The sequence below is a fragment of the Haliotis cracherodii genome, unplaced genomic scaffold (assembly GCF_022045235.1).
Source record: "Haliotis cracherodii isolate W230 unplaced genomic scaffold, xgHalCrac1.p SCAF_8, whole genome shotgun sequence".
NCBI lineage: Eukaryota > Metazoa > Mollusca > Gastropoda > Lepetellida > Haliotidae > Haliotis > Haliotis cracherodii.
Genome location: NW_027266341.1, coordinates 38,081,733 through 38,142,680, shown reverse-complemented (window position 1 = coordinate 38,142,680; position 60,948 = coordinate 38,081,733). Strand labels below are relative to the sequence as shown.

General features: G+C 39.0%; 2 protein-coding genes across 2 annotated transcripts; one reads left to right on the top strand and one right to left on the bottom strand.

The window, feature by feature from the left end:
* Nucleotides 1–14,037: 14,037 nt before the first annotated feature.
* On the top strand, nucleotides 14,038–19,700 carry LOC139450977 (protocadherin beta-15-like). Its single transcript, XM_071232800.1, has 4 exons — nucleotides 14,038–16,755; nucleotides 17,450–17,590; nucleotides 18,506–18,603; nucleotides 19,547–19,700. Exons 1-4 carry the CDS (start codon nucleotides 14,038–14,040, stop codon nucleotides 19,698–19,700), a joined length of 3,111 nt encoding a protein of 1,036 aa, XP_071088901.1.
* Nucleotides 19,701–45,323: 25,623 nt separating this feature from the next.
* Nucleotides 45,324–49,761, bottom strand: LOC139450976 (protocadherin-9-like). The gene is made up of 4 exons (XM_071232799.1): nucleotides 47,035–49,761; nucleotides 46,720–46,833; nucleotides 46,120–46,230; nucleotides 45,324–45,857 (listed from the first exon to the last, which is right to left on the bottom strand). Exons 1-4 carry the CDS (start codon nucleotides 49,759–49,761, stop codon nucleotides 45,846–45,848), a joined length of 2,964 nt encoding a protein of 987 aa, XP_071088900.1. The 3' UTR covers nucleotides 45,324–45,845.
* Nucleotides 49,762–60,948: the final 11,187 nt, after the last annotated feature.

Here is a 60,948-nt window from a genome sequence, read left to right as displayed (position 1 = left end):
ATTTTAGTAAATTATCGTTTTATTTGAATAACTGTCTTCTGTTACGGAAATATATCTAAATTGTAATATATGATGCATAATTGTGTAAACAATGTTTATAGGTTATTCAACGAGTGTAATTGTTGAAATGACCAACTAACCATTTCAACCGATGCGTGTGGTCTGACCTAGTTCAACCATGGCTAATTCAGAACCTAAAATGATTAACAGGATTGTTTGGATGACAGTTTTTAAAAAACTGTTCAAAGCGCTACATTCAGATGTCACTCTGGAATTTTTTTGAACAAATGTGTCGAAAGCTGCCAAAAAACATGCTAATTACATCATGTTATTTGATAGAAAATAATTGCCAACCGGTCACCAAATAACAAGTGAAACTTGTCTATACGGACAAATGAGACATGGTTGAAAGATTGTTATTACCATGGTGTTAGAAATAATCAAACTTAGAAATCGAATGTTCACTTGTGCAAATAACACTTCAGGCGCACCAGTGCATTGATGACGTCATCCACACGGCATTGTTGACGTCATTCAAATCATTCTATTCCGTAAGGTCGGAATGACGTCTCACTAGCAACGACGTCACAGCTGAAGATAGCTGACGTCTTTCGATAATTGAGGTTTCGAAGACAGCGGTCGTGAACAGTGTATTTTATAAAGGGGAGCTCAAAACAGTTAAGAAATAATGAGTAATAAAGAAATCGTTTCACTCGCATATGTATCATACTGATTTTACGAAAGTCGTGTAAGAATTCGTTTTTATTCTTGCTCTCTTTCTGTAAACTCGGTATCACACACATGCTAGTGTAATAATCTATATTTATTACATCTGCGACTGGCAGAAAAACATCCTGATTATTATTTTTTTATCTTATCCAATGATAGTATTTAGTATTTAGTATTTTTATGTTAAATAATGTCTACATAATTATAGTTATGCAAAACGAATTTTACAAACGCAAAGCAAACAGAAATGTAACGGCTATGTCACGTTCGTTTTTGTAAAATTCATAAACCTGGACTTTTTGTAATTGTAATCCAGACGGATTCAATGTATAACGTATCGCTCTTGTTCATCCGGTTTCTCTGTACATTGTCATGTAGGAACGTGTATATGCAGTTGATAAATATCAGTAGCATTAGGAGGCCATGAAAGCTTCAGTCTTCTGAGGCGATTCAATTCGCTGTGCTGAGTTGCATCCCTTGGGCACGGCATAAACATATGAACGTACGTTCGAATTCCAGTTCGCTCAGATCAAATTTCTAGGTTTGTCAGCACCATACCCCGTGGGTTTCACCAAAGAGGTAAACGTCTTAGACTTTCACAACTTCGGGCTTTCTTCCCACATTAGCCTGACACGCCGTGATATAACTAGCATACTGTTCAAACGGCGGCATTGATACTTTTGCCACGTACTTATACAAATACATATGCCTATGACCACGACCCATGCGTGTGTGAAACGAAATATTACCTACATTTCATCCCAGTTCAAAGTATTAGCCCTTTCCTACTGGAATGGCGATTTGATCTCTAACCTTGCCAATGATGTCACGTCCAAGTGTCGTCAGCTCTGTGTGTATTGTGAACGTGCCGCTACTGGACGCCGACGTATGTACGCCTGCCCTATCATGGTCTTTCAAACCAGAAAACGTGACAAGATCTTGAAACAGCGAGCACTGAAACTGAAAAAAATGTCACCCATTTCCCTTTGCGCTTCGTTCTAACTGGTACTTTCCGACTTCAATTTTGTAGAAAATGGTCGCCGTGTTTAGACCTTCTTGTTGAGGCGGAGACACAGAGTAAGTTTAATATGTTATATCTATAGTGATAAGATGGGTAATTGATGAAAATGTTTCACAAAGTCAAGGGACTTCATGAATATACTTGAGGTAAGGCCCAAACATCCAATGTGCATTGAACTTATTTCTACTGTTGCACATGCACATTCCCGCACGTTTATCAATATTGCTTGCTACACATGTAAGTGTTATATACTACTCAAAAGAAGTTAAGGGACAACCCATTCTTCTTGTTTTTGTTTAACCTGTCATGACATTGCAAATTAAGAATCAAGTGATCCTTAACTATTTTGAGTAGTATATATTACCAGATTTCAAATGGTATATATGCATGTATTATATATGGTTCTAAACGTAACGATTTCATAAAATGTAAATGTTACATATTCACAGTTACAACATCAGCACGATGCTACTTTAAGTTATAATCAGGAGGCTGTGAATGGTATTAAACAGACTTTATAATTCTATAATTCAGTATAAAATGGACAGTTAATGAGAAAATGTATCTAATCTTCTACAACTTATTATTAGATACTTTACAAATTCTATCCTGTAAAGGTGTGATAGGTTTAGCAAATCTACCAATTTCAACTTGTAAGGGTAATGTGCCACAGCGTAACTTGCTTAGGATACTACGATGAGACCTGTTCATAATACATGTAACATAGGGTTCAGCAGACAGCGAGTGTTTGAACAATCGATAAGTACGAAGCTTATTTCCATTTTGTAAACCTCTATCATTCCACAATTCTGAATACCAATTATGCTCGTCTAACGCTAATAACTTATATTTTAGACGGGTAAAATCGAATTTGGTTAAATGCAGACCGTCAGAGACAGTTAGATCTAAACTATTAAGCAAATACAAAATTTACCCAGGATTTACGGAATTTTGTGGACAATTTACCAATCCAACAAAGACGTCTATTGGGATCGACAGCTTAAATTCGCCGCCAAACACAAAATATTTCAATATGCTGTTTTGTAAGTGGGCTTGTCCATACAACACATACCAGTTTACACAAAAGTCTTTTTATCTTTTACTCCAAAACATAATGCGGAACACTTCATAAGAAAGCTCGTTCTTCAAAACTGATCAAAGATACCTTATTTGTGAAATATATTGTAGAACAAATATATTCATAAGGAAGGTAAAAAATACTTATTTAGAAAATGCTATATCAATGCTATTAATTTGAATTATCAACGTAATAAATTAGATTACAGGACAGAGTATGCAGTATTTTTCAATGTTGTTGTTCTCCGTTGCAAGATCTCTTGGGAAGAGGTCAGATAGTCATTATATTAGTATTACGTTTACGAAAATGTTTTAACGATCCCTCATCAAATTTACAATGTTTAACCTTCTGTATCCGTACGAAACGTCGGTTTCTATCTTATATATAAATGGGATATATATGTTTCGTTTCTTAAGATTAAAGTAAGAGGCAATACAATCAATAGGCATTGGTTAAATAGTGTCGCTTGTATAAATAATAATCAAATTAAAACATCCTTTAAAGCTAAATATAAAAATACAAAACAAATTTACAATGACGTTTCGCTTACTTTTGGAGACAATTTGTATCTAAATATAACTTGACCTTTGCTGAACCAAACTAAATTATGTTTTGAACCTGGGATATATTGCTACATCACTTAAGAATGCAACATTGACACTGCTGAGTATAATGGTACGTGTGACTTGCAATTACTCTACCAATCTGCCATCGTTGTCGACTTGATAGAATCTGGGACATGGGCATATTGAATTTACAGACACACAGAAACACTTCGGTCTTTTTCGAAAGCAACACTTTTGACAATTAATTATATATAAGCTAATTATTTAAAAACTAATAATTTACATCATGGTAATTAATTATCAGGCATATAATCATTTCATTTTTTACACGTATCGAAGGTGCGCTATTTTGTTACTAAATCATTTTTAAGTAAAAGATTCAATGGTGGAATTTCAAAAGATTATGATTTGTGCATCTGATATATTACAGCACTTATGAGTTGGACTTTAGACAGATTCTATAAGTTTTCGGCATCATGTCATTCACTTTTTCTGCAACATTTTTAAAACCGTTGTGAAATGCAACAAATAAAAATATTGGAAAAAAAGAAATCCAAACACTTAGAAATATTCAAAACAGTTAAGCATATCAGTATATACTATACACGTCAACCTTCGTGTAGATATATGTGTGTTTTTCAGGGGAAACATAAATATTCTTAAACGTTTTAACATATTGTCATTTTTCCATAGAAGCGTATTAGTGCCAACTCGTGTACACACAGTACTACAAGTACATCAGTTTTCTGCATGCTTCTCTGGACTACAAGTAAACATCGGTAAGGGCAGGAAAATTATCAAGAATAAAGCCATGTCCAGAGTGGAAACAAAACTGGACCCAAGGTCCCCTTCACTTCCTTGGAATAGCCCATTGTCTTGAATTAGAAGAAATGATTGATATCAATTATTATTAAGCGTTTTAGAAATCTTCTATCCTGTGCATCTTTTGTGACGAACTTTAATTTACAAATAAATGTCTTGACATACATGGGCATCATAAACTCCATAAAAACATCCTGCAGAAAAGAGGAATCAACTGGACGAATATGAGACCCGTCTTTAACCCCATTAGATCCTTTAATATGCAACACCTACAGACATTATGAAAAACTCACTCAATATTTTTACAAATGTTTCGTAAGGAAACATTATGAAAAAAAAGATCAACATTCCGCAAAATGGAGAAATATGTTACAAGAAGTAACAGACTGGACATGCTACAATAGCGTCCCCTTTTGGTACACTTTGGATACTAAGCTCCAATGATTTCGACACAAAATTCTACATCACTTTCTGCCTACTAACAGGAAATAATTCAAAATCGGATATATAGACAAGTAATATGGACATCAGTGGAACTCTGGCTCTCAAGGAAAGGTCAACATGACCATACGATATGTTTTGCTTGGCTAACAATTCAGGAGCAATGACCCATCAAATCTTACAATTATTCTTTGCAAAAAAGTTATTTTCTAAGTAAAGATACAAAACATATTCCATCCTACCAGATCCAGTATTATTTCGTTCGAAATGTACAGCTCATGAGTTCAGACAGATTCTATAAATGTTGGTCGTCAAGTCATTCACCTTTTCTTTAACATGGAAGTCATTGTTTTCTTTTTGTAAAAATGCAACAAATATAAAATTGTCATACCTTCAAGACATCACCATCGAATAATGACCCATTGCCTGTTAGCAACCATAAACATGAGTGTATACTTTCCTTTGCCCAGCAGTGTAGTTTCTAGAAGGATATTTCACTTCAAGATCATCTTCAGGTTTATTTGCACATCGTGATTAGAAAGACATGTCTGCGATAGCACCTGTTAGCTTCTGCGTTCACTTAAATCTATTCTCAACAGCCGAGACATTGCTGGTTTCATTTCTGATATGTGACACACATTATAATACAGCAGGAGACTGGGAGAGTGTTTTTTTTATTACCGGCACATACCTGTTTAACAGGGAAAACGTCCCCGTCTCTATCTCATGATCCGCGGTTTAAGTTTTAAGTCTTTGTAGTCAAATTTCAATTTTCTGGCTAAAAGTTTCTAACATCAACGCTAATAACCACAAATTGAAACCTTATTAACTGTTTCCATCTGATAAAATATCATATGTTCCTGCAGGCTATAGTGTTATCAACCGGCCAATCAGGCCCTTTCAAACTTCTTAAGCCTCGGGTGGATTTCAATTTTTAATTTATCCAATTAAATTCAAGTACAATGTACAAACTGTCAAAAGTGGTCTTTTATACCCGATTAATCAAAGCTCCTTCCACTACCGTAGCGATGCTATTGACAAGAAATCGACAACCCTCGACAATCAATTTGAAGGAGACAGCATACTGTGACGAACACACATGTCTCGGGTCTACACTGAAATTCGTACCTCCTCTTCTGAAATTGACAATACCCACCAATCAGCTTGCGAGAAATAGACAATGAAATGTACACACGCTATTTTATTACTTTTTCGATATTTACAATAACAAGTGGTTGTGATTTTCAGCTAACGAGATGAAATAGATTGGTGGGGGTCATTACAGTGTTTGGAGATTGTCCGATGATGGTCAAGGCATTGTGTCCGAACAGGAGTGACCAGCAATCCATTAGTCGGCTTTTAGTGGACAGTGGTCACGCTGAGAGATCCCTCAGGGCACACCAGACGCAGGTGATGACCATTGGTCAATATTTGGTGGTGGTCAGAGACAGCATCTTGCCAGCTTCTGTCACAGACAACAGTATTTAGCACTGACCTGCCAAAACAAATAGACAGCTTCCCGCTGTTTGCAAAAGATGACTCCGATTTAACGGTTTATCTCATTATGCAAAAGGTGAATCGACAGTTCAAATAGTTATATAATAAGTAAACCGTGTCGAATAGAGATTAGGCGTATTATGTAAGGAGGGGAAAGGCAATTGCGTAATTGAAAAGACCAATCTTACAATTTTAATTGATTTCCGTACGCCCCTTGAATGTTAAACTGAAATTTGAAAGATCACTAAGGAACGAAAACCATGTCAGGCCTATTTATATATACAATTGTTTCTTAGTTTAATGAAATGTCTTAAAACGTCGCAAGTTACAGCTCCGCCGAAGGAGTTTATCATGGTGATACGTAGGCTCAACTGATATCATTATTAACATGTTTGTAGTATATATAAATATATTGACCGACATGAATCACATTGCCATATGAAATTGATAATATTCCTTATGTTTTAGATGCACAATGTCATAAATGACGGTGCCGTGAATCAATAGCGGAACTTATACGCGCATATATTTAGCTGTGTCAAATGTAATCAATAAATACACATGAACTTTAGATCTTTATTGTGCTCATATCAATATCCTTGTTTAAAACGAAATCAACCCTTTGATGTGTACGTGTATTGGTAGTAGCCCGAACAAAATAACAAATCATAAGTAATGTCATGTAATAATGAACACCACCACCCCTGATGTGCGCATCGGAATTTGAATGATCACTATGACAGATGGGTCAAGCGTGTCTGACCAGTGGGCGAGAGAAGTCAAACTGATCGCCTTGACCACTTGACCATTCTGGTAGCGCCTCCGGGACTGAGATGCAGAGATAGGGGTTTCAGGAAGAGACAACACCTGTGAGTGACCCCTGTCCGGCGGGATGACCCTCTGAATAAAGCAACGAGTGGGATACGGCAGGGAGATCCTTTTGTAGCCTCTGATTTAATACAAATTTCGTATAGTAAGACCGTCGGTTATTTCATCAGGAGGAATGAGTCTTTGGTAGTTTACAAATAAAACCCGGCATATTGATTAGGTCGTTAAGCAGATACGTACCGTGTGTTGCGTGCATTGCGACTATTGTAGGCGTGCTTGAAAGATATCTATTAATTAATAATTTGATTTTGACCTTGGTACGTTTCACTGAACACTATTGTGTCAGCTGCATGTAACTAGACAATCAAATGTATCCACTCCCAGTATATATCATTCTTCGTTAAGCAACCGATATTCATTCCCTCGAATTCATTACCCAATAAAGAAGATTCCAGATCATGAAGAAAATTTGAAAAGAAATGGGGTGAAACAATATTTCCTTGTCATACACATGATTTACTTGTAAAATACTCAGATAATGAGTAATTTGATATTACTAATTATTGTATATTCTTTTGCCATATTCTTAACCAGATTAAAGAATCGCCTTTTATGCCTCTTTTTAACATTTGTGTCCAGAGACCAGTGTTTATTTGTGTTGACGAGTCTGTAATATTGTATCCCGCAATCATGTTTCACAGATTTGCCGGGCGTAAATCGTGGCTATAAACAATAGGGATACATTCGAAAAAATACTGGTTTGTTTAAGCCTTGAAACGAATTAAAAACCACAAAAAAACGTGAATAATTTCAGGTAAAGTTTTCTAGATTGTTCCATAATTCTCTTCAAACATACTTATTCGGTAAATATCATTTTATACTCGGACAAGCTCAATGATACATATTTCAAGATTTAAGATTTATTTAAAAAAATAACATACCCTTCAAACAATTTATAGTCATACACCGAAATCTAATCTACAACTCCGCGAAAGATCGACACTATCAACTGCTCAAAGCATGGACAATATGACACAAACACACATATATCCAGTTTGTATAACTCCTACAAGCCTGCTATTGTTATAAAACACAAACGCTACCTCCAAGCCCCATCTCGCACATACACCATGTAGTTTGCTCTGACCATGTTAGCCAATTACATTTATCACTGAAGCGTCTCATAATATTTCTGTGATTAATCTCATAAACGCGCTGAGATTGGGCATGGGGTAGGCTAGATCGGAAAAGGTAATTTTTCACAGACTGTTTTGCCCTGAAGGAGTTTGATAAAATCTTTAACTTTAGTCTTTCTACGTTCTCTGTGAATCGGAACTTTCAGTTGAACGAAGATTTCAGTTGAAAGGGTGCTTTGTGTAGGTAGAAAGCCTCTTTGTCATGAGAACGGAAATAGTTTTGATGTTGTCCATGAGTGATTTGAATTATTTTACATATCCGGATGCATTCCACGTCCTGATGCTTATGTAAACTATTAATGTTGTAGAGTTTAAGTATATGTATATTATGTTATATCTCGCAATTTAATCATATACATTATACTCACGTTAGACTGGACACGTTAGGCTGAAATTCTGACACCTGATTAGAAGCATCTCAACATAACCATAGCTCACCTTGATAACCGTACTTCAGTATGCTGACTTGTTGATGAAGACAGCCTATTTAATACACATAACCTTTATACCAATCCAAATGACAACATTATGAAAAAAACGCTTTCATGACACTTGTTTGTAATAAAATCCACATTTTCACCTAATGAGAAGTAAATATAGGCTTATTCGCCAAATTAACGTTTCATGTCTTTCAACATTCACGGATTACGACCCTGGGGCATTTCTACAAAGGACGAATGTCTCGTCTATATAGGTTTGAAGTATGTCAACGCCTCCATCGAGATCAACTCAACCAAACATGACAATTCTGTATATTGATAAATATGAATAGGATATTCATATGGACAAAGCCTGAATGTTTCCCAGAAACAGGCAAAGATATGTTCCATTCACCATCTGTATATTTTCGTAGTACGTGATTGAATAGAAAACCACGAATGGTTCTTGTTTTCTGTGAAAACTACATGTCAACGGATGCTTAACTATTTGTAAACAGGCTCTCGGCTATTTATACGCCCTTGGAAGTGTTTTGCGTGTGTGCTGTACAAACATGGTGTAAATACAGATGCAGAGGCCTGCTGGCCTGGCCAGAGGGATGAGGGGCTTCGTAGTTTGAATATTGAAAAAAAATGTGCCCCCCCCCCCCCCCCTACATTAGCATAGCCATCTTTATGTCCGATTGATGACGGAAATAGAAGAGGAATAATCATCGTTTGATGAGTAGCAATCATGGAGATTTGATTCAGATGAGGTCGAGAAAGGTGGACCAGTTTACAACGAAATTGTACCTTATCTTGGATAACAGATGAATTTGTTTCATAATTGGCGGAAGAAGGGCAAGAAATTTACTTCATATTCATAGTTTTTTTTATTTTTCATATCAAAGTGAAATGCGTTTGCATTTGTTGTTTGGGTTTTTTCGTTTTACACAAAACATATTATTTTGTTATAACATACTCACATATATATTTTGAAGTTTTGGTGGAACACCATGTTTTTTATATATACAATCAAAAGCAAAAGTACGTGTGATCATGTTGTTATTCAGATTTTGTATGTGTTAAGTACTTCATCTTCCTTTCCTTAAAGATAAAAGTTCATATCCTTTTTTTCAAATTCAAAGAGTAATTCTGACAAGTAAATACCCTGTTTTTATTTTCATTCCCCACAAATGATTTACATTTGAAAGGGAGAGAAAAATTCATCGTGTGGCTGATTTTGACATCAAAACCATCGGAATCTGCATGGCGGTATGCTAGTATGCACTGACAATAGTGTTACTGTGAGGATGGGTGTGTAAAGCTATATGGACGGTGGGGTAGCAGAGCTGGTAACGTGTATGGCCCGAGGTCGATTCCCACATAAGGGAACAGTGTGTGAAGTCCATTTCTGGACCCACTTGCACAAAGCAACCTTAACACTAAGATGTTTTTGATTTCGTCGAATGTGAAGTGAATAGATAGATACACAGACAGACAGACATTCACACAAAGTACTTAGAAAATAAATAGATTGTGAATAGAACTCATCCTTGACCAGTTTCTGGGAGACATGCAAGCATTATCCTGTTTGTATTTATCAATACACAGATTTAATTGAGTTGATCTCGATGAAGGCGTGTCATACGTCAAACCTATATTTTAAGAGACGTTCGTCCTTTGTAGAAATGCCAAAGTCTTATGATCTGTGTATGCTGAAATATATGACAGGTTAGTTCGACGTGTAAACATATATTTGCTTATCCATGGGTAAAAATGTGGGTTTATTATAAATAAGTGACATGAAATACGATATTTTAAAATAGATCGTCGTTTGTGGGAGTAAAACATGTATATTTGATATGTTGTCTTCCTCTACAAATCAGCATACTTAAGTGAGTGTGTGTGTGTGTGTGTGTGTGTGTGTGTGTGTGTGTGTGTGTGTGTGCTCTTTAGTGTTTCTATAAACTTCTTCCCTGACTCTCCTTAAACTGTTAAACTGTCATATACAAACAATTTCGCGACCGACTGGGGCAACACGCCGTCGATGCAGTCTATTTGTTGTGGCCAAACCTTAACTCAAGCCATGATGTATGATCTAGCAACTCAGTACCTGTCATGATGTAAACACGTGTCTGATCCCTCTTTCCTGAACATATCCCTGTACTTTGGGAAGCACTTTGGTCACAAATGAAAACAAGAAGCCTTCAAATTGGTTTACTGAAACATATCCATGCTGGCCTGATCAACAAAGCGGTTATATCACAGTGTGTCCTGAGGCAGAGCCCGTCAAGATGAAACAACGTGTCACAGACAGGACAACTCATTACCAAGCCTTACCGAACACTGTCTTCGAGATCCAGCAGTTTACGCGGACTGACACCAAGGTACTAATCTACCTTAATTTGGTAACAAATGAAACCCTTCTAGATAAATACCACCCCTGTTATCCAGTAAGAAGTCGTGAGATGTTGTCAATGAGTTCTAAAGCTCCATTTTGGGATGGATACCCGTGTAATCAACGAATTACGTGGTTAAATGAACTTCTAGGGTTACCGGCTTCGTCGGGTAGACGAGTGTTAGTCAAAGATATGTAACACGGTATTAAATAAGAAGTTCACATGAGATACCGATCGGACTAAGTCAGTATTAGATTGCATTGACATGCTTCAACGATACAGTCCATCTCACCGATTTTGGTGTGACGATCGTTCTAAATGATGCTCGGAGTTCGTTTCATTCTGAGGTAACAGTTGTGTTCTACGTGGTATTACATATATGCGTATGTTCAGAATTAAACAATTTTGAAAGTGGAAATATGAATAATGAAGATATAAGGCATAAACTAACCTTTTACCGATCGATCAATTGATATATCGAATAATGCTGACCCCATCTATTGTTTATCGATAGCGGTTATCCACCATCTTAATTTGATATTGTTTTATTCTTCAAGTTTGTTTGTTGTTTAACTCCGCACTGAGCAATATTCCAGCTATATGACAGCGGTCAGTAAATAATCGACTCTGGACCAGAAAATCCAGGGACTGATATCATGAGCATCGATTTACGCAAATGGGATACGATGACATGCATCAACCAAGTCAGCCTGACCACCCGATCCCGTAAGTCGAGACAATCAGAGTCGCATTGCTTGATATCCATTGTACTTACCTGATGTACATAAAGAGTGGGGGTGGTATAAAGGCGACCCCGTTAATCCGGAAAGTGAAATTGTTCACTTAATCCTAATTCCGGATCAAAGAGTCGTTGTTATGTCAATCATACATTTCCGGGCAAAAGAAAGTATGCACTAAGTTTTAAAAACTGAATATGAACCAAAACGTAAAACTTTATTAAAACGTTACAAGGTTGATATCAGTCGCCGAAACTCTGCAAAAGTTATGTCCAAACACAACCATGAGACCTATATAAAATACATCACCATAGAAAAAACATTTCTTGTTTGTTTGATTTTAGCCATCATTATACGTGGATGTATACATTCGGTTGCCCTGCAGTTTATGTAAGGTTCACAAGATCGTCCGTCAGGAGGGGTGTGCGGTATAACGAGGTTTCGATGTATAGACATGACAGGCTCATTACCCAGGAGCATCACGCTATCAGTATTTACTGTGATGTCTCTACACTGATTGACATTTGAGATACATTGCTAGAAGACACATTGAGGTCTGTTAACGGTAATTACTCATCGCACCGAGAGTGTTATAATGATAATGATAAAGTGTTTGAGCACAATTGAAGCACAATTGAACTTTAAGTCGGTACTTGGGAATGAAATACGGGGCTAATACCGTTACTTTGATGAACTGAAATGTGAAAATATACAACCAACGCATTTTCAACTGTAAGGAGCGGAGGCGTTTTGCGATTATCCAGATCTTTGAAGAAAACACCCGTTCTCAGGATTCATTGCCGTCGCAAACATCCAATTTAATTCTTTTTTAATCCTTTCCCACTTTTTAAACAGCTAGACAGTGGGGCCGTTTTGAAACAGAAATAAAACGACGATAACTTTCGTATAAAATGTTCTACTGAAATGAACATCAGCTGTTTGTTATTGGCCCCAAAGCCCGGGATTAAGGGCCGAGATATGATGAAAGATACCGACTCTTTTATAACAGCCTTGCGATTGTCCGACGAAACATGACCGCCTCAAAACGGCCAGCTCATTTGTGTTGATAAGCTGGATGTATAGATACTCACTGCAGCTTCAAATGCGTTTCTGGGAAAGAATCCGTGCGTGCAATCTAAAATATGCGACATATGGTAGCATTTTATCTTTTAATTTGGTCGTTTTGTATTCCAAGCTTACAGTCAAATGGTGTTGCTTACCACATGAATATTCGTCTTATCTCATTCGCATGTCGTTTACCTCTTTGGGTACAAAAGGCACGCGGAATTGATCAAAATGACAATAATAGACTGTATGGTAAATGTTTGTCTGCAGACAAACTGTTTAACATTTTACCATACCATTTTGATGGTATATTTTGATTCTGACAACGTTAACGCAACGAAGTCACGTTCGCCATGTAAAAATGGGTTTGCGTTAACTCATGTTATTATGTTAAATATGAAGCTGTTTTGACATGCATTATGTTCTAATAATTTCAACCAATTTTCTTCTTTGGTTCTGTGAATTTAATTCATTGAATGTTTTTGCTGCAGTCAGCAGTATTACGTAAGTGATTGATAGCATGAACACCTTCACCAAGGGCAACAAGATGGAATGACACACAATGATCCCAGCCATACTTTGAAAAAAAACGATTCAAAATTAGGGTGGTCATGAAAGCTAAACTGCATGTCAAAAGAAAGGATACGCTTAAAGATTGGATTGGACCCAATACTTACAAACCTTATTAAAACGTCACTTTGTTGAAAAAATCCCAGAAACATTGCAAACTTAAGATCCGAAACACAACCATGGTACCCGTATCAAATATATCACGATCGAGTAACCATTTCGTGTTTGTTTCTTTTTTTATCCCGCAATCAAACATAGGTGTGTACTTTTCTCTTGCCGGGAATTTTAGTGTAGGATTCATTAATCCATTTCTTCCATGAACACACAAGGGAATTAATTAGAAAATGAACTAGTTGTTCTATCACGGCAAACATTCACGGCGGACACTTCATGATCTGTTTACAGATCGTGTTTGGGTTAGCATTAGAGCGGTTAAACAGCATTACTTCATGTAGCTATATATAAATAATCGCCAATTTGGCTTAATTACCAATAAACAAAAGTCAGTGGTCATAAATATTTCATCTCAAGTGAAATATTATATTGTTATATTCATATATGAGTTTTTCTTATAACAGTCAACTTCTTAGCATGTGAAATGAATTTGATAAACATAGTACATATTTATTATCTTCCAGGTTTACGTCTACTCAATGCCATCGACCAGCCATGGAAAAGGAGATCTTCCTAATCATTGTCCTCACCCACGTTTCAGTTAATTCATATTTAACTCTGGTGGAGGAAGCCAGTCACCCAGTACTGTTAGGTAACGTGGCCAATCTCACAGACATATCCAGGATACTGGCATCAGAAGACATCAGCTCACTGAGATACACTATAGTTTCCCGTTCAGACAAACTGGACAGGAAATTCGAAATTGATGATATTTCTAGTGACCTATCTGCAGTAGAAGCTATCGACAGAGAAGAAATGTGCAGCGATGTACAAGAGTGTATTTTGAAAATGGACATAGCCGTGCAATCTTTGACTAGTGCGTTTTTCATGAAATTTCACGTCAATATAAAAGTTATTGACATCAATGACAATACGCCAGAGTTTGAAGTTGAAAATTTTCGTACGAGTGTGGCGGAAAATGCGAAAATTGGGTCGTCCATAGCGCTCCCTAATGCTGTAGATAAGGACGGGTCAGCTAATAATCATTTAATTTCCTACAATATATCTCCAACGCATATTCCATTTGACCTGGTGATTAAAGATAATACACCCTGGTTAGTGCTGGTATCCCAGCTTGATAGAGAAACAACACAGCGTTATATAACATCGGTCATAGCCACTGATGCTGGGGATACGACAAGGAATAGTAGTCTTTCCGTGTATATTAATGTTAGCGACGCCAATGACAACCCTCCAGTGTTTCAACAGAAGTCATACGAAACAAGGATACCCGAATCTATAAATACAAATGCTACCATTCTACAAGTTACAGCTCAAGATATAGACGCGGGTGTAAACAGCAGAGTGGAGTATTCGCTTGCTAGAGACAATTCACCAAATGTGAAAAAGTATTTTCAGATAGATCCGTTATCTGGTGGAGTACGTGTTCTGACATCACTACGATCGGAAGGTGGGAAACAATTTGATATAACGGTACAAGCCTCCGATTCTGGATTTCCTGTACTGTCAGCATATGTTTATATAGCCGTTTTCATAACGGATACCCAGAATGACGCTCCGTCGATAAACACACAGCTGCTCTTCAGTCGAAACGGAGTTGCATCGATTCAAGAGTCTTCTCCCTTTGGGCGAGTTGTCGCCCTTGTTAATGTTGACGATAACGATTCTGGTTTTAACGGCGAAGCCATTTGCTCCATGGAAAATAACTATTTTCAACTTCAAAGACTTCAACAGAATGAATATAAAGTGTCGTTACGACGACCATTGAACCGAGAGCTGGTATCAAAGCACGATCTCTTCATCAGCTGTCATGACTTGGGAAATCCACCTTTAACATCCACATCGTCGTTTACAGTTGTAGTTGAAGATATAAATGACAGCCAACCAGTGTTTGAGAGTGACATATATCGGTTTGTTGTACAAGAAAACTCCACACTACCCATGTACATAGGCAAGGTTTCGGCGCTGGACAGGGATGCGGGGATCAATGGTGACGTGATGTATGACCTTGTCGGTGACGTCAACAACAAACAATTCATGTTTAGTATAAATAACACGGGTCACATTGCAGCAAATACATATCTGGATTATGAAATGTCGTCCCAAATAGTTCTGAACGTATCCGCAATTGATATGGGAGAGAATCCCTTAACAGCAACAACCACGGTATTCGTCAACGTTACGGATAAAAATGATAACTCCCCGCTGTTTGAAAAATCGTTATATTCTTTCCGTATCCTTGAAAACGAGCCGGTGAAATATGTACTGGGGTGTGTGTTAGCTAAAGACGCTGATTCGGGGGTGAACGGAAATGTATCCTACACCGGATTGACGGAAGGCAGACAAGATGTCTTACCTTTCTTAGTGACGTCAACCGGATGTGTTACCCTTTCTGAAAAGTTGGACTACGAGCGAATCAATACATACGAATTCGGAATTGTAGCAACAGATCACGGAGACCCCGTTATGAACACGACGGCTTTTGTGTCGATTTCTTTAATCGATGAAAATGACAACAATCCTGTTATTGTTTTTCCTATGGAGAATAATGACACCATCGTCATCGGACACAGAACCGCAGCAAAAACAGACATCGCTGTAGTCCAGGCTTATGATATGGACAGCAGTGAAAACGGCAAGTTACTTTACTCGTTAGTTTCACAAAATGAGTCGGATCTCTTTGAAATTGACACTACTTCCGGTTATATTTCAACCACCCGTGAAATAGACATAGTACACGATATAGACACCTACATACTGTGGATCCATGTGTCTGATTGTGGCACGCCTCAGCTACAGGCAACAGCTTATCTCAGCGTTCTAATTCAGGAATTATCGGTGATGGATGAGGGAGTTTCAGACCGCTTCAAGAATTTAAAGATCGTTACGGTTCTGGTCTGTGTGACGGTTCTGTTGTCCTTATCGGTCATGACGATCGTGTGTCTTATTAGATATTTGGACAAACGAAAAAAACAGGTTAAGATTACCAGACCGAGACATCTGGGTTTACGAGACTTCAACGAGATCACGATCGCCCCTGAAATGTACAACTCCACCACATCTGATAGGACGAAATATGTTGCTAATAACATGTCATACCTCACTGATTTATCTGATGGTCAATCAGTGTACACAAGTACGGCCTCAAGGCAAAATAGATACAATGATGTCATAAGGTCGTCACGTGACCCAAAAATGAATTCAAATGATGATGATGATGATGAAAAGAAATCATGTCGACATCATAAAAGGGTAGGTTGTATCAGATTGTCGAGTTGAATTTAGTACAGATGTGTTTGATTAGGTCTCCGATTTTATGTTGTTGCTGATGGTGTGATGGGGTGACGGATGTTGGGGAAGGGCGTCGTAAGACTGCAGGCGAGGAACTACACAGTATGACAGCAATAAACTCAGATATCTCGAATGTATAAAGTATCTCGAATGCCTGAGTATGTCAATATACTTTGATATATATAACAACATACATACATACATACATACATACATACATACATACATGCATGCATGCATGCACGCACGCACGCACGCACGCACGCACAAACACATACACACACACACGATGTGACGTTGTTTTCGGAATGCTATTCGTTTTAAAATGAATAATACTGATCCTCACTTTGAACCTATAAATCAATTTGTATACTTTCCAAATCGTTTTGCTTTTGATATGTATCGTTTTATATCGAAAATCGATATCGCTTTGCTGATCAATATTTGATTCATTATTTTGTCACTCACATATTGTGTCAGGGTCAGTTTGTGTATATGCTGGTTATGTCGAACGATCAGATGTGCCGATTGTTTAAGAGTATAGTTACCGTGGGTCTTTGCAGAGAGTTATAGGTTAGAATGTTTGTGACTGTATTCTAATTCACATTTATTAGATAAATCAGCTTATCCAGAATATTGACGCAAATATTTGCAGGCGATGCAAGCTGGCGTGAACACGTGGAAGCCTGTCAATGACCTTCACTCTGATCCTGAGGTCAGCGTCCTTGACATTATGCAGCGTCACAATCAGGTCGTGCGATCGGTCAAGGCCAACCGAAAACAAAGACATAAATGTGTATGTATCAAGAGGATTTGTACGTTTACTAGTTTACTTTTATTACAAGTCCGTATTCGAACCTGCACCAAACAAACCAGTGGTCGATACCATGAGCAACGAACTACTTCGACTGTAAGCGATGATGCACAATCAGCTTCGTTAGAAATACATACGTCTTGGGACCTAACCTTTTCCGTTGACCACACGGAGACATAGCTGATTGCACAGTAATTCATCAAGTTTAATCGCTGGTGCTGATCCACACCATTGAAGAGCTTCAGCAACAGGTGGAGAACTGACTGTTGTAACCTATGATTGTGGGTTCGAATCCCGGTTCGCCCCGAAAATGTTGCAAGGTTTTTCAACACCATACCCACGCACGTGGGTTTCACCAAAGTGGAAAACATTTGCGAAATGCATCACGTCAGGCTTTCCTCCCACATTAAGCTGACACGCCGTGATATAACTGGAATACTGTTCAAAACGGCGTTAAAGCCAACTCACTCACTCACTCGCTCACTTGCAGATAAAACCCCGGAATCAACAATTATTAGACTCGTTGTTTTAAGTCATTTTATTTATGAACCCTGTGAATGAGAAAAAGGTATTTACGCAAAGTTTGTGTATAACAGTTTTATTTAAATCTTAAAAAATAGAGGGTAAAATCTCTTTGATCCTTCTGTATTTTATTATTTCCCCGCATCTTTCATCCACGGGGGAAAATCGTTGTCTTTATTGTTTGATGAAAATATGTGCTTGGCAAGTATGAGAAACAAGTCTCAATTTAGGTATGTTGTCGCAAATAGCTATCTTTACTGATTCATAGCAGTGATGCTGCTTTTCGTCTTTCAGCTGATACTGTTTCCTTTCCTCTCTATGTTTGATTTACAAAGTGACTAAATATTCAAATAATCAGTGTTCTATTTCATGTAGGTAGCTGATGTATTTTACAAAGAAGAGTTGGGCTGGAGCTCCAGAGATCCCCTCGGAAGTGACAGCGGTGTCGGCGGCAGTGATATCGAGATGAAAATGTCTAAGGTTTGCCCCCCTCTATACTCGATACCTATGATCATAGATATTAAAGGTAGCAGCAGGCAGATTGGCCTAAGTCGCTGTAATGTGCTCTACATAGTTTCCCTGAGTTGATCCCGGAGCCGATGATAGTTATTATGATTTTTGTAAGCACCTTACCCGTCGGTTCACCAGAGTGATGGACGTGTTGAAACTTCGTGAAGCTGGTTATCTGTGCAACCTATATAGAGTTGACACGACACGCAGTGACTGTTTAAAAGCTCAGCAATGTCCCTGAACTAAAATCGTTTAAGTTTAGAGAGTAATCAAGATTGTTGTTATCTTATGCATATAGTATTCATAATCGCAACTAAACAAACAACTCTTGAGGCCACAATAAATTAATTATGAGATATTTCAGCTCAATTTCCAAATATGTGGACCAAGGGCTTTATATAAAAGGCCGCCTCCATGGTCTAGTGGTAGAGCGTCCGCCCGGAGAGCAGAAGGTCCGGGGTTCGATCCCCGGCCGCGTCATACCAAAAGACGGTAAAAGGTGGTACTTGTTGTTACTCGTTGGCTCGGATTCAGTATACTGTGTCTGAGTGGGTATTAATGTTAAACTGCGGCATGGTATCTCGGTGGGCTAGCACAATAAAACTATAAATCGGCATTAGTCCATACAAGTACAAGCACCCCCCCCCCCCCCCCCCCCCCCCCCCACACGTGCATGCAAGTCCCTATATAAGTGCAATAATCTTGGACGCGACGTCTCCCCTCACCATTATATACTACTCAAAAGAAGTTAAAGAACACCCGATGTTTTTCAAATGACTATAGTTAGTCTGTCCTGGCCGATGGGTATTACAACATCCTTCATTCCAGTTGTGGGTGTTCTCTGACATATTTTGAGTCTATAATTTTGTTCAAGGCATAATTTCAAAATTTCCAATATTTTTGCAGATTACGATACCTGTTTAGGAAGGATGGGTGTCGAAGAAGCAAACGACAGCTGTTTTCTGTGGCTCTCAGTGATATGATGATGACCGACAACCACGTGCCGCAATCTTGGTCATCAGCAATTGACCGCTACCGTGGCGGTGCCCTGTCTCCATAGTGCATTTGCTCAAGGCGGAACGGAATTCAAATGGGTTCAAATCCAGCGTACAATTCTTTGTATCCGGCCACGAATAAAATACATGTATACAATTTACGACTGAAACGATTGACCGACACAACATCACGATGTTGTCAAACAAGTTATAACCGTAATCAAATTTGTTTTGTTTGTCTGTTTGTTTGTTTGTTTGTTTGTTTGTTTGTTTGTTTGTTTGCACTCAGCAATATTTCAGCTATATGACGGTGGTATGTAAATAATAGAGTCTGGGCCAGACAATCCAGTGACTGATGTCATGAACATCGATCTACGCAATTGCGACACGATGACATGCATCAATCAAGACAGCGAGCCTGACAACCCGACCCTGTTAGTCGCCTTTTACGGCAAGCAGGGGTTTCGGATGACCTATTCTACCTCGGATCTGCACGGGTCTCATGATTTGTAGAAAATCTGATCAAGATGATAGAAATAACATGTTTAATTAATAGCTTTAAAAAGCTCATTCTAATGGCCTATCAACTGGCTGAAATTGGCAATTTGGGTTTATGACAGGTCCAATATTCAGTACCGTACCCAAAGGTGTGTTGGAAAACTATTTTTATCTGATGTTAATACATAACTCTGACCTGATATAGAGTTCCCTAGGTGATATCATCAGTTTTTTAAATGTCCATTTTATTTGACATATTTTTATCAAAACGGAGAAAAAATACACTGTGTGTTTGGTGATGTTGTTACAACGATATGTTGTATCGTTATTCGTTTTGCGTACATCTTTCCCTGCTTGTAATTGCACACATACTGTGCACATTCTACCCAGAAATATACCTTAGAGAATTATGTCCACACATAGTTCATACACAATTACATATCGGTAAAGGTGGTTCGCTCGTCACGCCGAAAACCCGGGTTCGATTCTCCACATGGGTACCATGTGCGAAACCCATTGCTGGTGTCCCCGCCGTGATATTGCTGGAATATTGCTAAAACGGCATAAACCATCTCCCTCGCTTCAAGTCAAACTGAGCATAGTTTGTGCATGCAGGTAGAACATTAGGTGCACCGTTTTACTCCCTCTAACATATATAAACTAAATAAAAACATATTTGAGTAAAAACAATATTTCAGTCATTGCAAATAGCACTTCTACCTTATGCCTAACATCTCACCGCTCGGGGGGTGTAAATATTTTCAACTCATTCTGTGAAGCTGGCATCATTTTGTAAATAAACCCCGTTTCAATGATAACACAGTTGTCCGTGTTATGTGTTTAAGCACCCTCTTGTGTTCATTTCGTCGTGTTGGAGTGTGTGTTATGTCAGTGTAATATTTATTCAAATCCTCTAACGCCAGCTTCAGTCGACAAAATTGAATAACAAGTGAGCTCATTTTTATCTGAAATCACCACCATTTTTGGAAATTCACTCCTGAAATTGACAAGTTCAGCTTCAAAGACACCGCCATCAATACAGGCCTGTAAACTAATTTGTGGTCTAATTTATATAACACGAGGCCACGAAATGAACTACCCGGGGTCAATTAGTCCGTAAATCCACGGGATGAAACACTTCTTTGTCAACCCACAATATGGACAATGTCCCGCTACAGACGCTGACCGAGAACATAGACTTGTCTATTGCAGACCGGGTGATGAATGTTATGTACAATCTGCGATGTGATTCGCCAGGTGTTGCTAACACAGGCGGAGAATTAGGATTGCCAGGGTTTTGTTTTCAGCATATGATATTGTCGATTGACCCCGGCTAATTAGTTCCCATGATGGTTCTCTTTGATCAATATACCATTTTATCACCACGCCATTGTTGTGTTTACACTGCATATAATTCTCATCTCAGTATGCAGTCTTATGGATCTAATATTCAAAATTCCACGTTTTTTAATAACTTTGTAAAATTGAACATTGTAAACATTCTTTAAAATAGATAATGTATTTATAACTTTTAAAACCTTTGGAAACAAAACACAATAATGTTCCCCGCAAGGGTCTAGAAGAGCAGCACATGGGTGCGGACGCCTCTTGTTCATGCATACTGAAAACATTTATACATTGGGTTATGTCCTTGAGATTGATACATAAATACGTCTGTAACGACGCTAACCAATTTAGAGATAAAAAAATACTACTACTAAACGCGAATTGCTAGATCGCAAAATACAGCCCTTCTGTTCCAAAAAGCTATATCTGAGCTTGTCAGCTGGTTGTCCACTCACTCACTCACTCACTCACTCGCGTGACGTGATATAACTAGAATACTGTCCAAAGCGTCGTTAAAGCCAGCATACTCACTCACTCACTAGAGCAGGTCACTAGTAATATATGTTTGTATAATGAGATTATTAGTAAATTAGGTGGTCAGACTCAGTGATTTGGTAGAATTCATGTCGATGTAGGACGATGCTCATAATATCAATCACTGATCCAGTTTCGATTACTTACAGATTGTCGCCATGTAGCTGGAATATTGTTGAGGGCGGCTTTAAGCAACAAACAAACAAACACATCACTTATTGAAATATTTCACGTACAAAGAAATCTGGCAATGTATGACCTAATTTCAGTTCACAAACACATCATTTACACTGAAATACACCATATTTCATAAATCCGAAAAGTTGTCATAAAATCAAACCACCTAGATTAATTGGGCGTTCCCAAGATAACGTCACTCCAGGTTTTGGCATAGATTCAAAACAACGAACAGATAGGACACCAGATATTCAAGTTTAATTCTCGTACTCTGAGCAAAACTAAACTATTTTATCTTCTCATCTATCATCATATCTTTAAACACCTCAACACGAGTATTCAGAGCATTTAACATGCCAAATTATGTACATAAATTCAACTTTCCCATCAAGGCCAAATCGACAGATAATCCCCAATTTTAGAACCTAATCTTCAATAAACGCATTCCGTTCGCGTCACCTTCCCGCGCGCCGACATGCCATCTTGGGTCGGTATTGTCGGAGCAGTCTAACACATAGCCAGGTTATTATCAATATTGTTTAAACATTGTTCCGTCAACTATGTTTGATGACGAGAAATCTTCACAGTTATTTCGGCACTTTATCATACTCTCCTTGCACTCAGCTCGTATCTTATCGTCGCCGCTTGACGCTTGATATGACTTTATTACTTTCAAGTAAACACTGCGATGTATTGGTGTAGCTGGAATTCAGGCCGCGTGGGTGTGGATCAGGGGGTGCGGGGACGGTGTTTAGGGGGGAGGGGTACGAGTATGGTTCTGTGGTAATGGGTTTGAGCAGGTGATGAGTATGTTTCGAGTAAAATAAATATTTTCTCATATACTAGAATATTATTCCAAAAATATGCATTATCCTCTATTTGAATATTTATTTACAATTTATATATCCCATATTGAAAAAAAACTACTTTGATCATGCAATTATATTGTGTTTTGTTTCGTTCAGAAATGAAAGTTAATGCCAACTTTGCTAACTATACTACCTCACTCACTCATTCACTTACAAATCCCCGTGCTGAATGTCCATAGCAAATGTCACACACGCCATGCTTACTTGGGGATGGATAGAATGAGGAAGGGATATATAAGATGGATGGATGGATTGATGGATGGATGGATGAATTGATGGATGAATGGATGGATGGATGGATGGATGGATGGATGGATGGATATACTCAGTGTTTAATTACCATTTCCATCTGAACAAAGCGTGACACTGATAGGGAACACGAGGCATACCCAATGACTATCATCTGACTAGAAATTAACAAACCATACTTGTAATATGACGTGGAATTTCAAAATTGTCAGATTTAACTCTACCACGCTATGACCAAGTATAGATAAGATCGAGCGGCATCCTGAAATTGCAATGTTGACCTACATCATTGTACTACCTACATTCCGTACACGTCTATCACTCACGCCGCTTTTACCTACCTGTATACCATTATCAAGCAATAGACATCCAAACTGCAATTACAACAACACGACACGTTGCTTTTATCTCCTTCTGAGCCGTTCGGAACATTCGTAAAATTATGTGTTAATTCCATTTTTGTCAACTCACGCGGAACACAAATAATAAACCTAAAAATCAGATGAAGCGTGAAAAACACAATTTAGGCATATCCCGTAGCTAAATACATTGTGAGGGTCGCGAATGTCGTGTGTAGATACAGATGTGCTAAGAAAAGCGCTGACTTTTATTAAGCTACAAAATCTCCGTGGAGCTCAGAAGCTTTTTAGATCATTCAATTTTATTTTATTTGTTTTGGGACGCCGACTATTCACATCAACGCTGTGTGGATACAATGGATCGCGTTGTTCAGACTCATTGGAACTGTTCATATGAACAAACACAATACTAATGCAAAGTTACCTTTATTCGCCATTGATGTTAGTTTATAATTTAAAAGATATGTTTTGGAGCTTTTCATGCTGAGCAGCACCACACGTCTTCATTTATTTATTCCTGACATCAATCTGCCTTCTATGATGTTAAAGTGATTTTTTTTAAAGTTCAGATATAAACATCAGTAGGCTATTAAGGAAAGTCCATGCACGGTTGTCGTCTCAATCCTGCTCCTTGAAGACTTATGAATATTAGATAGTAGAATAGATTAAATAGGACTGAATTTTCACTGACATAGTCCTCATGAAAACATTTACAATTGAGGTTGATATAAGTAAACAGCTTTCCGCGTTTATCGTTATTTGTTTTTTCTGTTGTCTTATCCAACGTGAATTACATGTATTGTTGAAATGTGCCAGCTATTCTCAGTCGAGGAGAGAATGTTTCACTAATCATCTCACAAACCCACCAATAACTGAAACCTTGGTGATACTTATGTCAACCGACAATATCCGTTTTATTAAATTCAAGTTCTTAAGATTACAAGCAAGTGTACTTTCCTCCAGCCGTTTATTCAGCATGTACATTTAATCATTGTTTCCATCTTGTTTGTATTGTGAGCCTAAAGTACTGAATAAAGTATATCTGTCATTGTAACATAGCTGTGCACGTTTATCGTGTTTTGTTTCTTCTGTTGCCTTGGTTTTCTTCTCAGATAATTAAATTATTTAGTATTATCGTAGCTTAACTTGGACACTTACGGATATACATTCAAATCCACGATCATAGGTTTCCGGCACACTATAAGGGAGGCAAATAGACTACACGATTTTAATTATTTTCTCATATGCAACCCCGCTTCAATATACATATATATAGTCTATTTGCCTCCCATATAGTGTGCCGGAAACCTATGATCGTGAATTTGAATCCCCGTTTCGCCTTTTCGAAAGCAGCGTTAACTTACATCCTCTTACTCGTCAAACATATGCAATGAACAGTGTCGAACAGATAATAAGACAGACAGCGTATTTGTAGATTACAACGTACATGAATAAAAACACTTCAAGTAAAACGACACACCTTCTTTCACACTGGTAACTATATCACGTGACATATTGAAATACCCTTAAGTCCTTAATACGCAGTATATGCTAAATTATTAATAAAATATGGAACTTTAGCCCGAGTTTCCCACGTGCTGGGGTGAGCTGAATATACCTATGTGAATTAACTTCAGGCGTTGTTCAATAAAACAGGGGCTTTATGACCAGGGATAAACCTACTCGGGTGATGCAGCAAAAAGGTTGTGAAGCCTCCTGCTGGCAGAGGGGTGTCACTGCGGTTTTATTGTTTTATGACATTTTGAAACCTTCCCAAAGATGCTGAGTTGAGTGACAAGCACATTTTGCTCCTTTCGTGTTCGCCTCTTTTGTAACATGGCGATGTTTATGAGATATGTTTAACAATAAACTGAAGGTGTGAAAATATGTTTTGATTTTGGTTTGTTTCATCTTCACTATAATCGTTATCGATCAACATTTATTATTAAAAACATTCGTGTGAAGATAAGGATTTGAGATATTCTCTGGTTTGGTTAAATCAAAAAGTGTGCATTCAAGACGTCAGCACCAGAGTTTACTCAGCCTCGAAAAGCTACCGAATCCGATTCCATATGGTGTAAGAGTCAAGATAGAACTGAACCTTATATAGATTGATCACTGAAATCAGGTGATGACACCAGGAGTTCGCGACAAGGTAAGCATGTCCTGCTCTACAAATAGAACGAACAGCGTGCATAATTTCCATTAATAATGTAAACACCATTGAGTGAGAAGGGGTGAACACTCCAAGTATTTTATCATCAACTCATAATGTATTTTTCCAGTGTAAATATTCCTGTTTTTATGCACGTTCATCCATGCTCTGGTTGTTAAAGTGTATATATATAAGTAAAGGCGCACACACCTACTTATAAACATAGAATTAAAGTATTTCTCACAAACTCAAGTAATTACTAGCAGTAGGGACCTGCATCGATGTTCTGGATGAAACTCGGTTAAAATTCTATTACATTGCGACTTGACTGTTTTACAAACACATAGACAAAAGAAGCTTTAAGTCATCTTTCCTCACACAATAAGGTTTATTTGTTTGTTGTTTAACGCCACACTCAGCAATATTACATATATATGACGTCGGTCTGTAAATAATCGAGTCTGGACCAGGCAGTCCAGTGATTGATATCATGAGCATCGATCCACGCAATTAGGACACGATGGCATGCATCAACCAAGTCAGTTATCCCGTCTGTTGCCTCTTACGACAAGCATAGTCGCCAACAAGCATTCGTTGCTGAAGACCTATTCTACCCCGGCTTTTCACGGGTTCACACAACAAGTGGTAAGTATTGACAGGGTTCGAAGCAGCAGTGTCAGTTCTTTTAATCTCACAGTTTAACTACACTCATCAGTCGGTGTCCCGTTAATTCCGTATTGCTAGCGATAGAAGTTGGCAACGTCTTTATATAGATAGCGGGTCCTTGATATTTAGCAGTGATTTGTTAACCTGTGCGATTGGACAAAGAGCAATACTTTCTGAATTAAAACGGTTTCACTATCTGTTTGAATAAGGGGAAATAACCCATACTCCCAACAGGTCATCCCATGGCTAATAAGGTTACAGGGATGCAGGCAGCACCTGAAGTCATCCAGCATTGACAGGGTTGCAGTGTATCCACCACATCACTAGCCACGTCACAACCCCTTGCGCCACGATGAACAACGTGCATTGATGGAACTGATTCTGGGTTCGAATCTCTTAGCCTACTTTATGATTCTTTATCAGAGAGGACATAATCCGTGCACGTGGGTTCCACCAAGAAGTCTGCGAACTGCATCAGTTTGTGTTTCTGACTAGATTAAACTGACACGGCAAAACATAACTCAAATATTGTCCAAACCGGAGTGAAACTCAAACTCATTGATTCTTTAACGAGCACAGTTGGCTTAGATGGACCAAAGCGAGTGAGTTGGGTTTAACACCGCTTTGAACAGTATTCCAGTTATATCACGCCGTGTCAGCTTAGTGTGGGAGGAAAGCCCTAAGTGACGCAGGTCTCAGACGTTTACCACTTCGGTGAAACCCACGAGCACGGGTATGGTGCTGACAAACCTAGAAACATAATCGGTATTCAAACCCACAATCATAGGATTATTCTCTGCGAATTGCGGCGCCTTGGACGACTTAGCCACCCGTGCCCCCTTCCCCCACCCACCCCCACCCCCGATTGAACAAAGATTCGTAATCTATAAAGATACCAGGTACAAAATACAGCTGCTGAACACGTGGTCGAATTGTCCAGACAACATAAACATTCCTTACGTACACTCAAGCGCTGTATGTACCTGCATTCAACACTTATGTGATATATCCAACTCCCCTGTTGCAATATGAATGACACACTGACGTTTTGCAACCAATTCAAAGTGCAATAGGTCGCCAGGTGTAGCCAGTGACACCAGCTGGTTGTATGTACACGATATTGACCATCATTCCGCTGCCGTCACCTGCAGTCCTGAAATTGACAACGACTGTTGCTGATATGAAGAGCCACACATGACGCCTACTTAATGCTTGTATCTGATTCATAAATGAAATGAACACATGTTGTTTATAACACGAACGGCAATCGACAACAATATTGTTAAGTTTGTCCGCACTTCAAACTCAAGCCTCTGTCACCTGCCCCTCATATCACCATACCCACACTTCAAGTTAATACTGAGTGTTTGGAAATCACTGGTCAGCTAATACCATGGTCAGTCTGTACTGGACACATGTTCTACAACGGACAGTCACCAAGAAGGGTAAAATAACGCCGTCCCTCCCGAAATACGCCCTCATTGTCCCATGAATACCCCGTGCGCCTCAATCTGTCCGAACGTAATTAGCTCCCGGCTAAAAGACCATGGGGGCTTCCTAACCAACCTGTCCCTTTTCAATTAATTCCGAGGGTGGGGTGGGATAATGGACTCTGTGGAGGGGGACGGGGTTGTCAAGATGAAGATGAAGCCAGCGTCCAATTCAAACTGACCACTGATCAAGCAGCGAAGGGCTGAATAAAAGATCGTAATCTCTTGATAATGGTGGTGTGGTCACAAATTGCAGGTTATACACATTAGGATCAGGGCATTGTGGCCTTGTGTAATGAGTGACCAGGCTGTTTTTGTGACACGGGGATGTTTTTTGGCAACCGCGTGCAAGATCGGAGTGGACGCCTGTCCTTGTTTGCCAGTCACCTGCGTTGTGTGGTGTTATACCAGGCTGCCGGGGAGGATTGTTCCAGGTATTCTTAGAACACACCATGCACTGATGAATGACTGCTAATTATCTCTACAACGAGGAAATGACACCTTCACTCACACGTATTACGCCCAATTGCATGACGGGATTAGTGATGTTGTCAGTGGACCGATGCCTGTGGTTAGTGAGGTAATGAGCAGGTAAATTGGATTGTGTATATATTTTGGGGTTTGACGTCGCGGTCAAGATTTATATATATATATATATATATATATATATATATATATATATATATATATATATATATATATATGCCATATATATTTATGTGTGTGTGTGTGTGTGTGTGTGTGTGTGTGTGTGTGTGCTCTTATGGACTAATGCCGGTTTTATAAGGCAGGGTAACAACAAGTTACACTCTCCGGGCAGACGCTCTATCCACTAGACCACGATGTTGTATTCCTCAGTTGGAGACAGGATCTATGGAGGTGGTAACGTCACCCACACAACCTATAGCTTTGGATGCGATTGGTTCAAGGATGGCGATGTCATATACCGGATAATCGAGGATGGTTGAGAGGGGTTTCGTTATCTATGAAAAGAACTCGCGTTGTATTGTGTCAGTTATGACAGAAAGCAACGACGCATAACGTGACGAGCCCCGTGAACATCCAGGTTCGATGTGATCTACAGCATCCCTTGTTTGTGAAAGAGGCGACTACGGGACGAGGCTGACTGCTTAATCTTATCCCAAATGCGTATATCGATGCTCATGATATCAATCACGGGATTGTCAGGTTCAGACTCGATTGTTTTCAGACCGCCGTCATATAGCTGGAGTAGTTCTCAGTTCGGCGTTTAATAAAGAAACAAACGAACATAACGTGACGTGACGAAGATCAACGTTGTCGGGGTAAATAAACGAGAGTTGTTCTGGCATGGCAGTCCAGGTGTGTGTGTTCCACGCCCCATCCACGCCACCCCATCATGTTTACCGTGGTCGCGACACCCGCTGTGTCTACAGGCACCAACCCTTCATCCCTTTGGGATGCGGGAGTGGGCTAATAGTACCAAAGGTTCAAACGGGCTCCGCCGTAACGTTACAGTGACAGTGTCTGTCCTTGACCGGAGGATGTGACAACTGTTTGTCAGCATCTGACACAAAGGTCAGCCATGCGAGTCGAAGGCAGATTCGATATTTGCTTGTCATGTATTCTGTAGAGGGAAATGCCAAGAAATGTAGCTGTAATATTGCTGAGTGCGGCGTTTAAACAACGAACAGTCACGTGGTAAAAATTAGGTGTACAATAAACGAGAACTCGACATCCCATGCAATGTGTCCTCCGCGCCTGTTGCTCTTGTGAAGCGGCGTGCACCAAGCTGTGTCGCTTGTTGCCATTAAAACATAATGGTACATGGCTCTTTAAATAAAATCAATTACCTGCACGTGTATTTAGGAAATATAGAGCCCTGAACAAGGATATATATGTTTGTCGTCTTTTATAGTTTTTAACAAGGTTTATCTAATTACTTTAATATGGCCAAGGTGTCTGTAATGATATGTATACTGCCATATCAACGTAACACTCATTTCTTACGAGACCGCCTCCGTGGTCTAGTGGTAGAGCGTCCGCCCGGAGAGCGGAAGATCCGGGGTTGGATCCCCGACCGCGTCATACCAAAAGACATTCAAAGATTGTACTATCTGGCGCTCGGCATTAAGGGGCTAAAACAAGGACTGGTCGGCTCGGAGTCAGTATACTGTGTCTGAGCGGGGTATTCATGTTAAACTGCGGCATGGTATCTCAATGAGCTAGCACTATCAATCGGCATCAGTCCGGACCGGTACAAGCAGCCACACAAACACACACACGTACATGCAAGTCGCTATATAAGTGCAATAATCTTGGACGCGACGTTAAACCCCATTTCACCTCACCTCATGTCTTTCGTGACGATTCACAAATTGAAACAATATGTTAACTCAGAAATGTGTACGCAAAAGAATTTAGTGTGAAATCAACAACTGGCATACAATCAAGAAATGTGTTATTGCACAGCAATTACAATGGAACTTCCGAGATGGACTAGGCAGGGAATATGGGGCTTTTGTCCCCATATATACCTACCAAATAGCTACAAGAAGGCTATGGACAGTGCTGTAAGGCTCTATACTTTCCGGACGTTACCACCCTAACATCTAAATAACACGCCTTGATATTGCTGTAATATTGCTAAAAGGAGCGTAAAACCATACTCACTCACTCACTAGCATCTAAACATGGTAACTTCTTAACGACTGTTTACATTAAATAGTACTAAATTTCTGACAACTAATCACTGCCCAAATACGTCTACCGAATTCCTACAGAAACAAAGTAACACTGTTACAATCATTGTTAAACAATAAAATACACTTCATATAACAACCGACACGTGATATCTTAATACAATATTTGTTCTTCCTTCTTCTAACCATGCTTCAGTTCAATATGAATACCCCACTCAGACACAGCATACTGTCTCCGAGCCTACATGTCCTTGTTTTATCCCCTTAATGCCGAATGATAGGCAGGGTAACAACAAGTACCTTCTTTTAACGTCTTCTTGGTATGACGGGGCCGGGGATCGAACCCAGGACCTCCCATAACATAATGTTATACAACTTTATACAGACTATATCCCAAACATCTAATGATCATACAAATATTGAAAATATTTAATTCGTTAAAATTTTATTGATGGCGTTCTGTCATGTATCGCCTCAGCAGAGGTCGAATATTTCACGTCCACAAATTATACCACGTGGGTCCTATTATGTTAGATTTTCGACACTAATTTTAATTCCCGCGAATGCCTAAATAAAAAAAATAGTTCCGTTTAATCCAAGTGTACATTAACGGACATGTTGGTTCAAGATAATGAATAATCGACAATCATGGAAATTACTAAAGTATATGGACCGTTTAAACAAGAGAATGACGTCACAGATCTGTTTTAATAATATACTCAGATTCTCTCATTGCCTCAACGACTAACTCACGAACTTTTCCTGATTCAGACAAAGTGGCACTTCATGTACAAGGTCGCGACATTGATTAAGCTGATACTGTACTTGACAGTTTCAAATAGATTTTGTTTTTAAAATCTATACTAAAATATTGCCTTTAGGCATACAAAGCATATAAAACATAAAAATCGACAAAATTGTGTATTTGATCTTTGAAGTCATAATGTTGAATGTGACGCGAACATCTGATCAAGCAGATAACACGGTCTAAAACAAGCGAAATGGATCACGAAACGAAACGAGAGCTATCTCCGGCCTGCCCCCACATCTGGCTAGTCAGTTATCGGCCTTTGTCTTCCGTCACGTTCAACTCCACTTGCCCCGCCCCACTATGTTTGAGGAGGATTAAATTTTATTCACAGCTGTCTAAGGACAGCTTTGATAGATGCTGTAAGCTTAATCTATCGGTTCGTTTGTAATTAGCGCCCGTTTGTCGGAACCATATCTTCAAACACCGGGCATCGACGAAAATGTCAACCGGAAGAAGATCTGCATAGTCTCACAGAATCTCGTTGTCTCTCGCTAGTGTGAGATTTCGAAACTGCCAGGCACTGGCTATGATGGTTGTACGGAATATTTAGATGTCGGTGTTTCAGTTGTTTACTCGTGTTTCTAGCACATTAGAACCAACTGTATCTCACAAACGATGGATGCGAGAAATACAAACATGTTGATTAAAGAAATACCATGCTCCACGCTCCGGTGCCAATGTCAAATGTAGGGTTTGACGTTGTAATTAGTGGCACGTGTATTATATATGCATTAAGGGTAATAATTAACTGACAGCTTTGACATATACATGAAAATAAGTTTAACAGACAAAACAAATACTTTAAGAATATTTCTAAGCTTTACATAAACTTGACTTTGAGCGATATAAGAAGGAAACACTGTTGTTTGTGTGTTTAGTTGTTGTTTTTATTTTTTTAAATCACTTACGAGCAAGCATTTATAGAAACTCTGTCGATTACAAGTATTGATGTTGAAGTTGAATTGTTGACCTGTTTATCATATGGGAGATACAACAGGATTATTATTAGACTCAACGTCATGAGTAACTTAGCTAGTCTTGCCATTACACTTCTCCATTCTCCAATGCAGGAGAGTATGCGTTAAGGTGCTAAAGCGCAAAGACTGCCATAGAAATCTTTGTGAGAGATAAATTACCAATTCTGTGATGGAAACGATTGGTCATAACATCCTATCAATCATAGTGTTAGTTATTTGCGTCAAGCTGACACATGGATTCGGAAAATAAGTAAAACATCACTATGATTTTGACATGCGTGGGTCATTTTGTTTACCTCGTCAAGGGAGGCGGTGGAGGTGGTTGTCTTTTTACCATACAGGAAAAATACACGAATAAAAGCACAGCAGGATTCAGCGGGATGTAGCAGAATTCAGCGGTATGTAGCAGGGTTCAGCGGGACGTTGCAGGATTCAGCAGGGATCAGAGAATGACACCGAGATGTAGGTTGGATGACACCTGGCTGTAGCAGGATTCAGCGGGATGCAGCAGGATTCAGCGGGATGTAGCAGACTTCAGCGGGATGCAGCAGGATTCAGCGGGATATAGCAGACTTCAGCGGGATGTAGCAGGATTCAGCGGGATGCAGCAGGATTCAGCGGGATGTAGCGGACTTCAGCGGGATGTAGCAGGATTCAACAGGGATCAGAGAGTGACACCGAGATGTATGTTGTGATTCATGTGAGAATATCTGAGAGTGGTACATTTTGGACATTTTCACATGACCCCCAAGTGTTGGTCATTATATTCCGACGTGTTCCGACGTGTGCGTCACACAGAAGATCAGCCCTGTGAAGATCCAGGGTCCATAGGTCTTCAGCAATCCATGCTTGCCATAAGAGTTAACTATGCTTGTCGTAAGAGGCGACTGACGGGATAGGGTGGTCAGGCTCGCTGACTTAGTTGATGCATGTAATCGTATCCCAATTGCGTAGATCGATGCTGTCATATGATATGATGTCAATCACTGGATTGTCTGGTCCAGATTATTTAGAGACCGCCGTCATATAGGTAGAATGTTGCTAAGTGATTCGTTAACAAACAAACAAACAAACAAACAAACACAGAAGATCAACATGTAACCACACTAGGAGATTAATACGGACGACTTGTCTGAAATGTTCACCCTGTCACCAGGGGACACAGCTTTCCATCGACACACTTCTGTGTCATTGCTCGGTAAAGTGTTTATATTCCATTTCTCTGTGTGGCAGCGTACATTAACGTACATGTAGCCAGCTGACGTTGGTGTCACACGATTGGTATTACCATCATTATGATTTAATGAAATCGACAACGCTGATGCGAGTGACACATTGACATCGACAAACATCAGTGGTGATATTGATTTCATAAGTAGCTAAGCTGACGTTATTAAAAACAGCGAGCGAACATATTGTTGGGATATCCCTGCCTGTGGGAAGCTTTTATTGTGTAACACGCAGATACACACACTGACATCCACATACAGAGCGACAGATATATTCTCACACGTAGAAACATACACAGCACACAGAAAGACACACAAAGACACACATAGTGATTAGGTTCACCATCAATTATGTACAAAATCTCACTTGCAGTTTCAATAATGCCAAACAGTATTCATTAGCCGCCCTCGTGTATAAACAATCAGCATTATTATCATATTTTCGATGGAAGTGTAAAGATATATATACATCACAAAACAATTACTAACATGTGACAAAAACAGTATTTCATATTCATAAACAAATACTTCACGCCCCTTTGTATAATAAATAATAATAATAAGTGCATTTATAAAGCGCCAGATTCCATTTACCAAGTGGATGCTCATAGCGCTACACTATTATTACTCCGGTCAATGGATCAGTGAGCACTCGATTTTCATTCTCAGCTCCCTATGGAGTATACAACCTAAGCTGCCTGTGAGGCCTTACCATACTATACACCATACCCGTAATCATGGGTTTCTCAAAATGGCAACGTTGTCGTAAAAGATTTGGAACAGTTCTGAATCCCCTCTCACATTAAGCTGACACGTTTGATATAGTTGAAATACCGTTCAGAGCGGCGTAAAAACAAACTCACTAAATCACTACACGAACCTGCCCCGTGGCTTAGCTGTGTATACAATAATGTGTGAAACATGTTCCAGCATGGGAGAAACACGCGCTTGTGTTTCAGTCACTTAATCTATAAATGTAACACTAGAGTAGAATACGTAAATGTGGTGATACGTCGTGGTGTCATTTATTTCCAAAGATACTTCCATTTCTTGAGAGCGTGGCGAGTTTTAGAATTAAAAAGTGTTAAATTTCTTACAGTCTTGAACAGAACGGCTACAGGTGTAATTGCATACTTCATCATGTTGACAATCTTAATCTTGATTAATCGGAGGAGATGCAATGAAGCATTTCAGCTGGTTCATAAAACCATAATCTCAAGTCTCAATCCTCAAAACTGAGCACTGACGAGTACATGGTTAAGTAACTCGAAAAGCAAATATAATACTCTTCACGCCTCAAGAAACGTAGGGAGGGATTCCAAGACCTTATCGATTATCGTATCTTTGTAACTCAGAAGGATCGGCGCACTTAACGCATCTGCTGTAATTAATCCAATCATCTTATCATATTGTGGAATATTATTGTCATTATGGAGCCATGACAAAGACAAGCTATAGATTGACATGATTAATTTCCAATGGTCTCGAGTTGTATGACTGAGAATGTCGCACCTGCGCAATATTGCACTACTCTGCGCATGCGTGTGTCCTATCCTCCACGAAGCTAAAAAAGAACGGGTATTTCATCTGTCTGCGCATGTCACGTTCTTGGTTGCAGGGAACATGATTGCTATCTGTGTTATATTATTCTTCCTGTTGTCGAAACCCTTATTTATTTAGTTGGATAACACCTGCCCAAACGGTGAATTAATACGGCTTGATGAAGCAACAAACAAACACATGAAATGCATTTGACAGGACCATTGAATTCGTATTGAAATCGTAATATCTCAACTATTTATTAAACGTTTTTTAGCTGTAATTATGATTAAAAAATACTAAAGGGTTTGTTTTATATTTGTTTATTTATCTTTAGTATTGAAATGTACTCCATTCTTTCATGATATGAAAATGTTTGTTTGTTGTTTAACGTCGCACTCGGCAATATTTCAGCCATATAATGGCGGTCTGTAAATAATCAAATCAGAAAATCCAGTGATTGACATCATGAGCACCGTTCTACTCAATTAGGATACGATAGCATGCATCAACCAATTCAGCGAGCCTTACCACCCGATCCCGTTAGTCGCTTCATGCGACAAGCATGGTGTGCTGAACATTAATTATAAACCGGGTTTTAACGGGTAAATTAAATTATGATAAGATAACTTCAAAAGAATCAGGGATTCGCAATCTGGGAACCTCGGATTTTTTATTGTTTGCAGCGTCTAAATCAATCAGCCATCCAGTCAGTTTTACGTATGAATCGTTTATCCGGGAATGAACTAATCGATTTCTCTGGGAACGAATCCGCCCCGATCAACATGTTTCAGCAAGATGTACACAGGCTCTTGGTTTAAGGATAATACAATAATTTGATGTACGCGGTGTCGTTATGCCACGTTTAGTTACGGGAAGTGGCGAACAAAAACTTGAGAATCTGAGGTGATTAGCCAGTCTTGTAACTAAACAACAACTGACCGGTCTATACGGATCTCATGACATCAAAGTGTTTGATTTGACGTCACGTGCTTGTGATATCGAATGTATCACAGAATAGATTTGAATGTCACACACTAACTAATTCTTTGTAGCTTGTGAAGGGGTGACGATGTGTCAGCAGCGGTATATTCTGAGTGAGTGAGTGAGTGAGTGAGTTCTTACTTTGGATCGGGTGGTAAGGCGCGCTGACTTGGTTGATGCATGCCATCGTACCCTAATTGCATGGATCGATGCTCATGATGTCAATCACTGGATTGTCTGGTCCAGACTCGATTATTTACAGACCGCCGTCATATAGCTGAAATATTGGTGCGGCGTTAAACAAACAAACAAATTATGATTACGGTTATAAATTGTTTGATGATATCGTGCTGTTGTATCGGTCAATCGTTTTAGTCGTAAATTGTAATACGTGTATTTTATTCACGGCCGGAAACAAAGGATTCTACGCTTGATTTGAACCCGAATTCCAGAGTGCGGCGTTAAACAACAAACAAACATGCAATCGTTTTAATGACTAGGTTATTTACGATAACGATAGTTTATCTTGCCCCTAGAATTATCGACTAAACACGACCTCTACATAACTTCTTCCAACCGTGAACATTATTCGTGGGAAACGCATGCGATCTATACCATTCGTAAATATACTCGTAAATATTTCAAACCTAGCTTAACTTAATAACTCTCGCACCGCGCTATATATTCCCAGATGGCCAAAATCCGCCCACAGTAATATATGCAAAACGTAATGCAAGCTTACAGCTAATTCCATTAAGTATGCAGGAGTTTTAGGTTTTGAGTAGATTTCCTGTTTATATATCTCTGCTTATCTCACTGAATCTGGTTTAATACTGTGGCCTTCAGCCATGATGTCATCAGACCGGCTGCTCCGAGTGCTAATTTACATAGTAGCTACACACGGGCGGAATATTGATGAGGAAATGACGCCTGTTCTTAGTGCAGGAAAGATGGCGCAAGGTCATGCTGGTGGAGGGAAGGTCATTTAAAAAATAATCACGACGTTACGTGAATTATAGAATTGTGGTTTATCGCTCATATATTAGACAATCACATTTGATAATAACAATAATAATAATAATGTGATGATGATGAAGATGATGATGATGATTGTAATGTAAAGTGCGATCAATTTAAGTAATATAAGCCTCATACTTGCGACAAAGATAGCCGCATCCTCACCTAGTGAACATGTTCAAGTAGTTGAGTCCCTGACCGAAGGCTCGGAACTGATTGTCGTAATTAATAGGACTAGCACTACTTTACACTTATGAGTTCATATGTAGCATACTGGTCTATCCAAGGTATAACTGTCGTGTATGGCCGCTTAACACCAGAAAATGTATAAAGTACTGTGTATCATTTTATAGCCAAATACACCATAGGTATTATTGATTGAGTATTGTAGATTCAGTTTGATATATGCATGTATACACTAGGACAAAAGAAAGTTCACTTGAAACTTGGATTTGACCAAACAATCAAAACGTTACTAGGCTGAAAACAGTCGCCGAAACGCTGCAAAGTTAAGGTCCAAAACACAACTGTGCCGGCATCCAATAAATCAATTTAATAACTATTTCTTGCTTGTTTCATGTTAAACATGGGTATATATTTTCTTTCCCCTACAATGTATGTATATCGTTATATGACTGAGGACGGGGGCGGTCGGTTAGCCTTGTGGTTAAAGCGTTCGCTCGTCACGTCGAATACCCGGGTTCGATTCCTGACATGGGTACAATGTATGAAGCCCATTTCTGGTGTCCCCGCCGTGATATTACTGGAATATTGCTAAAAGCGGGGTAAAACAAACTCACTCAGTCATCATCACAAGAAGTAGTTTCAGCATTAGAAGTGACAACTTGTGAAGAACTATCAAACTTTAAGTTCAGTTATTAATTGGATAACATGTATTCGACTAATCTTATTAGTGGGATTAAATCCTAAATATTTCTATACATCATTTTGCTATGAATAGATTTCTAGTTTATGGCCTCTGTGATATGTTCTTTTACCGCACGTTGGCATGATGCCATGACTAATTAAGTAAATCAAGCAGCCACCAAGAATGTCAATTTCAATCCCACCCGCGGAAACCACCTATCATGGCGTGGAACTGAACACGACACAAATTGCAACATGTATTCTGTAATTCCACAAAGCAGAACTAACACAGCCTGTGTTCGTACTCGGAGGTGTCAATTTCAGCCACCGTTATCAATATCCGGTCAGTGTCATTGACAGCGATCAATACTGAAATCTACAAGGGCTGTCAGCAGATGTAGATTACAGACCGAGGTCTGATGATCTAATGATTCCAAATCACGCAATCTCTTGACTCTATTACACCGTTCTGTCTTTCTGTGCCCGCTATTGTAACATCCCATTGAAGACGGGTACAGGGACTTGCTCATTTCAATGGTGAAATGGACAAGTTGAGTGACACGATGTCAGCTGATGCCTATCTACCCGGGTTGTAGATTTCAGGCAGACCCACCTGGCGTGCTTGTCTGTGATGGGGTCCCACCCGGCTTATCAGAACTGTCAAGGAAGGGTTTTGAAATTGACATTGGCGTGAGAAATAAATATACAGCTTCACTGATGTGTGGAGAAATAGACAGCAGAGGGTGGATCCTGAACTCAAATAACAAATATAGGTCTGGTTGTGGCTTAGGTATAACAAATGCTGCACGCAATATGTTTCAGCAAACTACACATACGGGTCGGGTTATACACGAATACCCGGTGTTTACACGGTATCTTGAATAATTGTGTTTCTTTGTTTGTTGTTTAACGCCGCACTCAGCAATATTTCAGCTATACGACGGCATTTCACTCGCTGCATAATTCTATACAGTTTCAATTGTAGTGCTGTCTTTAGGGTCTCTGTGTTTTTTCGTCACTACTGCTCTAACTTTTCCTTATAACACTGGTGTCGTATGCAGAAAATAGACATCTTCCCGGGGCCAGAGGGATACCTGACTGTAAAATTCCAGTTTCCACCCTTGCCGAACTAGGCTGGAATTTCTGGGATCGATCGTAGCGCCACCAGTATCTATAACGAGTTATCTCCCTTCTATGCCCCTCCTACTGACCAATCAGATTCCACCTCTTATATAATTACATTTGCTTCAAACAAAATGGCGGCGCCCAGTCAAGACGATCTTATCTTTGATCTAGATTTATATTGTAATATAACGGGTCCTACCTCTCGAGGTGCATCACATCACGTGAGCACATTAATTAAAAACATGAAAAGATTTGGAAAATATCTGTCGACGTCCAGTTGACAGTACATATCCTTTGCTAATCCTGCAGTCGACCAAATGTGGTCATGTTGAAATCCACGTTGTTTGTGAACCGGATGTCGATTTCTTTACGCGATTTTGATTGGACTCGATTACAAAGACTCGTTAGTCCAGCCAAAAATAACTCCACAATTTCAGCCTAGTTCGGCAAGGGTTGAAACTGGACTTTTATTGTCAGTTAACTCCCTTGACTCGGGAAGATCGAAAATGGAACGTCACTGTGAAGTATACAGGTCACGTGTTACTGTTTGTCTTCCAACCTGTCCAACCTGGCTACTGATGTCTATCTCTAATTAAGGCAGATTAACAAAGCACACATAAGCAGCAGTTTTATCGATAAAGCAGTCAGCCTTGAATTGACTTTATAATTATTTCAGGTTTAAGTCTATTATTTGCTTTCAGTCAGAATTTATCACTCATTATTTTGTAATTTAAAACGATTGTTATTATTTTTGCCGATTCAAAGAAAACAGGCCCGTACGTGTAATGCAAGGTATAACGGGGGCGTAGTTGGGCGTGGTGGACTTGATGCTTGAGATGAGGTGATGTAGATACTAGAACCACCGTCACCGCCAGTGCAGCAGGTCGTGTTCTGAAATCATCAGCGCTATTCTTACACAATAAACGTGTGGTGGAGTTCCATGGTAGACTGAATAACACGAGTTTACTGCGTACATGCAACTCTCATCAATGAGTATTTTGCATAAAAAATATGTCAGCTGAAACATCTGCTATTAAATCGATTCCTGTAAATTACATTACATTCACATGTCCACGAAACCGACATCGATACCACACAAACGAAAACATGTTAGCGTCATTTGAGTACAACAAATGTCGAGGTTTCTTGCTATGTGGTCTTCACAGGAAAAAAATAGCCATCGTATTTTTATGTGTTTTTTTACATCGATGTCAAGTCTACTTTCGATGATGTTTTATTTATAAGTTTAATTGTGAATCTGTTTGGCTATATTATCCACGTTTTGCAAATGATAGAAATGCAAACATCCATTTAAGGTTAAAACAGGTGCTCACATACAGAAGTCTAGGATGAAGACGACAGTCTCCGATATATTGCCGTGGCAGCTGAGATGCGGCACTTGTAACGTGGTACAGATCAAGATGACTGGACAAAAGATGTTTGATATTTTAATGTTTTCAGATTAATGTCGACATATGATATTGTTTTATATACATAACGGTCTTCACTGGAGCACAGTAACACAATGTAAATGATAGTAGTTGCCACGATATTAAACTACACAACATGACATTACCTAAACTGACTTTGAATGGCACAACTTTTCAGAGACTTAGAATGTCTTTACTTGGCATTGAAGTGATGAAACCTCTGATACATCTGTATACACGTATTTTATTGTCTTAAGTTCATGAACAAAACTTTTGAATTGATGATCAACCTCGCGAATACCTCGAGACTATATATGACATCACAAAAAAGTCCGTGTATTCGCATATGTTTTTGTTAGTAATTTACATCTGAATTCACACAAAGAAAAGTATGCATTTTGTTTTTTCGCTCGCTTACTCACTCATCGGCTTAAACAGAAGATCGAAAAGATTACTTATTTTTGACAACCTAAATACCTTCTTTCTTAAAGCGTTTTTTAAACACAAAGCTATGCAACCTTCGTGACTTAACTTAAGAAAGAATTGACCTTCAACCCGACAGTAGACACAGCGCCGGACTGTCTCCTGTCGAGCTTAAAACACGCCACAGAAGCCAACTGTAGCATATAACACGGACTGTTGCGAGTGTTCACGTTTATAGAGATCTTGATGACAATTTCGCGTTTTTAAAAACCCAAACCGTCCCCTCCTTTTTGTTTTATATACATAACGGTCTTCACTGGAGCACAGTAACACAATGTAAATGATAGTAGTTGCCACGATATTAAACTACACAACATGACATTACCTAAACTGACTTTGAATGGCACAACTTTTCAGAGACTTAGAATGTCTTTACTTGGCATTGAAGTGATGAAACCTCTGATACATCTGTATACACGTATTTTATTGTCTTAAGTTCATGAACAAAACTTTTGAATTGATGATCAACCTCGCGAATACCTCGAGACTATATATGACATCACAAAAAAGTCCGTGTATTCGCATATGTTTTTGTTAGTAATTTACATCTGAATTCACACAAAGAAAAGTATGCATTTTGTTTTTTCGCTCGCTTACTCACTCATCGGCTTAAACAGAAGATCGAAAAGATTACTTATTTTTGACAACCTAAATACCTTCTTTCTTAAAGCGTTTTTTAAACACAAAGCTATGCAACCTTCGTGACTTAACTTAAGAAAGAATTGACCTTCAACCCGACAGTAGACACAGCGCCGGACTGTCTCCTGTCGAGCTTAAAACACGCCACAGAAGCCAACTGTAGCATATAACACGGACTGTTGCGAGTGTTCACGTTTATAGAGATCTTGATGACAATTTCGCGTTTTTAAAAACCCAAACCGTCCCCTCCTTTTCATATCAACCGCGATAAAACCGAAATTTAAAACTACCCCTTTTATAAACCACCCACAGACGCAGCTTGATCCCCCATAGCTGGTGAAGCTCGTCACAGGGCTTCCAAGGGGCTGTTCAAGCAGATTTAATATCAGGAGGTATAACCCGGCGTGTTGCAGAGTATAAAACTTTTGTAGTTTCAGACAGCGGCCATGAAACTAAAACGCATGGCCTCCCATGGCCACCTCTGACCTGTTGGATGTCCAACCATTGTTGACCTGCGGTCCGTCACGGTATCTGGTCATTCACACTGACCCACGTGGATAATGCGTTGGATTTAATGACTGTTTTCGGCAGTTTACGTTGAGTTTGCGGATAAGCTCTGAATGGTGATGGTTTTAACTGGCTCCGCGCACTGAAGACGCTCTATCAGAGGATAAAGTGTAATTTTCGCGTTAACGATAAACAACTTGACAAAATAGTCTATTACACCGTAATGGAGGGGCTCTGGTATCGTCCAACACTTTATGGAGTTAATTGGATCATAAATGTTGAGGAATCTTGTAAAGTTGTACTGGAATCGTAACCTGACGTTCCGGTTTTCTATAGGAAGCAATCCCTTGTCATATGAGTCAGGAGTTCAAAACTTCATAACAAAGTCATAATATTTAGTTGAGACATTAATGATAATAAACATAAACGACTATTATTATGATTTATATTAACGATAATACCATCTGCGTGCAACGACCGTCTTCTCGTTATTCGTTGAATGAAAAGAAGGGTTAAGACATTTTTTAAAAAGAGATTGAAATTCATGGGGCATGTCAAACCGTCGAGAGTTGTTAAGTTGTCAAAGGGATTATGGACCTTCTAGACATCACATCTCATTCTTCCTTTTTATCGTTTTTAAACTTCATATTTCTCTCAGTGCAAAGCTGCAATTTCACATCAACAAAGGCAGTATAGTGATGATGATTTTGTAAGTGCACACAATATCATTCCTTTCTTGAAAGATCCTCATTGACTGTGAAGAGTAATCGTCCGTGTTGAGGTCGGCCTTGTAGTGTATGTGTGGTATGTCAATCCACGTCTATCTTACATCCGCTTTGAAGATGGGTGTAAAACACTTCTAATGCACATTGTGAGCACGTGTTTGAAATACAGACGCCATATTGATGAGAGATTGTGATTGTGTTTTACGTTATGTCTCTAATAAACCCGTGAAATTAAATATACATATTTAAAATAAATAATTCTTACACGCATTACTGTTACACGTGACCTAAATACTAAGTGAATTATATTTAGTTATCTTAGACACTAATATCCGACAATACGAGGATCATTCCCTACTTGTGTGTTTGACCCGTGAAGATTCCGGGGTAGAATAGGTCTTTAGCAACCCATGCTTGCCGTAAAAGGCGATTATGCTTGTCGTAAAAGGCGACTAACGGGATCGGGTGGTCAGGCTCGCTGACTTGGTTGATGCATGTCATCGATCCCAATTGCGTGGATCGATGCTCATGATATTAATCACTGGATTGTCTGGTCCAGACTCGATTATTTACAGACCGCCGTCATACAGCTGGAATATTGCTGAGTGCTGAGTAAACAACAAACCAACCAACCAACTTGTGTGTTAGTTCGAATCAGAACATTTTCAGAACCATGTACCACCATATGCAGTATAGGCGTATGACATTATGACCTGTGCTTTCCTCGAACGTTAAGCTGACACGCCATTACATATCTGAAAGAAATATAAGCTCCAAATCATCCCCTATCATCCCAAGAAATGTCCATTGTACGATTCCGCTTGTATTATGAGCATGTGTCGACGAATCACTCCTTTATAGTGATGATACCAGGTGTTCGCGAATAGGTGGGCGTGTCCTGCCCCAGCGGTGTCATCCTCCACAAACACTTGCACAGGCAAGTCAATTGTCCACTTGAAATAACTGGGGATCATATGTTACAAGTCAAAATAGGGAATTGCATCAGACATTATTTTCGTCACTTGTGTACTGTTCAAAGACAACCTCACTCATCCTAAGTATATGCCCAAACAGCTTGATGTTGCAATGGAAGGCATCACCCAAGCCCTCTGTACCCAGTCCCCTGTGGGTATTCAGGGCCAGACATAACCCCATGTGTGCCGTGTTTAACTAAGTTCCCATTAAAACTGGGATCTGGGGAACACAATGTGTATATGTCAGTGTACCCAGACGGCTTGAATCGTTGCTCATGATATTAACCACTACTTTGTCTTGGCCAGACTCCATTATGTTCAAACGTGTATTATTACTGACTGCGGCGTGAAACAATATCCATTCGCTCTCTTTATATTAGTACACTAATCTTATAAAAAATTGCCAACTTTTGCTACTACATAAGGGAATAGCTACAATCATATTACCCATGCATTGGGATGTTATATGTTGTAAAATTCTATCGTCTTAAATGGATTATGCATCAATATGGTGCGCATATTACTGACTAAATAATTGGGTGAGCGAGTGAATATTCATTAACCATCTGGCACGTGATGAAAATCCATTGTGGACTACGAAGCACATAACTATCCCCCAACTGCACTATATTTATTAATAACAGTCACATTCTCTTAATGTCATGGCGTGAACAGTCCTCAGTCAACGGAAATAATGTCGCGTGGTGGCACTGAACACCAATAACTTTTGCAGGTACAGCGTCTGTGTTTACATTGTGGGCAAATCACAAGTACGTACATGCGATCGTGTTTCATAGTGAGGTTACTGACGTCTTCAATGCTTGTGTAGACGCGGATAAAAAATATTACGCTCATAGCTTTGTATTAAGTTTAGCGCTTGGAATGTGGTCTTGATGTACAAACTTAAAACTAGCTGGTTCTAACAATTTACGATTTTTCCTCAAAACGGACACAGCTGTCGACTTGTGAAAGGTTTGGGAACAAGACCAAACAACCAATTTGACTGATTATCATAATGGTATTTTTTTGGTCCCGATTCGAGGCCAGTCTGTGTGTGTTATAAGGTCGATAATGGATACATTTAGCATATTACTAAGTTTGATGTACAGTGGTTGTAATGAATGTAATGTGTAATGACCGTTATGAATTATAAGGGCGCCTACTGATACACCTTATGCCCCAATCGAGCTTAACCATCTACCCAACTGCATTGACCATGAGTCATCGTCATATTGAAGCAACACAAACAGTTACGTATATTCAGTGGTCAATTTATTAACAATAACAGTGTAAACATACAAAATTAACAAGTGCTATTTACAAACAATGAAGAAATGTACATCTGAATAACGGCAATGAACAAGAATGAACAAGTGGGACAATGGTATCAATAATGATGGACACATGAAATGAGCATGCTTTTCATGTAATTTACGACAGTGTAAGTTTTCGGTCAATGGAACAGATTATGCACTTTGGGCACATGGTGAATTTATGCTAAATCCTTATGTACATTTTACCCATATTTTCACATCGTTGCATATATTATGTATTGACACCTTTGTGTATATATTATGTATAAAATATATCAATAAAATCAAAGCAAAAAGATGAATGCTTATAATTTGTCAACGGTGACCGTATAAATGTCTCTCGATCTGGACCTTTTTTCCCACTTTAGAAACACATTCAGGAGATATTTCACGAATTCGATGAACTTGTGGATCAATTGTTTTTTACTTGTGTCGATTTCATGCGTGGAGTATTGACACTGACAGTGTCGATCGTGATATGAAATGAACACGTAGTCACTGGCACGTGACGCGTGATAATGCTGACGCTCGGTTAAAGCTGAACAGGTGTCTGGAAGCCTTTGCATCAAACGGACATCTGAAAGATCAAAATAAACAGACTGTTAAAACAGTACAAATCAAATTGAAATTTATACAAAAAATATCCCAATTACACATTTACAAATATTCTTTGTATCAAAAGAGTGAACGTTGAAATCAGTATTCGTATATATTCTTTTGCATACAAAATAACATATCCAGATTTTAATGTGAGTTATGTATGGGTTTTTGTAGTTTTCGTGAAACTTTCCTGTATACATTTGACAACTATCAACATTGAATAATAGTCAAAGATTTACCTTGAGACTATTGTTCATATCAAGGTCACTTCCGCCATGGCCGCTATCTGTTCCTATTGTCTCCCCTGATGTGTCACTCCAAACATCCGGGTCCTTTTCGCCATCTTTTGCCTGTAACAATAATATCAGCTTTATAGTCAAATGTAAAATAAATCGGATCATCCATAAATTAGATCATCCATATTATTCAATCATAAAAGTTATTTCGAAGTAATCGTCGTAAATTTTGAAAACAATCAGTCATCTCTTTCTCCCAGGTTGTGCAACAGCTGTGATCAGCAATACATGATTAGCGCACGTGAAGGTCCGGGTTAGAATTAGTCGTCAGCGACCCGTGCTTGTATCTAGGCGACTAAGGGGATCGGGTGATCAGGCTCGATTACTTGGCTGCTGCATGTCATCGTATCCCAGTTGCGTAGATCGATGCTTATGATATCAATCACTGGATTGTCTGGTCCAGAATAAATTATTTACAAATCGCCGTCATATAGCTGGAATATTGCTGAGTGCGGCGTTAAACAAACAAACATCATTAGTTATTATTTCTATGTGTTGTGGACATGACGTGTATTGGTATATATCCGTTGCTGATATACTTACATTACTGGGGGTCTTCTTTAAGCGGAGAGACTGTACTAATGCCTTGTGTTGATGGAGGATATCCACCACACTGACCTCCCCATCTGTAGAGTTGGATGAAGATGGCACTCGCGGCTGAAATAGACATGAAATGTGTTAGTGACGTCAATTTCAAATAACAATATCAACTAATGATCATAAACAATCGGTGGAAAAATGTTAAAAACATCATTAAATTAAATTCAATATAAATTACTTTATGATTGGTACTGATAAAATTAGTTATTTATATATCACAACGTGCTCATTGATATTTACTTCCTGTTAAATGCATACCTTTTTATTAGCTTTAGCTGGTGACGTTCTATTGCCGCTATTTTGACTTTCACTCAAGTGCCTCATTTGGTTGTATTGCGACTCCTCTGTAGCGAAAACGTCACTTTTAATGTCTTTAGTATCATTTTTAAATGTCACAGTCTTCTTCGTGAGTTTATTGCCCTCTGTGACCAGAATAATACCAGGCCTCAATTCATTAAATTCCTTTTTACTGTTCTTGGAAGATGATTTGGCTGAGGAATATTGGATCTTCTCGCTATCGGAGTATTCTTTGTATTTGCGCCTATTGTCCACGTATCTAATAGTCAATAGAGTTCCAAGGATAACGATAGCTAATATAGATGTTATACACACGAGGACAATGACGATTTTCATGTTCGTGTCGCCAGCCGTCGCTGTAGAAGCGTCTGCGTGAACGATTTCAACGTTAAGGACGGCGTAGGTGGCTCTCTGGGGGCTGCCGTCGTCATGAACACTGATGTTGATATTGTACTTCTTAACATCACCGTCTGTGATTGCACGGCCGAGTTTGATGACCCCGCTGCTGGTGCTGATTTGAAACAAGCCGGTTTGATTAGCTGTGACGATTGAGTAGGTGAGCCACCCATTGAGGCCTGAGTCCAAGTCATAGGCTTGGACGATGGCAATTTCTGTTCCAGGTTCCATATTGTAGGGGATTGAAATTGAGTCGTTAGTTGGCACGGGGAAATTGATTTCGGGATGGTTGTCATTGTCGTCAAGGATACGGATTTTGATTGGCACTGATGTTATCTGTGGCGGTGTGCCAAGATCGGAAGCTAGGATGTCGAAGTTGTACGTTTCCATCGATTCGTAGTCAATTTCAGCCGCGGTGCTGATTTCACCCTTGGCGTTAACGGTAAAAGGTATGACACCGTTCACAGGAGAACCGCGTAGTGTGTATTGCACTTCACCTCCTTTACCAACATCTGAGTCTATCGCTTTAACTTTACCAATGAAAGTTCCTACTGGAGAGTTCTCCTTCGCGGAGAACACGTACGATGCGTTAGAGAAGGTAGGACTCTCGTCGTTCCTGTCGCCGATGTTGACAACTACGGTGGTCGTTCCTGTCAACGGCACCTCGCCCTTGTCCATTGCAAACACCTTAAATGTATATTTCGGTACCGCCTCTCTATCAAATGTCTTGATGGCCGAAATTTCACCAGTGGATTCGTCAACATTGAAAGTCTGAGAAGCAACAGCATCAAGTTTGTACTCGATTTCACCATTTTTACCAAAGTCTTTATCGCTCGCTTTAACGTCTCCCAGTGACACCGGAAAAGCGTTGTTTTCGTCAATACTCTTGAAGTATTTTTCTTGTGAAAACACCGGGGGGTTGTCATTATCGTCCGTCACACGGATCAGGAACTCCTGGTAGGAAGACAAAGGGGGCGTGCCCTGGTCCTGACACGTGACCGTCACGTTATGCACGTGCACTCCTTCCCTATCTAACGACCTCGCAACAATCACTCTGTATTCCGTTTGTTCAAGTTTCTGGAGCTGGAAATATTGCCCACTGATTTGACAGGCAACCAATCCATTTCTCCCCGAATCGGAATCCTTCACAGAAATCAACACTGCTGTTCTACCAATGGTAGACGACTCTGGAACAGCAGCAGCACCATCTTCAGCAAACAACAACTTTACGTCAATCACAGGGGGGTCATTAACGTTGTCGGTAACAGCGACGATAACTTGAGCCTCCGCAAACAGGCGAGGGTTTCCGTGATCAACTGCTTTAACTTGGAAATCAAAGACTGAACCACCTTCAGAGTTCAATGTAGATTTGACTTTAATAAGCCCCGTTGATTCTTCGACCGAAAAATGTTTCAAAACTCGTTCTTGTGTTGGTGTTGAGAAAAAATAGGATATTTTGGCGTTGTCCTCCATGTCGATATCGACAGCTGACACTTGCACCACGGTAGAGTCAATAGCTGCACTCTCTGGAAGAGTGGATTCATAGATACCACGCTGGAAAACAGGTTCATTGTCATTTTCGTCGATTATATTAATAATTACGGAGAGAGTACCTGTCCTTGTAGGACTCCCACCGTCAGTAGCTTTTAGAATGAATGCATATTCATCTTGAGATTCTCTGTCAATTTCACCTGTCAAAGATAATGACAAGCTAGTAATTTTACCATCTGTTGTAACAGGATCAAGAGCGAATGTCAGAGAACTGGGTGAAAGTTGATAATACTGCACAATGTTTTGTTCATTCGAGTCTTTATCTGTTGCAAGCGGGAGCGAAATCTTTGTTCCCACTGATGCGCTTTCAGACAGGTTGTATCGAAATTCTGAATTCCCGAAACGTGGTGGGTTATCGTTAATATCTTTCAGGTTAATGCTGACTGTGATTTTTCTGAAAAAGGCGCTTCTAGATGACTGCGCGGCTATATCCAGTGACAACAAACACACTGACACATGTTCACAAAAACTCTCACGGTCCAACACGTCGGATGTGAATATTTCTCCCGATGTTTCATCAACACTGAAGAAAGTATCCACCTTGCTGTCCTGAGAGACAATGCTGTACCGCAGGGCTCGAAACTCGGTCTCTCCAACCTGTTGTTGAAGATTAGACGCGCTAGCCACATTGCCAACCAGGACGGGGGCTTCTTCTCCTTCTGTGATCCTAAATGTAATATTCTGACAACTGATGACCGTCGTTGAAATCAGAATCACCAGTGCTGAAATTAGCGCCGCCATTTTGAAATGTTCTTATCTTCCGATCCGTTACAGCATTGGTTCGGCTGAAATATACAAGAAAATGTTTCAACGCCGTGTCACAACAAATCACCAACGTGAAATAGAAGAGCTTCAATTTAATCTAAGCATGTCAAGAGGATAATGAAAATATCGGACGTGGACACCGACCACTGTGCCACCAAATAAACATACTCAACAATGTTCATCCTGTTTTATTGTGATATACACAGGAATCTATCGGAATGAAATCGACCAATATAATAGTGAAATTGGCGTGCGTCTAAAGCCTGTCCTCGTATGTCCATCGTACACAAAGTGTGAAATATACAAGAATGTCTGTGACAATGACGATTGTATTCTAGACACGCTTCCTCATTCAGTACAAGCAAATATTGCTGGCCGCGAGTCGCTCCGGCGACACATGTCACTTGTGACCCTCACTATGAAGCCCTCGACGTATGATGAGACTGTGCTTTCAATAACATGTTATGTACGCCTGACTGGCTCGGGGTTGAAATATACATGAAATAAACAACACTACCTCGGTACCTTCCCGACAGAAATAGACAACCTTTGTCACTCTCCACAATGTCGCGTATGTGTGAGAGTACGGACATCAAATTCTTGAAATTGAATTTCTAAATTTATTAGCTTATTTGTGACAAGAAGAGTCAAGTCTCAAATGAAAAATAGACAATTTATGATATTGACACGTGGTGGTGTGTGTTCGGTTTAAGGTGTTTGACATGAAATGTACACTTATAGGATTGGTTTATCTCAAGACCAACACAACGATAATAGTTAATTGAAATGTAACGTAATGTTTGAAAGATAGGACAAAGTGGGAATTACCCTCAGTTCAATAGCCTGTCCAAAACTCTAGCGTACAAGACAATTAAGCCACATAAAATCTTGATAGTTCACATAAATCTGCCACAAGTAAATATTAGCTGTCGGGGGCTAATCCCGATGTTTAAAGAAAATCCATATTTCAAAGTAAAACGCGACTTAAGTGCTAATGGTGTGTACATGACGCTTACCGAACGAAACTTACAGATAAAATAAATTCATGAAAATCGCTCATAACCGCCTTTTAGAGTCACATAATCCGCGGGATGTCTCTCGGCTGATAAATGGGATAAACATGATAAAAGTGCAAATGAAAAATAATGAAATAAATTACGGGAGGTAAACACTGTCAGCTCCTCGATAAAGACTTAGAATTGCACCAATCCGTTTGTGAGTGGCAAACCTGTTTTATGAGACAAAAATCTCTCTCTCGAAACAGTCACAGGTCACGTTTAACAAAGCCGAGCCACGAGGGCACATAATTTCAGTTTTATCGTTTTGAGCAATCACATGATTCATCCTCCCTCGTATCTGCCCATCATATCTTAGCTGGGGGCGAAAGCACTACCCGAAAATTGCACGTTTGTTTGTCACCGGCAAAATCCATTAAGGGATCTCAAAGGGACCGAAATAAGCATAGGACAATCGTAATCAAATAACAACGGGGTACAAAATGTCTCAACACCGGTTCCAAACCGCTTTCCGTCACGGTTACACAGGTGCGAGAAATTCTTTAACTTCTTCTACTTTATTAAGGAGGCGCGGGTCAATTCTGACGTAATATGTTGAATTGATGAGTGACAATGAATTACACAATAAAATTGAATTAATTCAAATTGAATCATTTTGTCAAGGTACTTCTGTTATCTTCAGACGGAGCATCTCTCTATAGCGACAACGTACTTAGCCAGTACAATAAGTGGGGCCAGGGTCAGTCGACGCGGGACTGAAGATGACTCTCTAACCTGTGACCTTTACATTGCGAATTGTTGAGAGGTTTTTGTGTCGCTTTTATGTAAACACATGAGTGGGGAACGTAATCAGTGCGCTCTCAGCGGAGGGCAGAGTTGCAAGATTTACTAGCGATAACATTTACGTTAAGATGTAGACAGCGTTCGCGATGACAGCAGGACGCCATTTGAATGATGTTAAGCCCACACTAATGTAGACCTGCACATCTTCGAATACGTTAAATATCTTATAGAAGAAAAAGATGTTTTTTATTAATGTGTCATGCAAATGCATAGCATACAAAGTACTAGTTTTTTATAAACGTTTTCGAGTTTCTGCGAAAAAAAACCCATTTGAAATCCAAACTTGTCAATCATTATTTGTTGTTTATATATATAAGAACATAACACAGTCATCACATTTGGTCTACAGCAATTAATAACATGATACAGCGTGCGCATCCTGGCTAAGCAACAGGTGAAATGCATGTTTTGATAAGTTTTCGTTACTTTTCAATTATATAAAAGTAAATTAAGGTTAGGAATTAAAACGAATTCAATATAACGTTTTAAATATTTATTTTTTCATATTGTAATATGTATATTCAGATAACAACTTAACAGTAAGGCCTACTTAATATCTAGCTAATTTATTGAAATTACTGTGAAAAAATACAAGTCATTCCAAAATAACATCCAAACTATTTTTCACCCATAAATCATTCATCTGTAAATAACTATTTTAAAACTGAATTAAACACAGCCAAATTGACGAAGATCAGATAATAATGAAAGGCCCTTAAATCAAAGTGCATCCACTTAAAATTAAATAACGATTAAAGATCGTCACATAATGTCTACTCACGTTACAGTAGGTCGAACTCCAATAATGGTATCCAGTAGGCTACGTTCAATCACAACTAACAGTTATCCAAACTCTCAGGAGTGAACCTTCCTCAACCGAGTCACAGACACAAGTAATCTCACCCCGACCTGCACCCTACTTAATACCAACAGGCACCTCTAGGCATCGCCATTGGCTCACAGCAAACCAAAATACCAATACAAGACAAGACAATCTCTCCGACAGGGTAATCGCAGTTTATAATGGCTAGACTTGCTCTAAGGACATGTCCGAAATACCTCCTATTGTTTGGCTAGCGGTCCTATTGTCTTGACCACTGGCGATTGGCTGAAGCCTGTTGCCGGACTCAAGTAATTGGCCACCCATGTTCCCGTCTATTGTTTCGTAATGTTTAATTGTTTGTTCAACGGGCTTAATCCCATTTGATGAATCGCCTAGTGCAGTCGGCCGTAAAAGAATTAACACCCTGAAGATACAAGCGAAGGTGCGATTGACAAAATCACATCCATTTGATGGCCAAATGTCGTCTAGGATTCTTCAGGACCTGCGGGTATTTGCCCCAAATTGCAACTTGACAGGTTATCGTCAACAGACGTTTTCACACATCTACATCGAGCCCGCCGACTTTGATCCGAAATAATTATCTTAATTGTTGGAAAAGACGTATCTTTGTAATTGACATGGTTAGGTTTGAAACTGACTTGCTAAATATGACAGATGTGTCACGATGTGCTCCGACATATGTTGTGTCTGTTGTCATTAATTGACATATACTTGATGCTTGAAATTAAGTAATTATCAGAGATGTGCAAACCGTTATGATGTCTATTTCGAAATGTACATGCTATTGATCTTGTCAATTGCAAGTACTGGAACCAAATGCACATCAAAGGGTTTTCCCAAATGATTCAGACTAGTCGCTTAGTGTTCCTTCTATTTTTAAACTGATAAATTATTTAAGACACATTGACGAAATTTATTCTACATATGCATCATATGAATTATATAATCATATACGTGTGGCATACATTCCTAAACATAAAAAGAATTGTATAGTTCTTTTAACATTATCCATAAAAACGTCACATCTTTGTGTTCGTCTCATACCAATGAGTTGGAAAATATAACCGATTCATCTTGATTAACCGCAAACATGTCAGTCTTACTGTCAATCTGACGTCGTCGCAATGTCTGAAATAGACAACAGTGCAATAGACATGCAAACTACGCCGCAAGTGTCAATCATATACGTTACACAACGGATAAGCATATCACTGACAGCTATATCATATTGTAACATCGTCGGACGTGTGTGGCCAGGAATCATTTGTTTCGACCGCTATCTACATGCATCTATCTTACCCTGATCATCGCGGCCTTTGTGCATTGCTATAGATGTGTATTGACTGGGGTTTGGGTTTCGTGGCTATAAACATCAAGTTGTGAAACAGTCCCTGACTTGTAGAATCGGAATGAGACTAGGTCACGCGAAATTGACAACCAGAGACGGAAAGAATAGCCTGTTTGACCTGATTTGCTAGAGATGTTTTGTTAAAAGTATGATGAAGAGAGAGATCGTTGAGCAAAATGTGACTCACAGTGTATCGTACATGACCTATAGTTAAAGGCATTTTGTCTTGCAAATGTTATTTTCTAAAAAACAGGGGAATCTTAAATGATGCGGAAACTGGTGATACCGAGTTACACTTCAAATATACCTCTGACGTTAAAACAATAAGTTATTATCATATATATTTCATATTTCCTAGTTCAGAGAAATATACTAAGAACTGCGTTAAAATTTCAATCCAAAGAGTTATCATCGAAGAATAATTATTTACAGATGTAAAAAAAAACATATTTTGCAAAAACATTTGTATTGAAATCAAAACTCATTACATGCTTATGTATGACAATATCTTTGCAATTTAAATGTGTTTGGAATATTACGAAATGTAAAAACGAATAATTGTTTTGTCAGTTTCACTCAGCCGAATGATTGATGGAAACAGACACTCTAATTGTGTACAGAGATACAACTAATGCCCGTATAACAGTAAAGTTGTCTATATCATAAAGTTAACAGCCTGCCCGGCTAGACATCGACCAAGGGGACAATATACATGAATACCGACCCATTATTGATGACTTCTCACACTTTTATGATGGGGGTGACGACAAGCCACTTTAGCAATGAATTTAAGATGAGAGCTCTCCTGAATTATGTATAATCCATCGTATTATCGTGCCATGACACTCATAACTGAATTATCAGGAAACAAAGAAAGACATATTAATTTATCATGGTGCCTATTTCTCATTCAGCCCGGGAATACTAATACTTATATATATAAGTCACTGTACGTGACAGAAATGTAAACGTGACGGTTTAGATCTACAGCGGTAGGTTTAGATCTATACTGTAGATTGGGGGTACGTGGATAGTGTTTGAAGTACGCCGCAGATGGAGTTCACATTCCCGGCGTTAGATGCTAAACATAATTCCTATGTCTATAAACAACAGTTCATGTCCGTGTTTCGGCAATTAAAGTAGCACTGATTGTACAAGTGGTGACTTCTGACTCGCCTCGCGCCATAGTGAATAATGCCGAGCCAGTTTGAACGCGATGCTGGGATCCTGGGTTAAAGGTGTATACTGTTTAAAACCACTGTTACTGTGTATGCTCTAAGTTTGACTGTCAGGATGTAGTAGTAGTAGTAGTAGTAGTGGTGGTAGTAGTAGTAGTAGTAGTAGTAGTAGTAGTAGTAGTAGTAGTAGTAGTAGTAGTAGTAGTAGAAGTAGTAGTAGTAGTAGTAGTAGTAGTAAAATCTACTTCATCGCTTGCCGTTATTGACAATGACATCACCAGCAGTTATAATTTGTCATCACTAGTCGTCATCATCATCATCATCGTCATCGTCGTCGTTGTCGCCGCTGTTAGATGGATTTAATTTAATCCAGGATCTGTTGGTGTTACGCCCTGCATTCTAGCGCCGTAAGCTATCCCCCTAGGGTCAGTGTTCCGGTACATACAGACAATCTGCAGTCACCGGAACTGCACCGGCCCAGACAGACAGACGCCGAAACACAAACAGATAGACGATCCTTTTGTAATACACCTTGACTTCTACACAAATCTGTTTGGTATGTATGTAATCGTGTTCAATGTTTACTCTTACACGTAAACAAAATCCACGTGACAAGATGACACACATTGCAGATATAATTGTCTTACATAGTTGTCTTGGCTCTGTATTTGAAACACGAACTAGGCCAACATCTTCAATAAATCGAATAATAATAAATTAAAATAAGAAATGTTTTAGATTTTACCTAAACTGACATTACGTCGCATAAATAAAGTTATCTTATTTCAAAATATATATCTTCCAACTTTCAAAAGTCCAAATGGAGCCCCGAGCAATCCATAGATGTAGAGCTGACAATCTAGACTTGCCAAGTCATTCTTGACTTGAGTTAGACTCCCTTTTTAATTTATTCTCTAGGGGCTGTGAGACAGGCTATATTTTACCAGACAATCACACTTATCGTTGCAAATAAATCCTCTTTGGAATATGATCATATTAACATGGAATATTCACTTTCACTTTATATTCATACATAATCATGATCATTGATTTTCGTCCAATTGTGAGGTTTCTGGTTCAGTAACCACCAAAAGCTGTCGTCTAGTGATTGACATGCTTTTATGTCTATTTCAGTGGTACATTGAACATGCATGAAACGCACGTAGTTATATTGTGTCAAAACGAGCTCCAATTTCATATTGATAATGCCTTTCAATATAGAGTATCATATTTCGTGAATCTTTCATAAAATCGAACCTTTTTGTTTAAACAAACTATCACCAAATTTGATAGTGACAAATATAAAAGACAACAATCGCATATCACGTCAATGAATCAAAATTGACATGCACATGTCAATGTCAATTTCACCCGATACCGTATTTAAATAGAATGTCAGTTTTCATGATTTCCCAAATAAATAAACTCAAGACAATCATTCAACAACAAACGATTTAAACTCTTCTTTTGTTTAAAGTCCGAAATATAAACATCGAATGTGTGACAAGGATAGAAATTAGCAACCGTCAATGTAAACATGTTGATGCAATTGACGGCACATGACAAAGCCGACCTTGGCGTATTTTCGTTTCGGCGTCTGGCCGTCTGCTCCAGACGCAAGGCAGATGTCTGCCGACTGTCTGTGTGTTCTGAGGCAACAGCACCTCGGGATATAGCGTTGAGAAATAACACATTCCCGAGGGTAATTTATAGAAGAAATATTTAAAACGATTTAATTGGAAAAAATGTCAAACTTCGTTGATTTATCCATATGGATTGATAACAGCGAATTTTCATTTAGTTCATTTTGGTCTGATGATTGAATTTATAAAATTGTTTTCTGAAAAAGCTGATAATTTGTTTGTTTGCCATTTTTTAACAACAAAATTGAATTTCTTTTTTTAAAAGTTACGTACAGGATGTCAGAAAGACTGCAATTGACGTATTTTGTCCGTATGTTATTACTCATTACATATACTGATATAAATAGTTTTGTGTGGACACGATAGATTAAGGAAAACGTCAGAAATACAATATATTTAACTTTTAGGTTTAAGTTAGATGTCCGGTTCATATATCACACAGATGACCATTCAAAGGTCCACTTCAAAGGCAGAGGCGTAAGATTGTCTCTTGTTTTCAAGCAAACATTTTATGCTTTATTAATTCTCTGTCCGTGCATGCCCTGTAAATAGATAATCATTTTCATATCATATTTCAATATAAGATTATGCACCCGAAAACAAAGAACAAAGGAGCCGCCCAGAGAAGCAATTAACAAGCTGTATTATAGAATAAATGAAAACATGCATGGTTGTCCGTTGATTGACAGATGTATATGGACATTAATTATGGCATGGCGGGGTTGTTTTGGCTACAAGAGGAAGTGTCATATGAAATCAACAACACACCATGGCGACATAGTGATTTAATAGCACGTTCAATGTTCACACGGAACATTTAATATCCTAATGCATCGAAGACGGATTCGTTGATAAGGCAAAAAACACATTTAGTCATTTTTTAAACCCTTTTGAGCTTCATTTGAAGGGTTGAATACTGGTCTGAATGTCTGATTTGGAGTTGAGTTAATTAGAGGGTCAATGTTTTGTTTAATATAATACATACTCTTACTACTGATTATGGTCGTGTGCAGATTAATATTAAGAAATTTTCAGATTTAAAAAGTTGTCCCCAAATTCCAACTTTGGTACTCAGATACTGCATTCCTCGTGGGCATGTAGGCGTGGCTGGGCGTGGCATCACTTGCCGGTGTTGGGTATTTTAGTTCTGCCAGATAAAAAAATATAACTCATGACACCCTTTGTCATTTGGCTTGATAACTACAAACAAGTTACCTACACAGTCACCTCGTTTTATTCTCTTTACAACCGAAACCACATGTTCTGCAATAATTGTCTGTTTCGCGAAATTCTTAATCTAAGTCACAAAACAGTATTCAGAAACGTTAATGGAAAATGTGATAAACTGCGCATAAAAAGATCCACCAAGATAATTTCCTCCGGATATTCATCGCAACCATCCCCCAGCTCCAACCCCCTAATTTCCGCTATGGCTCCCCTCTGCCCCGTGGGGTTGTAACCTAATTACAATCCACCCTCCCCTCCCCTACCCTACACCCACCCTGTCAGCAACAGACGTCAGTCAGTACATCAAATCTCCACATTTCGTCACACATAATAAAATTCAATGAAAGGAGACTCTTTGAAATAGTCAATCCCGAGAAGCAACCAGTCGTAAAATTAGACAACAACTCGAGTACCCGGGTGTAGGGATTGTGTCATAAAGAATGCGAAGAGATTTCTATAGTTATTTGTCTGGCGCGGGCTACATACATCTAGACAACTATATTGGACAGTCGTTATGACTTTTATTGCTGATTCCAACCCCAGCGCGTATTATTGAGGTCAATTTCGAAAGCACACATATACAATAGTTATTACCTTTTCCTTTATTGAGACAGTTAATCTGCGATGCAAGGTGTTCATTTCAGTCAATGAAATGTACAAGTGTTAATTTGCAAACGACACGACCATTACTTGCAGTGACTTGATGTGGTTTGTAAAAAAAGTTGTTCCTGTTTCTGTAGTTACACTCGAACATCATTCAGGCTTCATAATACTGATTGTAAGAAAGAACTGGTATTACAAAAGTAATGAACATTCTACGTTATGGATGACAACTTCAGGTTTATTGCAATATACCAGAAGTTGTCATCCATAAAGTAGTGTTTTCTAACTTACTAACTTTTAGAATGCAAATCAAACAAATACCAGTGTATAACTCATACCCAAGATATGTCGGTTGTGTAGTCACATAATTACACTCCATGAATCGAAAACTGTCCATCGAAGCATGCACATGTGACACTCCAGTTGCTGCGATAGTTTCATGTTCGCGGAGACTGAGCCCATACCCGCAGAAAGAGGTTTACTGTTTTAATTTAAGTACGCATCGTAAATTTTAACTTTAATGTCATCGCGAGACTTCATTCGTACTTCCCCCCACGCGAATTACACACAAATTTATTCTTCATATTTTATCGTTTCCTTTACATCAACACCTGTTGCCCCAGCCGGCCGCATCGCACGCGTTGCCACTCACAAAGAAGTGATTGTTTTGAAAGGTTCTGTTTTGTTTTTTGTTGTGTAAATGCCTGACATAGTTCCTGTGTACAAACACTGTACTCCCTCAAACATGCCGGGGCGTGAATATGGAAGACACAAAGAGTCGCTTCCATCATCGTTGCAGCATCACATAAAATTTGGTTGTTTGTTTACTGGCTGTTTAACGCGGCACTCAGCAATATTCCAGCTATATTACTGCGGTCTGTAAATAATCGAGTCTGAACCCGACAATCCAGTGATTAATATCACGAGCATCGATCCAGGCAATTGGGATACGATGACATGCATCAACCAAGTCAGTGAGCCTGACCACCCGATCCCGTTAGTCGCCTCTTACGACAAGCATCACATGTAAAGAAACCTTTTTGATCTCGAAGGTTGCCGATGAAACCGTAATTGTATTGCGGACTATCGAGTTAAAGGAACAGGGTAACATCCGTGTTGTATTACCACACCCTCCCAACAGGTAGGTATGGGGTTTCCGGACTGGGGTGGTATCTGTATTGTGTAAGTTGTGTCGCCGTTTCTCGACGGAAGGATGGGGTGACGTCAGGGTTAACATCGCATTTAACACTTCTTCTCTGAGGGTTTTGTCACGTGAGAGGAACGCTCAAGTGACTCAGGTGTCGGTTATTTGTGGGTGGACATAAGCACACCAATAGGGTCGTATCTTGGATTCGAACCCACAACATATCGCCCTATATTACACAAATAACAATAACATCACAAAAAAATCTCTGCTAAAAGCAGAGTCAGTTTTACCATTCCTGTTATATGATAAGCCTGTGTTAATATATCGCTATCAATTGTGATGAAACCAGGTGTTCTCGAACTGGTAGACATATCTTGACCCTCTGGTGACCACTGTCACAAATACATGCAAAGGCAAAGTATGACTGAATCTTTAATATCGTGTAAACTAAAGTTATAGAGTTTAATTTGTAGATAATAGCACCAAAATATACAAACAGGTTCTTCAAAGTCATTTGAGATTTCCATTGACTTATTTACACATACGATACTCTATAGTTTCTATATCTTTGCTTTAGGCCCTAAACGGATATTTTAAATGCACGGAATTAAATGCACTTTAAACCACCATCTGCAATATTCGCATGTTTCGACAGATATGGAAGCTAGCATCTACTGAATACGTTGTTACCTACACGTTGGCCATGTGCTGTTAGAAGGACCAACACACCTGGTATCATTATGGTAATTATATTGAGTCGCTGTTTTTGAATTAGCCATTTTCGTTTTTTATGTGACCTTTTTATTAGCAGGTGAAAAAAATTATTTTTCTCTGTACGATAATGTTCAATTTCCATTTTTACCGGTTGATGTCGCATAGCAGGCATTTTATAGCCGGATTACAGATGTAACATATTCGATAAAGGCTCTTAAACATATCTCAGATTTTATCGACCTTTGTCACCATATAGATATGTACATATACTTACACGTGTGTTTATAGGACTCACATTAAGGCGAGGCTATTGAGAACATTTCCCACACCAGTTTATAAACCTACTCAGCCTTGTAGCCAGCACAATAAAGGTGAATAACTGCTTATTCACGATATACCAACACCACCTGCGTCCCGTATATTATATAAAAACGATACATACAAGTGAATTATACACTAATATGTACCTTATACTTAACGATTACACTGCTAGCAGTTACTGCGACCCCAGTCGGTCGGGTAGTTTTAATGCTTGTTTATTGTTGTATTGCTGGAATGATATGCAATTTTGTGATTCACCAGTTTAGATTGTAGTTTCTT

Bases quoted from the DNA above. Each gene is read 5' to 3' on its own strand.
- LOC139450977 (XM_071232800.1), top strand. From the start codon at position 14,038: ATGGAAAAGGAGATCTTCCTAATCATTGTCCTCACCCACGTTTCAGTT. The intron at 17,591-18,505 runs GTATGTATCAAG...TATTTCATGTAG, and splicing joins GAAAACAAAGACATAAATGT to GTAGCTGATGTATTTTACAA. The intron at 18,604-19,546 runs GTCTAAGGTTTG...ATATTTTTGCAG, and splicing joins AGTGATATCGAGATGAAAAT to ATTACGATACCTGTTTAGGA.
- LOC139450976 (XM_071232799.1), bottom strand. From the start codon at position 49,761: ATGGCGGCGCTAATTTCAGCACTGGTGATTCTGATTTCAACGACGGTC. The intron at 46,834-47,034 runs GTATGCATTTAA...TGTCTATTTCAG, and splicing joins CAGCTAAAGCTAATAAAAAG to CCGCGAGTGCCATCTTCATC. The intron at 46,231-46,719 runs GTAAGTATATCA...TTATTGTTACAG, and splicing joins TAAAGAAGACCCCCAGTAAT to GCAAAAGATGGCGAAAAGGA.